General features: G+C 34.0%; 4 protein-coding genes across 17 annotated transcripts; 2 read left to right on the forward strand and 2 right to left on the reverse strand.

Moving 5' to 3' along the window:
• The first annotated feature begins 23,552 nt into the window (after positions 1-23,552).
• Positions 23,553-25,238, forward strand: LOC148200398 (uncharacterized). Its single transcript, XM_088112929.1, has 2 exons — positions 23,553-24,702; positions 24,811-25,238. The coding sequence occupies exons 1-2, from the start codon at positions 23,973-23,975 to the stop codon at positions 25,236-25,238; spliced, it is 1,158 nt and encodes a 385-aa protein (XP_087969055.1). The 5' UTR covers positions 23,553-23,972.
• Positions 25,239-33,705: 8,467 nt separating this feature from the next.
• On the forward strand, positions 33,706-36,128 carry LOC124830210 (cytochrome b-c1 complex subunit Rieske-4, mitochondrial). Its single transcript, XM_088114116.1, has 2 exons — positions 33,706-34,141; positions 35,294-36,128. The coding sequence occupies exons 1-2, from the start codon at positions 33,985-33,987 to the stop codon at positions 35,935-35,937; spliced, it is 801 nt and encodes a 266-aa protein (XP_087970242.1). The 5' UTR covers positions 33,706-33,984; the 3' UTR covers positions 35,938-36,128.
• A 32-nt stretch (positions 36,129-36,160) lies between these two features.
• CCB1 (cofactor assembly of complex C) lies at positions 36,161-38,662 on the reverse strand. The gene is made up of 4 exons (XM_088114115.1): positions 38,133-38,662; positions 37,588-37,709; positions 36,603-36,755; positions 36,161-36,452 (listed from the first exon to the last, which is right to left on the reverse strand). Exons 1-4 carry the CDS (start codon positions 38,484-38,486, stop codon positions 36,266-36,268), a joined length of 816 nt encoding a protein of 271 aa, XP_087970241.1. The 5' UTR covers positions 38,487-38,662; the 3' UTR covers positions 36,161-36,265.
• A 734-nt stretch (positions 38,663-39,396) lies between these two features.
• LOC124835468 (uncharacterized) lies at positions 39,397-46,854 on the reverse strand. 14 transcript variants are annotated; one of them, XR_015786210.1, is made up of 13 exons: positions 46,381-46,628; positions 45,942-46,262; positions 45,498-45,670; positions 45,284-45,373; positions 44,959-45,034; positions 42,105-42,221; positions 41,699-42,027; positions 41,323-41,381; positions 40,932-41,240; positions 40,672-40,842; positions 40,467-40,579; positions 40,286-40,367; positions 39,472-39,738 (listed from the first exon to the last, which is right to left on the reverse strand). XR_015786210.1 is itself a non-coding variant. In XM_088114119.1 (10 exons), the coding sequence occupies exons 6-10, from the start codon at positions 44,968-44,970 to the stop codon at positions 39,526-39,528; spliced, it is 735 nt and encodes a 244-aa protein (XP_087970245.1). In that variant the 5' UTR covers positions 44,971-45,034; positions 45,284-45,373; positions 45,498-45,670; positions 45,942-46,262; positions 46,381-46,514; positions 46,730-46,854; the 3' UTR covers positions 39,397-39,525. The 14 variants fall into 14 exon arrangements, 9 of the variants coding, with proteins under 9 accessions (XP_087970245.1, XP_087970244.1, XP_087970251.1 ...); XM_088114119.1 differs by lacking the exons at positions 40,467-40,579; positions 40,672-40,842; positions 40,932-41,240; positions 41,323-41,381; positions 42,105-42,221 and adding exons at positions 39,809-39,907; positions 46,730-46,854 and having other exon boundaries at positions 39,397-39,738; positions 46,381-46,514; XM_088114118.1 differs by lacking the exons at positions 40,467-40,579; positions 40,672-40,842; positions 40,932-41,240; positions 41,323-41,381; positions 42,105-42,221 and adding exons at positions 39,809-39,907; positions 46,635-46,730 and having other exon boundaries at positions 39,397-39,738; positions 46,381-46,514.
• Between the last annotated feature and the right edge of the window lie 23,319 nt (positions 46,855-70,173).

The raw sequence follows: 70,173 nt of genomic DNA on the forward strand, positions 1-70,173 counted from the left end.
CGCTTAGTGTAGTTTTAGATATAACCTTTGATTTTCTTTCTGATTTGGCTTGACACTTAGATGCTTCTAATCTTTGGACATTTTTTTCTCCAGCTTCTTTTTCTAGTTAAGAGGGCATCTAGATGGTTCATTTGATGACTACTTAGATGATTCTATGTTGTTTGTTAACTAGTGGTCAAGTGCTATATCTTATGACCACTACGTGATATATCTATGTTCTTTGCTTTTTTTTAGACATTTGATTACCCAAGATTATTTTGTTTGATGTTGTTTGTTTTCAAAACCAAATATGACGATCCAGTCTCTCTCTAGATAAATCTTGTCTCAACAAAATATATTTTGATAGATAAAACAGTACTAATACAAGAGAGTTCAAAAGAGATGCATCTTTGCTTCAACACTTTAATAGATTCAACTTCTTATAATAGATAATTCAAGGAAGAGTCATAATCTCTTAAGACTTTTAGCAATATTCTTTAAAATATAGAGGCAAGTGTCTATTATACCTGTGTCTCAGTTGTGATAGCAAAAACAAAATGCAGATTCATTTTACAATTTCTTTTCTGCGTGATTAACTGTCTTTTGAAATAAACAACTTGGTTATTTTTCAGCCACAAAAAATGATTGTGTTGTTACACCCAAACAAAGAAAAAAAAAGGAATGGTGTTAAAACACTTGAAGAAAACTAGGCCGTTAATGGAAAACAAAGATTTGGTTCTAGTTACTAACAGATATATCCATTTCAATAAAACTGTTCTATTGAATGTATATAGCAGAAAGTAAATAATATGTGATAAAAGGAATAGTTTTTTCTGTACTCTCATTCCTTGTGAGTAGATTTTACTCTTAAAAAGTGTTGCAATGATAGTATATAAAATATAATTTTTTTCCTATTATAAAAATGAATAAATAGAAAGGGAGGAAATGGTGGTCACACGAGATAAAGTTCTAATAGTAAACTATTTAATTATAATAGGCTAAAGTTCTCATACCTCATGGTGTATATATTCAAGATCAGGCATTCTATATTTATTGAATAGAAATTTATTAGAACAATGATGAACTAATCAACCTAAACAGAAGGAAAATGTAAAATCGATACCACTCTAGAACACTTAAGAAATTACTGATCCAGGATATAGGAGTTTAAACGTTTTTAGGGATAGATATAATAGGTATAAGTATGTGATAAGAAATTTCTGGCAACTATGAACAAATTTCCTTGCATTGAGAAACGTTTTCTTTTGTATTGGTTACATGGTATCTTTCTTCTTCAATTTCTTATATCTCCAGCTTATTTTTTATTTGTTCTTTTTTCCCTTTTTATAAAAATTTCTTTAGCTCTGTTGTTGTATACTTTTCACCCCAACTGAATTATTTCTGTGGTTCTATACAGGGATTATGTGAAAATATATTTACTTACTATAATCATGATTGGCAATGCCTTTGTTACGCCTCGTGTGTGGCAAACTTATAAGCCCTTGAACTTAGTATTTGTAATTTAGAAGTACAAAATGTTCATGAGCTGAATTGTTGTATGTAGATAGATCTATACAGGGAATTAGAGTATGCAATCTGAACATTAAAAGCAACAATCCAGTTAAAATGTTGCTAGTCTTCTACTTATTGAGCCTATTTTGCATACCATGCTTAACTTTTATGGTCATAAAAGATGATCAATGTTGACTATAAGTGACAAGTGTCAATTAGATTATTTTACTTCCATTATTTGTTGTGTGTACTACTTTTGATTTTAAGAATAACTGTGGGTGAAACACCTGCTATATTTCACCTTTCTCCATTAAAACCACGTTACAGATAAATTTGTATTAATTACCTATGAATAAATTCATACTTAAATTTTATTAAGGTCACTTTACTTACATATTTTGTTCGTAGATAATTTATAGATAAGACTATTACCTACGAATTATGTGGATTATCTACGAATTATTATTATAGATAATGGGATTTTTCTTATAATATTTGACCTAGAAGTATATTCATTGCATAATCACTTGCATCACACATTAACTCAATTACAACTCCAATTAGGTGTGGTGATTAATGGTGCTAAGCACAACCATTATTTCAACAATAGAAAAGCCTTCATACAATCATAATCATATTTGGCCTGCTTGAGCAATAAATTGCTTAGGGGTCTACGAATTATTATTATAGATAATGGGATTTTTCTTATAATATGTGGCCTAGAAGTATATTTATTGCATAATCACTTGCATCACACATTAACTCAATTACAACTCCAATTAGGTGTGGTGATTAATGGTGCTAAGCACAACCATTGTTTCAACAATAGAAAAACCTTCATACAATCATAATCATATTTGGCCTACTTGAGCAATAAATTGCTTAGGGGTCTAGCAATCTTTGAAAATTCTTTTATGAGCCTCCTATAAAAACCAACATGGCCAAGAAAAATTCTAACCCCTTTGACATTAGTATGTTGAGGAAGTTTTGAAATGACCTTCACTTTAGTTAGGTCTACCTCAATTCCTTTCTCAAGTATTTTATGCAAAAGAAAGTATGCCTTCTTTTACCATGAAGTGACATTTTTTCCAATTGAGGACCAAGTTAATTTTTGTGAATCTTTATAGTACTACATTCAAGTTATCTAAGCTAAAGTTGAATGATAAGTGTATATTTATGTCTGCATTTAAGTTTTAAAGTTTAAATTTTTTTATAGAATATTTGTGCTTAAATGGTCGATTTGAAGAGGATTTGTGATGTTTGGATTCATTGTGTTTGAAAATAAAAGAGGCTTAAAAAGTGATTTTAATTGCATAAATTATTCTTGAATGTTCTAATATTTGTTGATACAGCTAAAATATAAGCTTTGTTGGTCTAAATTGCAACTCAAAGCCCATAATCAAAATTATGAAAAAAAAAATTAGTTTATTCAATAAAAGAGATTGAGTGCACCCTTGTTTTCACAAATATACACTTCCATGAAACAGACCCAAAAAGACCAAACCCAATCCAGTAAGTCTTTTCTCCTACAACTTAAACTTTCCTACACACACCTATCGTACCACTCCTAAGTCAGATTGCCTAAGATGGTGCCACGTGGCAGTCAACCACTAACCGATCAAACCACCCAGATGATGCCACGTCAGCCTTCAACCATTCTCCAGAAGTCCTAATACTCCTCTGCCGCCGCACCACTTTGCCACCACCCAACCTCCTCCATGGCAGCCACTAGGGAGCTCGCCGCCACTGTCTTCTTTCCGTCAAAAACCCTCGCGCCACCACCAAAGCGCGACCTTCTTGTCGCCGTGAAACTCCATCACGCGCCAGCAATGCCACCGCTGCTTCAACTTAGTAACCTCCTTAGCCACTACACAACCTTCGTGCCATCATCACTGGACCTGCAAAGCCAACCCAGAAAAACCCCAAATCTAGCCATAACAGAAACCTTCAAACAACACCCAGATTCGCATTTGCCTCGCGACATTCCTTCACCATCAGCCGCGAGCCTCCTCCTATGCTAAGCCATCACCGCCTTCGAAACACAACTCGTGAGAGCCATCACAACGCATCAATCACGCCCGCCACCACTGGGTGAGTCCCTCCACCGTCGCGCAACCAACCGCACTTTCATAACCTGCAAATCAATCACAGAAGCCGCGAAGCAGAGGAGTCCTAAAACGCAGAAAGAAATCCCAAATCAGCGAACCCTAGTCGCGCCTTCGAGAAACCCGAATCCAGGTCCGCTTCAATTTCAGAAACCCCAATCGCAACTTCTTTATCGCGATTGAGAAACACCATCTTCTATTGATGCTTTGCACGACCACTACGCATTAACCTTCATCACCAATTCGCAAGCCAGAAGCTTCACGGTGTAGACGCATGGACCTACCATGAGAGCGCAGCCGTAATGTTCATCTCCTTGTGCGAATCCAATCTGGAAACCCTAATTTGGGTAGGAAGGGATCTAACACGTGGCAGCATCTTATTGGCCCGTTAAATCTGGTCAAAGTTGGTCAAATAGGGATTCTGGTGTAACTTTGGGAAATTCAGAATGGTTAAAGTGTAGCTGGAGAAACTCTAAGGGGTTTTTCTATGAATTTGGAAAATTAAGGAGGGACGTGAATGAAATTTCATACATGATTCAGTTGATATTTTAAAGATAATTAAGTTAATATTTATTAAATATTCTTTAAAACTAATTTAATCTAATGAATATTTGAAAGATATAATATATGAACAGAAAATATCTTATCAACAAACTATTCAAAGTCCAAGCTCAAACAAGTTCTATATAAAGAGACCTAAGAGAGGCAGGAAAGATGTCATTCATCTCTCATACTCCTCCACTGTAAGCAAGCATCCACCACTCCTCTTACTTTTATTTCATCATGTGTTTCACTCCATTCATGGAGGGCTAAGCTCCTGGGGCTATTCTATTATAATTTTATTATGAATTCTGAGGTTAAGTTGAATTAATGCAATTGCTTCTTTTGATTATTGATTTGAGTTATTCTCTTTTTGTCTTAAGGTGTTTGAATCTACATGCATATTGATCATATGAGTTTTAGGGTTTCTAGGTTTGGTTGAGAATCTACTTTGATTAAATTTCGGAACTTTCATATGATTAAACTGGTTTTTGCTATCAATTGAGAATGTACTTTGATTGGTGGTAATAGTTTCAACTACAATTAATTGAGAATTTACTTTGATTAATTAGCTTTTAATTTGGTTAAGAGATTTAAGAATAGACATGATTAAACACATTAGAATTTGATTGACATGTACTTTGGTTGAATTTATTATGAATAATCTAGAAAGGTCTTGCATTTGATTGAGAATCTACTTTGGTTAACTGCATGATCGCCCTCAAATTAATTAAGAATGTACTTTAATTAATTTAAATCTTAAACAATAATCAATTGAATAATGATATATGGATAACCAATGATGAATCTATCTTGGAAAAGTAGTGGAATTAGCCTATTTCCTCATAATTATTTTTAAGTTTCTTATTTGTTCTTTAAACATTCTCCAAACATCATTATTATTCTTGAGGGCTTAATTACCTACTTAGTCCCCATGTTAGGAGGTAATTTTCTGTTTAGTACCCAGTTTTAAAAATGTAGGCATTTGGTACCTATGTTTTGAAATTTGTATCAATTCAATCCTATCCAGTTAACGGCGTTATAATTGATGCGAGAAATTAAGGACGTTAATGATAGCCTGGGTGGAATAGCTATCAAATGTTTGAATGCATCTTCATTAACGTCCTTAATTTCTCGCATCAATTATAACGCCGTTAACTGGATAGATTGAATTGATACAAATTTCAAAACATAGGTACCAAATGCCTACATTTTTAAAACCGGGTACTAAACAGAAAATTACCTACTAACATGGGGACTAAGTAGGTAATTAAGCCTATTCTTGAGCATTGCATTCATAAGATTCAAATATTGAAAGGGAATTCCGTATTCAATGGGAGACGACTCAGGGTTACTTTAACCCCATCTACTTTCTTGAATACTACTTGGCAATACTAAAGTTGCCTTGAAAAGTAGTATTAATTTGATAACTTCAACGACAACGTATTAATGAGCAAAAACAAAGTGATCATCCATAAATATTTTTTGTACTCTTTTTAATCATATGTGCAAAAGTGACCATCATGCATTTTTGAAAGGTGACTGGGGCATTGCATAGTCAAAATGACATCCTTTTATATGCAAATACTCCAAAAGGACAAGTAAAAATCACAAAAGCATGATCAGGACATAATGTTAAGACTACTAATTAGTAGATATTCGTATATATGACTCAAGTGACACATGCAATTGAGAACTGCTCACATGCCTAGAGAAATGTATAGACTAAAGAAAAGGGTAAAAACTATTCTTTAGGAGAAACTGATCGAGCAGACTTGAAAATCTTACATTAGTGGTCACTCAAGCGCTCTCTAATCTTTAAAGAGATTAACTATAGGTTAGAAGACTTAGACAGAAGATAAATGACTCTTAGAGAGAGAGTTTTAGAGAGATAATATGTTTTAGATAATGAAACTCATTAATTGAAATTTTATTTATATGTTGAACTTTAAATATTAAAATAAGTAAGTCTCATTATTTAGAACACACTATCACTTCTAATACACTATTTTTTAGGCTCTTACAATAAAACAATGATAAAATTAAGGGTTAAATATGTTTTTAGTCCCTAAACTATTGGCCGTTTCTGGTTTTCGTCCCTCTTCCAAAGTAAGGTACAATTTGGTCCTCATTCTTTAGAAAAACGTTTGTTTTAGTCCTCCAAATTTTGTTTTTAGTCCTTGTTTTAGTCCTCAAAACGTTCGTTTTTTCGACTAAAACGAACGTTTTTTAAAGATTGAGGACTAAATTGTACCTTACTTTGGAAGAGGGACGAAAACCAGAAACGGTCAATAGTTTAGGGACTAAAAACATATTTAACCCTAAAATTAATATTGTTTAATGTTATAATTATAAAATTTTGATTTAAAATTCAACTATATAAATTTGGAACAACATTTATATTTTGAACTTTTAATTTTCGAAGTACACTATGAAATTCTGTATCCAAAAAATACTTTATAACCAAATAGTATGAAAATTGTGTCTAATGAGAGTCATGTTTTTGATAATACATTGCGAGGTTGTTTAGTAAAATATGTTCAAAGAATATAAATTTATATGCACATAGTTTTTTAGTTATGCAGATGATTCACGAACTTTTCCTATGCAACCTGTTTCTATTATCTTCAATTTGATCATTTATATTCACTCTAGTCTTTAATATTCAATAAACATAAAATTTATACTTTACTCTTCTCTTACATTAATAGTAATCTAAATATTTTTTAAATAACTTCTATAAAAAAATAATATTAAATTATATATATATATATATATATATATATATATATATATATATATATATATATATATATATATATATATATATAGGACTTAAAAAAGTCATGCAATCAAATATTTTAGTCAATAAGAATTTATGTATTTGACATAAATAAATAGTGCATTGTATTTAACATGTAAGGACCATAAAGAATTTGTACAAAATTTTAAAACAATCATCAATCTTTATTAAAGATACCCACGGCATTTTTCTTTTGTTCTTTGCCCATTCGCTCAAACAATTATGGTCTTAGATCAATGTTGGCCTACAATGTACGTTGAATGGTCATTGAATTCAAGATTCTAAAATAAAAACAAGATAAGTATGAATTATTTTATAATTATTCATATGATTAGAATTAGAGTTAAAGAATAATTTAAATATATTTTTTCTTTAATTTGATAAAGTGTTTTTTAAATATAAAATTTGTTAAAATTTTAAATTTTAAAGTTAATAATATTTTGGATATAATAATTGACTCTAATAATATTATTTGAAAGAATTTAGATTGGACCAAAGGAAATTGAGATTCTAAAATTAGAACTTTTATTCTCCAAAAATTCTTCAAAAGAATGAAAAATAATTTTAAGAATGAATTTTAATTCTCTTGGTCTTTAATTAAAAATATGAAAAAATAATTCTAAATATTATAACATCCAAAAATACATTATAAAACCATATCATATAATATTTACATATTAACAATATTACAGTTCAATTTTTAATATAAAGGGTACGATTATGGTCGAACGGCCTTACAACATACTACAGAATTTAAACATTTACAACTAGGAACACCAGACCGAACAGTTTCCAACACTAAACCTACATCGATCGGTTATACCAAATAAAACCACTTCTAAAGACCGAACGGTCCTATGGTTCAGCTTTGACTTCCACCTCTTCCAAGGCTTCCTCTAGCAAGCATTCTTCCCTCTGTGCTCACATCCACAAGATGATCATTGCAACAAGAATAAATACAACAAATAGACAAAACAGACAAGACAGGAAATAGGGTAAGCTTATGTAATTTGATTAATTCACTAAAACATATGTTTAACATAAATCTGATATACATCAATAAATCAATCATGCACTCATCCAATCATACATTTACAACCATAATTATACATCCAAGCATGCAATGACCAACCACTTGACTCTAACTGTCCGGACTGTATGAATTCTGTGTAGGTACGACGCTTGTGCACCCGGGTGATGTAGTAACTGGGATGCCCTCAACAGTTGTCACCCGAGGTTAGTCCGTTCCGTCCAAGTTCACCTTATGGACTAGGACCTCCTGCCATTCCCACACATGAGTCACTCTTCTCTATGTGAGAATGAGTAATCACGGAATATCAGGATAAAAGCCAGTTAAGCCTTGTCCACATTCATACTTTACCATTCCAATACCATTAATGAGATATTCCTCCTTGGAATTCTCTTTCACATCCATATTACTCAATTCATATCTCTCTTAAACATCATCATACTTATTCATCCATACAATCAAACCTAACCAATAGAAACAAAACCCATCTTAAACCCAAAACTGAATAATAACATCCTCTCTAAAGACAAGGCCGAATGATTTGAATACTTTAGACTAATGAAACCGAACACTTAGTGTAAGACCGAGTGGTCTTCAACTTATACACAGGACAAGACCAAAAGAGTTATTATCATGATTATGAAAGAGACCGAATGGAATAACACTCCCTAGTAACTAATAGGACCGAACGTTAATTACCAATTTAACCACTACACTGAACCGACTCCTAATAGTGTAAACCGAATGCTACTAATCCTAGGTCGAATACTAAGACTCTAGGCCGAATACTGTTTGACACCAAATACTAGTAACAGACTGGATACTATGAAGAAACCGAATACTAATAATATTTGACTTTTTGTCTAAGACTAACATCGAAGAGACTGAGTGCTAGTCTGAGACCGAGCACTGTAAAAACCGAACACTATTGAATTTGGCCTAACGCTCTTATTCCAAAATAATAATAATAATAGATTATTGTGATGAGACCGAGCACCACTGAGACAGAGAACCCGGTTTATAACCGGGCACTACTAAGCTTATACAATAAAGGAATATATTCTGAATACAAAAACATATAACTTATTTTCAACAAAGGATGAATATAATATTTAAGAATTCTAAGTAGTTATCGAATACCTTAGCTGAACTGATTTAAGAAATAAAAATGGAAAACTGAATGTAGACCGGACACTTATTTACATGTATAATAATATAAAATTGATCGGTCCTTAACTGAAATTCTCTACAGAGAAGGATCCAGTTCAGACCGAATACTTAAAGGAAAAACCGAACGGTCAATAATGACTCTCGGTGAGAAACATAGAATTTTGCAGAAAGCTGTAGACCTACGATCAAACCTTATATCAACCCAGTTCCTCGTCATTTATACTCATACACTCATACAGCCAAAAATACAGTAACAACAATACTTCGTATTCATTCAACAATCAAACAAACATGCAACCATTCAAAACAAGAATCTTAATCAAATTATATAAGCTTCCCTTATCTCAAAACCCACTGAATGTTAAGCTTTCACAGTATTGACTATACCCCCAAGAAACTGCTACGACTTCCTACAGGATTCTGATCGGTGCAGAAGAACCAACGATGGAATCAAAGATAGAAAACAGTTTCAGATAAGAACTCAATGAACACATGCACGACCAAACAGTACTTTGCATGTGATAGAAATGCACGTACCACAAAAGAGGAGATTGGACTTACCACTTCAAAACCGAAACTTGATCGGTCTAAATGAAAGTCCTTGACACCTAGAGAGTTCAGACGTTGCCTGAATGGAGATCGGAAAAAGAAAAAGGTGAGAATTCTTAGAGAGAAGATGGAGATTTGTAGAGAGAGGGAGGAGAAAAGGAAGGTTCATAAGGTTGAAGAAGATGAATGCATGTAGAAAAGTGGCACGAAATTTGAAAGTTGATCTTTTATATCACCGTCAAAACCGATCGTCCACTCTGCATCACACACATGTCTTCCACTTTCTGAATTTCAGACATCCTTACACTACACATATACTCCACTAAGTTGGGGTTTTAAGGGTTCTGACAAATATAAACATTCATTCCTTTATATCGATTGAAAGATTTATTTTTATATATTCAATATTTTTTTCTTCTTCAATCCTATAATACAAATAAAACTTTAAACTCTAAAACTGATAAAATGTTGAATGTAGTGATTGATTTTAATAATAATTATTCAAAGAAATTTGGAGTCCAAAATCTTAATAGAAGAAAATGAAATTATTTAATTATAATTAATCTTTTTAAGAAATACATATTTGAATCCTATTATTTCTAAAATGATTACTTAAATAATAATCTATCATTTAAAAGGTGTTAATAAATAAAAAAGCTTAAATAGAAATAATAATTTGTAGAAAAGCAAAATATGAAATAAAGTTTATTCAGGAAAAACTAAAATGAATTGAGAAAAAACAATGATTTTATTCATAAACAATTTTTAAAAATTAAGAAAATAATATAAAGGAACTTGTGAAGTTTTATATTTTTAAAGAAAGAAAGTGAGAAAAAAAGTAGCAAAAAGAGTAGTGTCAACTAAAAGTAAAAAGAAATTAGTGTCAAAATACTATTGTTAATAGGAAGTATACTTGTGTGACACATGTTCAATAGAATTAAGAAACAAAATAGAAAAGAAAAGTTGGGTGCTACGAAAGGAATAAAATATGTATTTAACGGAAAACTAATGTTGAGTCTCACGGTTCAGAGTTTAATTTTTTTAATAAATAGAAAATTTTGTAAACATTATTATAAGGTAAAGTATGAATCTATATAATAGAAAGTAATGAATAATTATAATAAAAAAAATTGTAAAAGAAATAATAAAATATTGTTAATGAATTACTGTTCAACTTATATTTAAGTCAATTCAAACATGTTTAATTTGAAAGTTATGTTTCACTCATATCTAAAAAGAGTTAAAAAAAATTCAACTCAATTTAACTAAAAAATCAACAATAAAATCACGTTAACTTATAAATTCAAACTCATTTTGATACCACACTGATAAATATGAAAAATAAGAAGAGGATTAAGATAACTATAAAATGAAATTCTATTACTTAAAAGATTAAAGAATTAATGACATAAATCATATTAGTAATGAAAATGTATAATGCTACAAATAAAGCAGCTTGCCAAATAATCTTGATCCAAATAAATATGATATAATTGACATGAGAAATAATAATAGGAATATATATAAATCTTATGGAGAATTTTGATGATTCTTTTGGAGGATTGTTGTTAGTATCTTTGTTAGTAACTCTCTACAATTATTAAACTTATATTAGTATATTTAAGATGATAGCACGTGTTAAAGTTTTCTCTCATGGTATTTAGGTTTACACTTTAAAATCTACTTAAATCGATAACATAAGTTAAAATCTAATTCGACAACATAAGCTAATATTGAGTTCAGCATTATCAAAGACGACTAATCTGGCCAAATGGTCATTCCATACAAACATAAAGACAGATACAACTTGACCAAAGGCTTAGTTGCAGTTGCAATAAGTTCACTCCACCGACTAATCAAACTTCCGAGTTTAGGGAGCTTGCATACATATCTAGTGTAACACCCCTTACGGAGTGCCACTGAAAAATAATAAAATCCAAAATTTTACGCCAGTTTTTTTTTCTTTTAAGATTAGCATCGCGGAACTAAACCTCAAAAGTCTACGCGTCTTACAACATAAGGTTAAAACCTTACAAATATCAAATTCATTATTCAAAAACATAAAATTACTTTAAAACATGATAAATCCCCCATAGTTATTCCCATAACTCTCATCGTGTTACTCCATCGCTGCCTCATCTGCAACGCCATCTACTCCAGTACAAGTACGATCATCGTAGATGGAACCACAACCACAAAAGGAAAGGGTGAGTAACGAAGAACCTAACATAGCATATAATTTCAATATCAAAATATCATAACTTAGATTATCCTAGTCACAACCTTACAATACAACATAATATTCAACTCATAACTTAGATTATCACCACTCAGACTATCAAAGTCACAATATTACAATACATCACAGTATTAAACTCACGACTCAATCATTTACACGAGCTTTTATTGTTTCCTTGAATTTTGTCGTACCAAACCTGTTTCGCAAAACAGGGCAATTCGAGTCGTCTTCCATCGCAACTTCAGACCTATCTCCCGACTCCTCAAAAAATTACGAGTAAAAACTTCGGTTAGGCGCACCCACCGAGCACTATACTCACACGAGCCGAAGTCATTGGGCGAGACATTCAACCCTCTCTAGTCCTCGCGCACGAGGAAAGGGTGACACTCGAACCTCAATCTCCGCAGAGACTTAACACACTATCGTATCGTAATACGAACATCATCGATTCGACAAAAATTCTAAGGAAATGACAGAACGCTTGCTCTCACAATTTTACCATCACAACCATACGCAAATCACCATCATGCACAAAGTCAACCAAATTCATTCACCAACAATTAATTAAAATCACAAATAATTAAATAAATTAATTTAATTATTTTTCCTACTGATGCACCCTCGTGAAATTACTAATTTCACACTTCCATCAACTAGAACAACATTTCTAGTGCACCCCCACTTTTTAATTAATACCCAACATAAAAAAATAACACATAATTCTAATACACCCCTTTTTTACTCTAAACACACTCCATTCTATATCTACATTTTCTCTCACTTCCAAATAGGTCCCACATGAAACCACTCACTTCTTATGAAACTCTCTTTCTCTCTCCCCTTTTACCATTTACGTAACCTTTCACTTCTTTCTTCTCCCTTTTTTTTTCAATTAAAACACAAGTTCCACGCACTCCTCTTTTCTCACAAAACCGTGGACCCCACTTTCCCCTTTATTTGACTTTTCAAAACAAAATCATTCTTCCTCTCCCCAAAGTTTACGTAGCACACTCCCATGCACACAACTCTCCCACTCTTTTCTTTCCTTTTCTCCTTTCTACATTAAACTCACGGCTCACACACTACACATAACATTTTATTTTTTATTTTCTTCTTTCTTCACTCTCCCAACCTCATTTACGTGCAAAACACCCTCACACACTACCCTTCTTTCATTTCACTCTTCTCTTTCTTTCATTTTATGCCCACGGCCCCACATCTCTCTCTTTATTTATTTATTTTTCTTCTTTGCTTTCAAAGGTCATCCCAAGCTTCTTTCTTCACGGTTTTTGGTCCTCTTCCATCACCTTTCTTTTTCTTTGCCACTTTTACATCAACCAAGCCATGCCCATCTCCATCTTACACTTCTATTCTTCTTCCATCATGTTCTTCTTCTACCAAAGACATCAAAAATCCATCATTCTTCATTGTTTTTCATCAATCACATATACTCCAACTCACCAAACATCATTTTCACTCATCTCATTCTCATAATTCATTCTTTCCTCTTCTAACAATGGAAAAGAATTTTCAATACCCTCTTACCCACACTCTTGGTTAAAGAGTGAAGATAAATGCTCCCAACAATATATAATTCTTACAAGGTAATAAGAACCAAGATATACAAAATATACATGATTTTAAAGTGTACCCGCCCGTGACACTTTTTCATACACAAACAACACCCCAATACATCCAACATGTATACCCATTACAACAACACCACTTTTTCATAAAATATAAACATGTATAATCCATTAAATATCCCATATAGTAGAAAAACGAAAATGAACATGTGAATACCCATTCTCCATGCAACAACACATGAAACTTAAACCCAAAAGAAGAGTACATGCCTCAACATGTTAACTTTAATCCCAACACACAAGAAAAGCATGCAACAACAGTATAATGTTACCTTTTACCCATCATACATTATGTTATATCCCAAGTTAAACCCCTTACCTCTATTCCAAGCTAGCTTCCAAAGGTTCTTAGGTTTCTTTCCTCACTAGACAACAAGCTTCCACTCCTCTTGGTCTCCTACAAGTGACGTCCAAAAACTCCAAGGCTAGGGTGGCTCTTCCTTTCTCTCACCAACTTGGTTGCTCTCCGAAATCTCTTTTCCACTCTCCAAGTTTTAACCTCCCCAAGGTCACTTACAAGCTTCCTAAGTCTAGAAAACATGTGCCCAGAAAACATGTGCCCACTCAAGCAAAGTGGAAAAAAAAGCAATGACTCAAGCACTCATGCAACCTTTCACGTGAATGAGGGATTAATGAGAATAAAAGCTCCCTCTTGGAATCAAATAATGGAAGCATTAACGTAAAGTGCTTCCCTCAACATCAATAAAATAATATAACAACAACCACTAGACCAGGCACACACACCCTCCCATGCACACTCACAACAACCATTAGACCAGGCTCCATCCGCTGATATAATAGCGCAAACAATTATACTTAAATACTCTTTCAACTTTTTTCGAAATTTACTATGAAACCAGTATTAATTTAATTTTCTTCCCTTCCTTAAATATTTCTCAACATTGTTTTTCATCACAATTTATTATATAATACCACAAAATAAAATACTTAAGGTAAGAAATCATTTTATTTATATGGGTCTTACATTCTCCCCTACTCCAAAAATTTTCGTCCTCGAAAATAAAGGCTACTACACAAACAGAAATGGGTATTCATTTCTCATAAACTCTTCAAGCTCCTAAGTCATCTCTTGGGTTTCCTCGTTCCACAACACCTTCGCCGTGCGAATTTCCTTTCCCCTCAGATTTTTCGTCTGTACCTCCAACATCAACTTGTATATCATCAACCTCTATCACATGTGTAGGATCTGGAATGTATTTCCTCAATTGAGACACGTGAAACACGTTATGCAGGTTTGCCAACTGCAGTGGTAACATTATCTCATACGCTACGGGTCCAATCCGCCTAAGAATATCATAAGGACCAAGAAACTTAGGAGACAACTTCCTCGCCTTGATAGCCCTACCCACACCCGCCATCGGTGTCACGCGTAGAAACACATGATCACCTTCATTGAACTCAAGCGGCCTCCTTCTCCGATTAGCGTACGACTTTTGCCTACTTTGTGTTGCTCTCATTCTTTCTTGAATCAACTTCACCTTTTTCAGTAGTTTGTTGCAACAACTCAGGACCTACTGATATTGCTTCCCCATCTTGAAACCCACAAATAGGAGTTCGACATCTTCGCCCATACAAAGCTTCGAAAGGCGCCATCCCAAAGCTAGAATGATAGTTGTTGTTATATGTGAACTCCACTAACGGTAAGATCTCACTCCAACCTCCAAGATGGTCCAAAACACAAGCCCTCAACAAGTCCTCTAATGACTGAATAGTTCTTTCAGTCTGTCCATCTGTTTGAGGGTGATATCCTGAACTCATCCTCAACCGAGAACCCAAAGCATCCTGCAACTATTGCCAGAACCTCGAGGTAAACCTTAGATCCCGATCCGATACAATGTTATCTGGTACACCATGCAATCTTACAATTTCTCTTATGTACAACTCTGTTAATTTCTCCATTGACATCTTCTGATTGATGGATATAAAGTGGGCGCTCTTCGTCAATCGATCAAATATCACCCATATGAAGTCGTGACCCCTCGATGACCTCGGTAAGTGAGTTACGAAGCCCATCGAGATGTTGTCCCACTTCCACTGGGGAATATTCAGCTGTTGTAACATTCCACCAGGTCTTTGATGTTCGATCTTCGTCTTCTGACTTACCAAACAGGAAGCTACAAACTCTGCAACATCCTTCTTTATTCCGCACCACCAAAAAGATTCTTTTAGGTCTTTATACATCTTAGTCATCCCAAGATGTATATTGAGACTACTCTTATGTCTTTCCTCCAATATCAACCTTCACAACTCTGTTGTTGCCGGCACACACGCTCTTCCTCGAAATCGAAGAATACCATTCCGGCATAAAGCAAAATCTTTGGCTTGATCAGTTCCTAACAACCCCACAATTCGTTGCAGCTCCAGATCAGTTTCTTGTTCTGACTTCACTTGCTCCAAGAAACTACTCGTAATTGTCAGATGACTACACCACATGTGATCCCGACCCAAAAGAACACCGAGATTCATGTCCCTTAACTTCTCTATCAACTCTAACTCTTTGATCATTAGAGATGACATTTGAACCCGCTTTCTACTCAAGGCATCCGGCACGACATTTGCCTTTCCTGGATGATAAAGCAACTCAAAGTCGTAGTCCTTCAAATATTCCATCCACCTCCGCTGCCTCATGTTCAACTCTTTTTTATCAAACAGGTATTTCAAACTTTTGTAGTCACTGAAAACCTGAAACTTCCCTCCATACAAATAGTGACGCCAAGTCTTCAATGCAAACACTACAGTTGATAACTCAACGTCATGTGTCGGATAATTCTGCTCGTGTATCTTCAACTGATGAGAAGCATATGCCACTGGTCTTCTATTTTGCATTAATACGCATCCCAACCCTTGATATGATGCATCACAATACAAATGATCTCATGTTTTGAAGTTTATTCAAATAACATTAAAATAAGTTAAAGATCAAAAGCAACCTAGGAGAAAAACTTTATAAAGACTTCCGAGTATGTACCACGGTGGGTGCCAATTGATCATGTGGAACCGAGTATGTACCTTATAAAGACTTCCAAAGACTTTCTAGACCTTCAATCTTCAGAGTACTCGTCCTCCTCCTAAGTGATCATTCTCCATAAGACGAAAGGGGTTTGTGTCTATATAAGACACTATAACGCTCAAGTTAGTCTCTCATGTCAACAAACAATAAATGTGTAATTATTGAGAAACGTAATTAACATACCTCGTAAAATGTGTTTATACTTACTATTTATGGCTTTTACCTGGATTGGCCTAGGCTCATTGGCTCAAATACACATTGGTTTCTAAATCATCATAGTTAAGCTTAGGTTGTGGTGATCAAGTGTCTTGTCTGATGTTGAACTGGTAGAATAGGGATGCACCGAGTACATGTCGACTTAGTAGTCCAACATATACTCATCCAAGGACAAGATCTATACTGGTATGATCGAGAGGTACTTGATCATATAACAGTACATCTAGAATAAAATAAGCTTAGTATTTAATTAGTTTTGAAAATAATTTTTGTTTATATAATTCTAAATTTGTTAATCTATTGAATATTTAATAAATTCATTTATAATAAATGAGACCTAGTTGTTTTATGACTAGGGATGGCAATCAGGTGAGATAAAGATGAGTTTCATTATCTCATACATATCCTCAAAGAAACAATTCATCTTTATTCCTATACCCAAACTGAACGGATATAAATTTTTTTCTCATCCTCGTCCTCATCAGATAATAGGTATACACTCATACTTATGTGTCTACCCATACCAGCTTTGATAATGTTTCAATATCAATTAATTTATTCTTATAAAATAATAAAATTTCTTGCAAAAGAAACACAATATTATCAAATATATAAAAACGATATTATAATTATATATTTTAGATTTGAGTACCATATAAAACTTCATAAGAACCAAAACACTTATGAAATTTGTAAACGTTAATGAAACAAAGTTGATAAAATTTAAAAATATTTTTACAAAATTACAAAAAGAAAACAAATATTAACATTTTAAAATATTTTAAATGTCTCTTTACTCCTATTTTTCAAATTCTATTGAAATTTATTTTCTTATACATTAATAAAAATGATAATATATCACTTGAATGAAATCCCCAAAAATAAAAGATTAAACTAATCATAATTGAAATTTAGTATAGATGTTTCATCTTTTAAATTTCTATATATGTTTGATGGTGATAAATTCATGATAATGACACTAAATTATTATATGATAGTAAATGGGATTTTTTAATACAATTATGGTGATAGAATTACATTTATAATTAAATTCATGATAATGACACTAAATTATTATATGATAGTAAATGGAATTTTTTAATGCAATTATGGTGATAGAATTACACTTATAATAATGAGTTAGAAAATAAAAATACTTATCTAAAAAATATGAAAACAACATACTACATGATAAAAATAAACAACAAATAAAAATTTTAAAAATAAGTAAGAGTAATCAAATGTATGTCTTAGAAACAATTTGATACAATATTGAATCAAATTGCACAAAGAAAAATAAATGAATAATTAAGGGTATGATAAGATGAAAAATATCGTAGAAATGTAAAAATAAAATTAAGATATCAAACTAGTTAAACTTTTGAAAGATAATGAAAATTCTTTTAGTTAAAACAGAAAGAATTCTTTAAATAAAACAAAAATTAACGATAAGAGAATGTAAAAGGTAAACTTTTTATATTACCTAATAAATATGAATGGTTTATGCTATTAAACACTTGAAAGTTAAATATTTTCATGTGAAAAAAATAAGTAATAAATAAAAATATTAAAAAACAGTAGAAATATTCAAATATGAGACATAAATATTTAATTACATATATCATTTGCTGCACAAAAATTTTAATAAGAAACAAGGTATGTTGAAAATGTGAATTGATTTCATGATAAGTCAAACAATTAAAAAAAAGTGTGTAGTTAAAAAAAATTCCAAAACTAAAGAATATATATATATATATATATATATATATATATATATATATATATATATATATATATATATATATATATAAACTATGAACATTTTAGTAATTTAAACGATCTGGACCGCCGTGATCAACACCGCCGTGATCGCCTCCTCGCCCTCTTTCTGGATCTGTGGTCGTTGCGTCAATCGGAGCATTTTGAATTTTTAGGATTTCTCCCTCTCCATGGCTGCCCAACTTGATGATCGGAGTCGGTCTCGCCAACCAGGTAAAGGACGTCCAAAATGTGACCACTGTGGCAAGCTAGGCCACAAAATTGATAGATGTTATGCACTTCATGGACGTCCTCTTCGACCTATAGCAATGGCTAATTCTGATCCACCTCCCCGATCACCGTCTGCAGACCATCCTACTTCATCAAATACCATGAATAACCCTTTACTCTTTCAGGAATTTCTCAGATGGTATGAGGACCGTCAGCACTCTAGTTCCACTTCATCTGCTTCTGTTACACGCACAGGTACTCCTTTTGTCGGTCTGACTCACTCTCTCGGATCTTGGGTCCTTGACTCAGGTGCCACCGATCATATCACTGGTAACAAGTCCTTGTTTTCTTCCTTGTCATGTCCGGTTAATCTACCCTCGGTAACGATGGCTGATGGGTCTCGAGTCTCATCTCATGGTATTGGTATTGTTCATATTTTTCCGTCCATATCCATTGATAATGTACTTTATGTCCCTGGGTCTCCTTTTAACTTATTGTCCGTAAGTCGTCTAACTCGTTCCCTTAATTGTGTTATTTCATTTACCAAAGATTCTGTTTGGTTGCAGGACCAGAGTTCGAAACACATGATTGGCACAGGATGTGAGTCTCATGGCCTATATCATCTCAGCCCTTCTCCACATGCTGGCGTAATCATGGAGTCACCATCCCTTCTTCATGCTCAGTTAGGTCATCCCAGTCTTGCCAAACTGCAGCAACTTGTTCCGAGTCTGTCCAAATTATCAAGTTTGTCGTGTGAGTCTTGTCAGTTAGGTAAACATACTCGTAGTTCCTTTCCTCGTAGTGTTTCACAACGAGCGTCATCCCCCTTTTCATTGGTTCATTCTGATATTTGGGGACCTAGTCGTGTTAAGTCAACTTTAGGATTTCAGTATTTTGTTACCTTCATTGATAACTATTCCAGATGTACTTGGTTGTTTCTCATGAAGAATCGTTCTGAGTTGTTTTCTATTTTTCAAACTTTTTTCAATGAAATAAAAACTCAGTTTGGGGTTTCTATTCGCACTTTACGTAGTGATAATGGCTTCTCATGGCATTCTTCACCAAACCTCATGTGCTTATACCCCTCAACAAAATGGGGTGGCTGAGCGCAAGAATAGACACCTTATTGAAACAACTTGTACCCTTCTCATTCATGGTCAAGTACCCTCACGTTTTTGGGGTGATGCTGTTCTCACGGCATGTTATCTTATCAACCGCATGCCATCTTCCGTCCTAGCAAACAAAATCCCTCATTCTATATTATTTCCTCAAGACCCTCTACATCCATTACCTCTTAGAGTTTTTGGGTCTACATGTTTTGTTCATGATTTTAGTCCTGGTCTTGATAAGTTATCTCCTAGGTCTCACAAATGTATCTTCTTAGGATTTCCACGGTCACAAAAGGGCTATAAGTGTTTTTCCCCTTCCCTCAATCGTCATTTTATCTCTGCTGATGTCACTTTTGATGAATCTTCTTTTTACTTTACACATTTATCTTCTAGTTCTGTACCTCTCCCTGTTACTGTTGATATTCCTCTTATCTGTGATCCTCCTGGTGATGCTCCACCAATTTTGTCTCCTTCTTTAGACTCTCCTTCACCACAGGATCGTCCTTCACCACCACCCCTTCAGGTTTATAGTCGCCGCAATTGTCTCCCTCATGACTCACTTCCAGTGCCGCCTCCTGTGTCTCCTCCGGCTCCAGCAAATGAGTCTGACTTGCCTATTGCCCTCCGTAAAGGTATACGCTCTACCCGTAACCCTTCCCCCCATTATATTGTTCTTAGTTACCATAGATTATCTCCATCTTTTTACACTTGTCTCTCATCCATTTCTTCTGTGTCAATTCCTAAATCTGTGGGTGATGCCTTAAGTCATCCTGGCTGGCGTCAAGCTATGCTGGATGAATTAAGTGCTTTACAGAAAAGTGGAACTTGGGAGCTTGTCCAATTACCATCTGGAAAGTCTGTTGTTGGTTGCAGGTGGGTGTATGCTATCAAGGTTGGCCCTGATGGCACAATTGATCGTTTGAAAGCTCGACTGGTTGCCAAAGGCTACACACAGATTTTTGGTTTGGATTATGATGATACTTTTTCTCCAGTGGCAAAAATGGCCTCTGTTCGCCTATTCATTACCATGGCCGCTCTTCGACAATGGCCTCTTTACCAACTTGATGTCAAAAATGCTTTCCTAAATGGTGATTTGCATGAAGAAATTTATATGGAGCAACCGCCTGGCTTTGTTGCTCAGGGGGAGTCATCTGGATTGGTATGTCGTCTTCGCAAATCCTTATATGGCCTAAAACAATCTCCTCGGGCCTGGTTTGGTAAATTCAGCTGTGTTGTTCAACAATTTGGTATGTCTCGCAGTGAAGCGGATGCTGGATGTATTTACTTAATAGTGTATGTTGATGATATTGTTCTCACAGGAAGTGACTATCTCGGCATCTCTCAGATGAAACAACACCTTTGTCATCATTTTCAAACCAAAGATCTTGGCAAACTCCGGTATTTTTTGGGTATTGAAGTAGCACAATCCAATGATGGTATTGTCATATCTCAGAGGAAGTATGCGTTAGACATCTTGGAGGAAACAAGGTTAATGAACTGTAAATCTGTTGAGACACCTATGGACCCTAACATCAAACTCTTACCAAATCAGGGGGAGCCTTTCTCAGATCCTGAACGGTACAGAAGATTAGTTGGTAAATTAAACTATCTTACTGTTACGCGTCTTGACATTTCCTTCGCAGTTAGTGTGGTGAGTAAATTTCTAAACTCCCCATGTGAAGACCATTGGGATGCAGTTGTTCGCATACTGAAGTATATTAAAAGATCACCTGGAAAAGGTTTGTTATATGGCCCTAACAACGATACAAAAATCGTTTGCTATTCAGATGCTGATTGGGCTGGTTCCCCTTCTGATAGGAGGTCTACTTCTGGATATTGTGTCTCTATTGGTGGCAACCTGATATCTTGGAAAAGTAAGAAGCAAAGTGTTGTGGCAAGGTCCAGCGCAGAAGCAGAATATAGAGCTATGGCATCTGCTACTTGCGAGCTTGTGTGGCTTAAACAATTACTTAATGAATTGAAATTTGGAGATGCCACTCACATGACACTTATATGTGATAATCATGCTGCTCTTCATATTAGCTCTAACCCTGTCTTCCATGAGAGAACCAAGCACATTGAAGTTGATTGTCATTTTATTAGAGAAAAAATCATATCCGGAGATATCAAGACTGAGTTCGTTAACTCAAGCAACCAGTTGGCAGACATATTCACCAAGTCCTTACGAGGACCTAGAATTAACTATCTTTGTAACAAGCTTGGAACATATGATTTATATGCTCCAGCTTGAGGGGGAGTGTTAGATGTTAAGTTGTGTATTTCTGTTAATTGGGCTTAGCCCATTCTGTATTTAGGGTTTAACCCTTATCTTACATTATAAATAAACTACCCTATGTGTATGCTAAACACATAAGGGAGATTTCTCCTAATCTTCTTCACTATATTTAACAAATGAAAATAAAAAAAAGCCTTGCAGCTTTGTATCAGTAAATGACAGCTTCAAGTACAACAAAACAAGTACAACAATAAATAACATGTATTCAACAAAAAACTGCAGGAGATTTTAATCTTACTTGTTTCCCAAGTCAATATGCTCTTGAATACCAAAGCCAAAGCACCCAATATCACTAAAGTTTCTTCGCAAATATTCATCCTTCACCTTCAATCCACTGTCCAGAAGCTGCACTGCCTTGTCACCTCTAACAGTGACAGCGTGCAATCTTTTCATTTCTTCTGATACCAAAAGAACGGACAGTGTATCTAGCTGTCAACAACAAAGGAGAAACAACCAATCAAAGAACAGCCAGTTGCAACTAGAAAAATTGTTGTCCTTTTAAAGGTGGGGCAAACAAGGTGTGCCCAAGACAACTTATACTAGCTTAAAAACAATTGTGACATTTTAGAAGCATTTAACGATAATTTTACATTTTGCATTAAAATTTTAAACACCACCCTAGTATATTTAATTGTTGGATACTTCAGTTTCAACCCCATTACCCTAATTCCCCTAAAAGAATCACATTACCCGAATATATTCAATTTTGATACATTAATTTCAATTTATGTTTGCATTATTTTAAGGAATTTAATTACACTAACAGAAACTCATACATACACATTTGGAAATCTATGTCAAGGTTTAGTATTCAAAAATATCCAGATATGAATTCAAGTTCTCATAAAACTCTTCAAAATTTCAACTTCTTGTGACTTCAAAAGTGAGGGGGATAGTTTTTCTGTCTAGTTGGAATAAAATAGGCCCCACGACTTGTAAACACTATTTTCTTCACACTCTAGTAAATATACTAGTATTAACACATTTTAAAAAAATTAGCACAATCTACGCCAAGTAACACTAATAATCCAGAAAAAAAAATTACTTCAGCTAAGTTCTGCTCTTGCTTTTTTTAACTTTCCTCTTAAAGGCAGTTGGATTTAGCAATCTCTTGAAGGGGAATAAAGGAAGTCCCCGATGTGTCCTTCGCTTCAGTTTCAATGCACCTGAAGATAATGAAATATACCTGATGATTATACTTGCATCACAAAACATACAATGGAAACGTGCTAGATACTATGCACATACAGGGAAGCTATGAGGAACAGCATAATTGGGAAATGAAATGAAATTAATAATAGTTTAATACTAATCAATGAACTTCTTTGAAGGTGATAGGACTCCTAATAAGGATGGGCCTGTTAATCAACATGAAACAATTATAGAGGGAGCAAGGCCCAAAATATGGAAGGTTTACGTGAGAAGAAAGAAAATGGGGTTAGGAAAAGAAAGGGAAGTTAGTTAGAAAGGGGAATGACGTGTCAGGAATCCAGGGGAGGGGAATTCTGTTATAGGAGAGAGAATAGAGAGTGTGAAGGGAGGAGGGAGGAGAGGTGGTGAGTTGGTTAGGAGGAGAGTCATCCTCTGGTTAGGAGTGAGAGCACTCTGGGTTTTACTGGTGATTGTAGAGCTTTCAGCTCCATAACTTTTATTCTGCATAATACTTGAATAATATACCTGTGATATTCAGTTTTATTGTTGGGTTTCTATCATTGGTCCGACCTGCCGGATTCCCGAGAAGAGCTAGCATTGTTGTCCATGCCACCCAAAATGTCTGACCGAGTCGACGCATTGGAGGAAAGATTGTTAGCGATGGAAGTGTCTGTACGTGAGACGTTGGGGGAATTTCGCCAACTAATGTTGGAAGAGTTGACTAAGCTGCGTAACGAGCAAGCGGGAGAGCGTCGAGAATCTCCGTTTTCAGATATGGATTCAGGGGCAGAGTACAGGATGGCAGCAAAGAAGGTGGAATTGCCATCATTTGATGGTACTGACCCTGTGGGATGGATTACCAGGGCAGAGACATATTTTGAAGTGCACGGCTCTACAGAAGAGGTGAAGGTTCGATTGGCAAAACTAAGCATGGAAGGGGCAACCATTCATTGGTTTAATCTTCTACAAGAAGCAGAAATGGGGTTGTCGTGGGCAAAGTTAAAAAGAGAGTTGATCGGTCGTTATGGTGGTCGTACTAGCGGTAATCCTTTCGAAGAGTTGAAAGATTTGTCGCAGACGGGCAGCGTAGATGAGTATCTAGCGGAGTTCGAATATATCTCCTCTCAAGTTTCTCGTTTACTAGAGGAGCAATATCTGGGTTACTTTATTGGAGGGTTGCGACCGGAGATTCGGCGGAGGGTTCGCACCTTCAACCCGATGAATCGTCTCCAAGCCATGCGCCTAGCTCGAGACGTGGAAGCAGAAGTGCAGGGAGAGGGATTTCAGCGTGGAGGAGGATTACGAGGGTGGAAAAGCAATCGTGATTGGGGTACGGGTTAGGGAGAGAAGTCTGGATCCGGGTCGGGTCAAGGCCCACATTTAGGGAAATTAGGCGTTGGGTTAGGCCCAACCCAGAGCATATCAAATAAACCATTATCGGCAGCGGGCTCCAGCCTTCATGAGTCACGTTCGACGACGCAAGGCAGTCGCGTTTCAAGTGATCGTTTTTCGACCGCCGACCGAAATCGCGGTACGAAACATTTGCCGTATGCGGAATTGATGAACAGGAAAGCTCAAGGGCTTTGTTTTCGATGCGGTGAAAAGTATCACCCCTTGCATCGATGCACAGAGCGGCAACTGCGAATCGTGGTGTTAGCGGATGACGAAACAGTAAATGAAGCGGGGGAGGTGATCACGAGTGAGACGCAAGAGGAGGAAGATGACCATAACTTGGAGTGTGGGTCTATGGGGCTGTTCGCAGAAGTTGAAGTACCATGGGGTGGTCGGAATAACCCTACAACTTTGCGCATAGAGGGTCTTCTCAATGGATTAACCCTAGGAGTGCTGATTGATCGGTCGTTATTGATGTGAAATTTTACTTTTTTAAAATAAAAAATTGGATAAAATTTTAGCGAAAACGGTAATTAAAGATAGTTTCTTTTTTCATGATCTTCCATGAAAACTTTTCCCACGAAAATTCACACCAGCATGTTATGTCACTCTTTTTTTAAACCCCTTATAGATATATTTAAATAACATAATTAACATTTGTATAATTAAGTAAATATAAATATAATTAAACTTAATCTTGTTAAAAATATTTAATAAAAATATCAATTTTAATAAAAATATTTGTTAAGATTTATATACAATTTAAATTTTGATTGAATTTGAGGAGGGACAAAATTGTTTAATTTTTAAAATTAAAAATAAATTGAGACAATAAAAATCCAGGGTTCAAAGTTGAGACTCAATAAAAATACAGGGACCAAATTGAGACTAATGCAATGACATGTGGCCTAATAATGACACATGGCAATGTTAGTGCCATGTCACACTATCATTGTCACATGACACATATCAGTTTGGCATGTGGTATTTTTAAATTTTATTTCAAAAAAGTAAAAATGAATAAAAAATAAAAATAAAAATAATTAAAAAATAAACTAGGAATTGACACGTATCACCTCCTTTAACCGTGTTAGTACGAAACTAATGATAAGGACCTAATTGCTTTAATTTTTCGAAAATAAAGACCCAATTGAGAAAAAAAACAACTAATAACCTAATTGAGACTTCTCAGCAAAATTAGAGACCTAAAAAATGGTTAAACCTTATTTAAAAGATAAATTATACAGTTAGTTCATGATATCTTGTCAAATATCTATAGTTCTCATTCCTTTATTTTTGTAATAATATTTTTAACTATTTAAATAAAATTACGATTTTATTTAAATAGTATTATGATTTTCTTGCAAATGAAAAAAAATAAGAAGAATTAATATATTAATAAAAACAAATCCTAAAAGTATTGGTAAAATTTAGTATTTCACCGTACCATCAATTGAAGATCTTATATTTTGTATCTTCAATTAAAATAATTTAATCATAACATTAGGTAAGGATGTAGTTAAATTATTTAAGAGTATAAGTGATTTAAATAAAATGGAGTTATTCAAGTTAAAATTTTTGTAATATATAACTATTTAAATTTTATTTTAAAAAAATATTATCTTTCTAAATATTTTGTATTTTCTTTTATTTTAGGATTTCTAAAATATTTATTTAACTTTTTATATAATTAAGTCAATTTGATGATCATATTAGATAGTTGAACACTTTTCTGCAATTAAAAGTTATTTTTAGTTAAGTTTTTTTTCTCTCTATTCTTTTCTTGAGTTGGTCGTATTAGATATGTATGTAATGGGTTAAGGCTTTGCATGCGATGTTTATGGAGTAAACACTACAAAAAATTTGCTTATTATTGGCAACCACTATTTGTTGGTAACTACAAAAATCCATCAATAATAACATGTTTTCACTAGATAAAAATTTGTCATTAAATTAGTTACTTTATAAATTTTACTGATAGATTAAAGGTCATTAACAATTACTGATGAACATATCCATTAGAAAAACATATACTTATCCGTCGATAATTATCAATGGATAATTAATCTATTGGTAAGACAAGAATGTAGTTTACCAACAAGTGTATCTGTTAATAATTGTTATGCAAAATTCAAAGTCAGTTTGGTATGACTCTTTATCACACAAAATAGACATGTAGAAGCATTCTAACGCGCACAAACATACTTGTCAATTACAAAGACAAAATACCAAATATTCAATAATGAATATCCAACCTTATATCACATAAAATATACATATCACAATAATAAACATAATTAATAATAAACATAATCAATAATAAACATAATGTACAATAATATATGTAAACATAATCCAAACTAAGTCAAATAATACCAAACTCAATCAAACATAATTCTAAGGATCGATATCCAAATTAAACTAATCCTCAATATTATAAGTGTCATATAAGTTCTAATAATCTACATAATCATATGAATCAATGTGTTCTTGTGGCTCTAGTATTTTGTTGGATTAGGTTGAACTGAACTGAGTTGAACCAATCGAGCTACTGTTGGGACGGTGTTAGGTTGGACTAAGAAAAACTCCCTTACCCTAAATGTTGTAGCACCATCACCAAAACCATACCCAAAACAAACCTTGTAACAAACTACAACAATGAATAAATTACAACAAGATAGAAACAAGTTCATACCCAATTAATAAAGTGATAAACCCATAAATCCCCCACCAATTCATACTTAATCAATTTGCTTACCTTGATGGTTGGTGCAACCACAAACGCGACATTGTCCCTTGACGATCGAAGCAGCAAAAGATTTCAACATCCTTCCTTGGTGGCAAGCCTCATTCATTCAATCCATAATGAAGGTTTGATTGTGTTGTGTTCTTTCTCGCATTTTATGGGAGAAAATGAATTGGGGGAGGAAGGAATCTGAAATTGGATTATTATTTCTTTGAGTAACTTACTAATGGATGTTATCCGTTAGTAATTTTTGAATGTGGATATCCGTCTGAAATTTCCTATTACTAACAAATTTATATTCATTGATAAAATATTATCAGTAATAATTGCTTTTCTTGTAGTGAATGATGAACTTTTTTTAGTTTTGGGGTGGGATGGTGTGTTTATAATGTTGATCAAAGTATTTTATGTGTAGGTTTAGTCTTCTTGTGAAGGTAGTGAAGTTGAGAGCTGGAGCTTGATTAAACCCTTTATAACGGTAAGGAAAACTTGCTATATTTTTTTTCATAACACTTTAGAGTAGATGATCTAGACGTGACTTGGTCACAATGTTAAGTTCTTTGTAGGGATTATATTATGTTTAAGAATATTCAAAGTGTTTTAAATTTTGATATGAATAGTATATGTAATGATGAATATTCGAAATTAATATTTATGATGTTACTTTTATGTTTTCTTTTATCAAATTTGAGATTCTTTCGACTTTGTTGATATTGAATTTCACATAAAGAAAGTTATCAAGTGATGACATACCTTCAGCCATAGCCAAACACTTTCAAGAAGAGTTGAAGTCATTTGTGAAAGATGGACCTAGACTCTATCCCTTAGGCCATCATGGGCCATCGTAAAGATTTTAGAATAAGATTAATTTTAGGCATTGTATTTTGGGCCAAGTAGTATAAGATATATTTGGGCTTTGTATTATGAGCCTAATAATGTAGGATTTAATTTGGGCTTTGTATTTTGGACAAAGTAGAATAGGGTTTTAACCACCTGAGTAAACAAAGGGCCAAGGCCCAATGTTGACGAAGGTGGGATGTCCACACAATGAGTTAACTAAGGGGTCAACATTTTTAGCTAGCTTGGTAGACAAGAGAAAGTGGATGACCTTGACAAGTTTCACCGTCCTATTGAAGAGTTTTTCGTCTTAGTTTGTGGCCACATGTCATCCTTTCATTTTGAGAAGATTTTCACTACTTGTCTTCTTGTTATTGGAGAGGATTTCTCCTTGCTTTCCAAGCTAGCAAAGATGGCTCTTTTAGGTTAAAGTTTCTGTCCATTTTGAAACACCCTAGCCTATAAATAGAGGTGTCTCTCCTTCATGTAGATACCTTTGATTCAGAGCATAGTTATGCTACCATTTTTGTGTCATACTACTCTTTTAAAGTCACCTTAGGCTAAAGCAACTCAAGTGGTCCCCTCTAGCCACTTCCTCTAAGAGTTGGCCCAAACTCTCTTAGAGAATCATCAAACACCGCCTCCATCACCAAAAAACAGCCCATGATTGAGAGCCTTAACTCTCATTTCCACAAACTTCCTCAAACACTCACCCTTCACCTTTCCTTATGGCTTTCTCTTATAGCTTTGGCCTAATCTAGCTAGGAGGATTTCCATCATTTGGTATCAATAGCTTAAGTTCTTTGAGAATAAGTATATTGGTCTCTATTTTTTTTTAATTTCGTGTTATTCATGTTATCTCCTTATTGTCTTGTTGTAGCCATCTTTTTTTTCTCTATTGTTTTGTTGAAGTTTCAAACTTTATTTTGATTCTAATAGGTTTTTTTCTATTTTGTGTTTCTTGTCTTTATGGCTTTTAAAACCAATATTTCACCTATGTTTCTGGTGCGTGGTTTTTTTTTTTGGAATAATGGAAAAAGAAGTACTAAAAGCTTTTAAGCAAAAGGCCTCAAAAGATTACCAAAGGGAGCTTAGAAAAGTGCTGAAAAAAATTTGTATGCATAAACCACTGCCCCTATTTTTGTGTAATCTGTTTTGCGACAATATTTACTCTCTGTTTCAGGCATTTCTTTTCACTTTCTAGAAGCTAAAAGTCTTGGCTAATGATGCTAAGAGAGTGGCCTTAGTGTCCCATTTTTTCGAAGTTGCCAAAGATAAGAAGCATCCACTTTATCATCTAGTAATTTTTATTTTTGTGAATATATTCTAGTACCTTTCATTAGGACTTCTTTTGAGTGCATAACCTTTCTTTCTTGCCATTTAATTTCTTGCTTATCTTCTTAGATTTCCTAGTTTTGTCATATTCAAATTCCTTTTGCAAAGCCTTTCTTGTTTAAGACATTTTCTTGTTTTTCTTCTTTGTTTTCTCTTCTCGATTTTGTCTTGTTTTTGTGGAGTAGGTTCTCTTTATGAGGTGATCCAATAAATTTGAGATATCCTTCTAGGTGTTGGAGACTCAAAGGAAACTTGAAGTCTAGAGTGATAGCCAAAAAGAAAAGAGAGAAACACTTGGGAGGAAGAACCTTTGTTTGGTTGTATTTCTTTGCCTTGTAATTGGTTTCCTTTTTCTTTGTATCCCACAACCTTGTTAAGTGTCTCAGGGGAGTCTTTGGTGATCAATCTCATCTCTTAACAAGAACCTTTAATCCTTAGTAATTTTCGTTTTTAGTTGTGTAGGTTGGAGGAACCAAAGTTCTTCTAATTCAGTCATTAGGCCGCATAGTTAGTTTTTTGTTTTCTTTAATTGTGGTAACTTAGTGTGTGTACACTTTAATTTCAACTTTAGTTCCCTTTGAGAAGTTTGGTGCAAAAGTTCTTAAGGTAAGTTTTGGCTAGGAAAGGCTTGGTTCTTAAGCAATCCTTTGTGATTCACCTCCCTTTCCTCGAAGTGAACTTGAGTATCTTTTGCTTCCTTAAGTCTCTTAAGGAACTTTTTTTGAAATTTTAAATAATTGTTTATGCATAACATTTTTTTAAAAAAAATGAGTTTTATATTATTTTTTATTTAAGTCATAACGAGGATGAGCTACATCATAAAAATGAGTGTGACATTCCATTCTTTTGTAACAATATTAGTGCATTTTCATATTTAGTTTGTGAGGAAAAGATTAGAGAGCTTCATCCATTCTTTGTTAGGCATAATAAATATTAAGCTTAATAGCTTATTTGGTCCCCAGTTTTGCTTAAATTTCTCAATTACGTTCAACCTTTGAAAAAAGTGTTAAATGCATCCTCATTTTGTAATTTTTGTATCAATGAAGTCCCTTCCGTTAAATACAAATAAACGGAGTTAAGAGATTAATGATGTGACAGAAAATAGGGTTAACGTGTTATTTTGTAGATATATTTGTGCTTATGTGTTAGTGATTAGAGGTTGACGTGGAAAGTAATTCACCCTTCACGTATCATGGTCTTGATGTGGATGCATACTTAGACGGACTTACGATGTCCCATATGCATTTGAATTAGCACATTATGACTCTGGTGTCATTCCTTTGGGTGAATTTCATGTCATGTGGACAAGATTGACTATTTCAGATATTGTATCAAATGAATCGCAAGTAGAGTTATCCATACAAGGTGAGCTTCATAAGGTTAAAAAACGATTTAAGAAGGTTGATATTGGAGGTAAAAGGACAATTAAACAAAAGTTACTTGACATTGTTTGTCCTTAGCAAGGAACAAAAAATCTAAACAGTATTTGTCCTTTTTTGAACACACTGTTGATGTCTCTGTAATTCAGTGCATAACCAGGCTTTAAGCTGTCATTTGCTGCTTTAACATGAATACAAGTACTCCACCATAACCACAAGCACACGAACAACTTCAGTAGTTATGTCTGATAGGATGCTTCAAATATGGAAGCACTAAGTTGCATGATGGTTTGCACAAGTGATGAGCTGAGAGTTATTCTTTCTGATACGTTAGAAAAATATATGTATAGAAACATAAAACTAAGTTCTGAAATTAAAACCAAAGACGCGTTGAATATGTCAGAAGCATATACTCACAAAACGTGAAGGATGGTCATTCCAAATCTTATTACAAGCTTCACCCCTTAACACTCCAACTTTGGAAAAAACGACCATGAAAGATGTTTTTCACATTTCTCAAAATTAACCTAGAATTGGAAAGAAAGCACCAAATGACAAGAAACAAGAACTGAATGTAGTTTTCTTCTTATACCCCATAATTTCTAACTGCACCGCCATAATGTTTATTTTTGTAAAAGTGACTTTCAAGTTACTTTTAGAACAAATTTTCTATAATTTCCAAAATATAATTTCTGAAACAAAATTTTCAAAACATAATTTTTGGAATAGAATTTTCAGAACATGTTAAGATTTCCATAAAAATATTTTCAAAATAAGATTTTTAGAACAAGTTTTGTAAAATTTCAGCAACATAAGTTTCGAAACATTTTTTTTAAAAAATAATGATATTTTGACAACATTTTAACACCATCTACGTGTCATTCTGTGATTGGTCCATGTTGGTATTTATGATTATTATTATTGATTATGGAGTAATTTTGGACCAATAAGAGAATTACCGTAGATGATGTTAAAATGTTGTCAAAAAAATGTTGTCAAAGTATCATTATCCTTTTCTAAAATATACATGATACTTTCTACAATGAACTTTCTAAAACACACGTAGTTGAAAAGGGATATCTCTAAATCAAGATTTCTATACTGTCGTCTGAGACTTTGATATTTAAAGATAGATAAAAAAAGTCCAAAGCTGATTAGTCTATCGCTTTAAATATGCGTTGCATTCATATGGACATCCGTGAGGACGTCTGTCGCATATGGACGTCCGTTGAAGGACATCCTTTGCATCAACCACATCCTTTTGACATAGGCTTTGGTGCATAACAAATCAATGTTTGTTGTTTCTGTTAGTGAGTGATCTAACCTTTCAGATGCTTCCCAAGTTGTCAGTATTCATAGGATCTTAAACGATTCTCCTTTATATGGTTTACAGTCATGAAGAATAATCGGAGCAAGATTTTTATTTTCAATTAAGACAAAAGAAAAAGGTGAGAAAGGCAATACAATAAAGGTATACATAATAAAGCGTGAGAGTCCCGTATTCAAAACTTCTGTCACATTTGCCTAGCAGTTACAACAATTATTAAAGTTCTTAGTACATCAAGATATAATTAGAGACTAAACCTGCAACAACTAGAGATTCATACAAATCATCATGATGATAGACAATGCTCAGATTCTCATTCTCCCTCTCCACAATCTTCCAATTCAGACTGATCTCACACCAAATTCACAATCCAATGAGAACCCAAGTTCCGTTTTCAATACAGAACATCCCTAACAACAAACAACCACAACAATCTTACTTTCGATTTTACAACCCGATGTGGCATCAACTCTACCCATTATGGCATCAAATGCACGAACCACCACTACCACGAACCACCACCATCACGAATGACGCACCACCAACGCAAAGAAGAAAGAAAGAAGAAACAATGGAAGTGAAGACTGGTGTGTTAACGGAAATGGAAATGAAGAGAAAGAGAGAAAGTGAGAGTGAGGGTGGAGACTTATGGCTGAGTGAAATAAAAAGTAAAATAGATAGAGGTAAAAGTAAAAAAGGTAAAATTGAAAATTGGAGTGGTGTAGGGAGAAGATAAGAGTGGTGAAAAGAGAGTAACTCTCAAATATAAATGATAAAAGATTATTTCTCTATTCTTCCTCTTCTTAAAGACTACATTGAAGAATATAAATGTAGTAAGGGTTGTAGGCATGATCAAAGACAAAGAGGTATACTTAATAAAAACGAGGTTTAGAAAGAAAAAGAAAACCTAACTTAATTGATTAGAGATCGGAAATTATTTTTTTCTTACACTACCTTATATTTCTTCCTGCATTTTCATATTTTTAAAAATTTCAAAACTATTTTTTACATTTCAAAAAATTTTATATTTCACTTTTTTTAACTGATTTTAAAATTGGTTAAATTTATTTGAAGAAAATATTTTTAACAAATTTCGAAATTTATTGAAATTTTTTTAATAAATTTTGAAATTTTTGAAAGAATTTTTTTTAATAAAAATTTTGAAATTGTTAAAGATTTTTTGAAAACTTTAATAGATTTTGAAATTTACTGAAAAATATTATTTTTAGAATACAGAAGTCCTGGAAAAAAATGCAGCAGTGCTGCAAGAAGAAAACTTCGAAATATAGGGTGCTGCAAGAAAACTCAAGAAGTGATGCCTAGATTTAGACCCAAAAAGATGATAATAAAAAAAGAAAAAGAAAAAACGAATGGAGCATTCTGTCAAAATTAGACGGAAAATAAAAATAAGCAAGAAGCCGACATTGAAGGAACGGTTCTGACTTTTCCTTCTCCCCTTAATTGGAAAAGCCACCTTCAGAGACACACTCCGATCCTCTCTACAACTTCAACTTTACCACTTCCAATTTTCTGCAACAAACACAAAGCACTCGTAGAAGAGAAACAAGAAGAAGAAGAATAAGGAGAAGAAGGAAGAACACCATGTTGAGGCTTGCATTTAAGAGACTGTCTTCTCTTTCCTCTCCCTCCTTCCGACCCTACCACGCTGCTTCCGCTTTCCTCTCCCCAAACGTCGTCGTTCATGATTCCAGATCCCTCCCTTCCTCTCACCTCACCAATTTCCTTCTTCCCTTCAGAGGTTCCCATTTCCCGTTTCCCTATCTCTCTCTCTCTCGCTAGTGTTTCCAAATTATTTCTATTTCACTTAATTTTAATAATTCTGTTGCCCAAACCACTGTGAAGTGACAAAAATATGATTTAATGTCAATTTGTTTAAGTGTAAGCGAATTTGCGTAAAGTTTTCTGTTTTAGCTTCTACACATTTTCATTGTTTACAACTTAATTTAGTTTATATGTTAACTAATTTGCAGAAAATTCCCTACTGTAGCTTCTAAATTTTTTTATTTGTTTATGAGTTAATTTTAACTTCAAAAAAAAAAATCTCTGCTATAGTTGATGTGGTGCTGCAAGCATTTCTGGTCACACAACCCCCTAATATTGTGGCTACTTACCAACTCACATTTCATATTTTTATTGGTTGAATTTTATTAAACTGCAAAATTATTGGAGAAACTAGTTAGGGGCTTCTTTCCATACTTATATAGTTTATCCAAATTTTAATTTTTACTTGTGCATATATATATATGGTGCATATATATATATATATATATATATATATATATATATATATATATATATATATATATATATATATATATATATATATATATAAACCCTATACCCTAAACTCTATATATATATATATATATATATAAAAGCTTTTTTCTTTTTCTTTTTCTTCTAGAAGTGCTTATTGAGAAGTTAATCTAAAGATGGCCTAAATAAAAAGTGACCGTGATAGCTAATGAGAATTAGTGCTGCTAGTATTTATCTTTATTGTCTATATAGTATACTAATGAAAAGAAGGAAATAGTACTTGCTTGTTTTACTTTGGCGTTTAGTTTTGCGGTTTTTAGTTGTACCTATGCCTATTCTTTGTAATTGGATTCTGCAATTAGGTTGAACCATACCTTTTGTCCGGTAATTCAAGGTTAAATATGTTTATAGTAAAAAAATGTTAGATTTGGTCTTGATTTACAGAAATAATATATTTCAGGTGTCAAGTGGAAGGAACCACACTTGACACATTTGCATAAAATATAAATCTTTTTTAGGAACTAAAAGCTAACAATTCCCCTACTTTGATGTCTAAAAATGTATTTAACTCGTTATTGTTTTTTACTAAGGGACTGAATTATGAGTTAACTAATGGAATTTGATTTTGTATAAGGTTTTACTACTGAATCACTGAGCTACACACAAAAAGACAGCATTATTTCTGAGATTCCAGCAACTATTGCTGCTGTTAAGAACCCGACCTCTACGATTGTCTATGATGAGCACAACCATGAAAGGTTTCCCCCAGGTGACCCCAGCAAGAGGGCATTTGCTTACTTTGTCCTTACTGGTGGTAGGTTTGCTTATGCCTCTCTGGTTCGTCTCCTAATCCTCAAGTTTGTGCTTAGCATGTCTGCTAGTAAGGATGTTCTTGCTCTGGCTTCACTTGAGGTTGATCTCTCCAGCATTGAGCCTGGCACCACGGTGACCGTAAAGTGGCGTGGAAAACCGGTGTTCATCAGGCGCCGGACAGAGGATGATATCAAGCTGGCAAACAGTGTTGATGTTCTGTCTCTTCGTGATCCCCAACAGGATGCAGAGAGGGTGAAGGACCCAGAATGGCTCATTGTAATTGGGGTTTGCACACATTTGGGCTGCATTCCATTGCCAAATGCTGGTGACTTTGGTGGGTGGTTTTGCCCATGCCATGGATCACATTATGATATTTCAGGCAGAATTAGGAAGGGACCAGCACCATACAATCTGGAGGTTCCTACCTATTCCTTCTTGGATGAGAACACGTTATTGATTGGTTGAAAATGGTTGTTCTGCATACAAATGAGATGAGTTTACCAATTGGGTTGAGTAAGTTACAATGTGCCTTAAAGACAGTCTTTTACCTTACAGTACTTGTTGAGTCTGTTTGGCAATTGGTTTGTGTAACTTGGAAATTGTAACTGTTACCTTTTGGCGAGACCTTTATAAAAAATCGTCAGGCTTTTTGCTTAGCTTGCGACAAGTTCAGGAATCTCGCATCATGTATAACAATTTTAATATGATTTTGATTATTAGCTATTGTCAAATACAGAATAAAATTGATCTCAACATTCTTTAGCATTCTGATTCTACTGCCTGAAGAAATAGGTCATCTTTCAAAAACGCCTTTAACATACACCATTCCTTTTTCACTGAATTTGAGTTCCTTCCTCATTTGCTCGACTTGTTGATCATCACCTTGGGCAATGATCTCTGATAAGTTTCCATCATCTGCAACTATTATTTTCACTTTAATCTGCTCCTTTCTGGATGCCCGAGTCCAGTAATAAACGCCTCTACATTGACCCCAAATGTAATTGAGTATATCAGTCAGCATAACAAGGCAATAACAGCAAACTCTCAGCTACACCTCCCTCACAACAGAAAACACAATAACCATAATGAAAAGGAAAAGAAAGTGTGAAGTTTTCAGTTTAATCACTTACGCCAATGGACTTAAGAGCGTGATCAAAAACCAGTTGTTGCCAATATCTGGGAAGGTTATGGTAAGCACAAGGGCCACGCTTGCCAAGCTGATGCAAGTGCAGAAGGTTAGTAGTGCTGCTTGACCCCTGCTTGGAACCATCTGTCCTTCAAATCTGCAAGGGAAAATGGGGTCAACATTTCAGCTTATTTCAGCTTGCTCACAAAACATGATCTGTAAGGAAGACATGGGCTTTGTATTTCCAAACAAAGAAAACCGTATCTCCAAATTTGTCTTCAAGAAATTTGATAGCAGAAACCATGACTCTTGAAAATGAAAAAATCCCACCATAGTTTCATATAGAGCATCATCATCATCATCAAGGGAGAACCATCTTTTGGGTTATTAAATTACTTTTCATTGGACCGTCTTGCTATTGCTACATTTTTTATTGCATCAATAAACTCAAGAAACTATTCCCACATTATCCTGAGCAATAAAATTATTTATCTAGTATCAGAGCACCTTCTTACATAAGAACTATTCTACCATTTAGCAAACACCTCCTACCCGCTCCAATGGTGAACTTGGAAAAGGTGAATTCTTGTGTGTAAGAAAACATCAGAATTGAATATGATTACCAAGATATTTAAAATACACTTCTCATGTAAATATTTATCATATATAATCACACATTATCATACATGACTATCATAATAACAATTCCAAAAGTCAATCCTGTGATGAATTTCCCTGACTAATATGTAAAAATACAAGAGCTCATAAAAATTAAACTCTTTCTATTATTTGAAACAAACGGGATGCTTAAGTTTCCCTAAAACAAATTTGAGGCCTCAAAATACAAAAAATACCCTGATAAGCATACTGTGAGAACAGTTAAACAATACATATTGTTTCCTAATTATAGATTGATAGAAAGAAAGGTACCAAGAAAAATCCAAAGCAACCAAGAACATGCACTATACAAGAATGAGACAGTGACGTACGTGATTGTCTCTCCCCTATCAGTCACTGCAAAGTTGTTACGAGTGAAAAACGATAAAATCTCCCCAGCAACTTGATTCGGTGCCTTCTTTTCACCTTCACCTATAAACGTCTTCTGCACAATCTATTTCCCCATCCACCAAAACACACCAAAATAGTCAATGCAACAAAAAACAGGCAACAACCTGAACAAAAAAAGTGCTGGTTGCATTAAAATTGATTGAAAACTAAACAAAATCAGAAACAGGGCTTATCAAATATGAGATAACAAGACGTATAAAATTGTAATTTTTGGTAGGTTTAACCACTCATCTTATTCTTTCGTTTGTACACTTTTTATGTCCTAGTTTCTAAACTTAAAAATTAGTCATTTAGTGTTTTTACAAACATGTTTCTTAATCTGTATTACCTCTGTCATGCGAAATTATAGAGACTAAAACAGTTAATTAAGGACTAACACAAATTAGAACGATTAAGAAATGCATTGAAAAAAAGAGTTTTGCTAGCATTTCTTAAACAAAATCTAACAAATAAACATGGAAATTACCTTAGACTTGACAGAACGTTTAATGAGGGACCAAAGGCCAGGCACAGAGATGACAAAGAGACCCAAAGAAGTGTAATAGCTAGCCAAAGAGTAGCCCGCACTATCAGCCAAGAATACAAGACTATAAGGGTTTTGCTGGTGTTGGTGGATGAAGAAGTCAGCAAGAGCATAAGAAGAAACCAAAGGGTCATGGAGTGACACATGAGCCACATGTTTCCTTTGCTTTCTCTCATCCAACTTGAACCTCACCAAAGGGTCTACTTGGTGGAGTGTGAGGCCTCTGGTTTTGGGAGAAATTGGAAGGGAACATAGAGGGTGTGGATGAGAAGGTAACAATGCCTTAGTTACCACCATTTTAGCTTAAGAAGAAGGAATAGATACAGAGATAAGGTTGTTTGGAGTTTAGAAAAGTTGGTTATGTTGCATAAGGGCTTCTTAATAGTTGGATTCGATGATGTTGGAAGACACAGGTTGTTTGAGGCGATGTCTTGAAAGTGATGAAAAACCGAAGCCAAAATGGTGCCACGTTTGGGAAACTAAGAAAGGATGATGATCACACATTTGTGATAACTGGTTATTGTATTGTTCCCGTGTAAGGGTTATAGTTTTTTAAAACTATTTTATGAGTATGAATATCGAGATTTAATATTAAATATTTATGTTTGATAGAATTCATAAGAGAACTTCAACTAAGTATACATGTTTTACTTTTTAAAAAATCTTTCCTTTAATTTCTTAAAATATTTTGTTGAAGATCTATAAATCTAAAATAGTGAATGTAAAAGATTAATTAAAATATTTAGATGAAAAATATCAAAATAATGTATAAAGTTGTGTTTATAAGTCTTTAAAAATGAAAAATTACGAAAAAAGCATTCCAAAAATATTTTAAAACTTTAAATACTAAACATATCTTTGAAATTAATAATAGAACCAGTCTTATCTAAAAACAAATCACGTTATAAGTCTTTAAAAATGGAAAATTACAAAAAAATAAAATAAAATTGCAGCATTATTTTTAAAACCTAAAATAACAATAAATATATCAATAAAAAATAAAAATCACAAATATTAGATTTTTTTAGTATAAATTTTATATTTCATAAAAAAAATTAAACTTTTATATTAAAGAAGTTTTTCCTAGTTGATAAAATAAAGGTTTAATAATTGAGATTGTTCTTATTTTCGGTGACTTTTCTTAAATATGTCTCTTACTTTTTTTTTTCTCAATTGGGTCTATTTTTGAAAAATTGAAGCGATTAGGTCATTATCATTAGTTCCTTCATACTAACACCGTTAAAAAAGTATCACATGTCAGTTTGTGGTCTTTTTTTAAAAGTAAAAAAAAAAGTTGTCATGTATTAAGCTAACAGTACCACATGTCAGTGTCAAGTCATATGTCATTGCACGTGCTATCAACCATAACGGTCAGGGGGTTGTAAGGGATTGAAGGGAGATCTAGGAATTTGACTACCCGATCTTGAACAAAATTGTGGTCACTACCACCGTCAACGAGAATAGAAACATGATTGTTGCCGATTTTCCCTTGGAGACGTATGGTGGATGAACCAACACCGTCACTGAAGGCATGGAGGCTGACCTGAAACTAGAAAAATAATATAGAATTAGTTAATTAAATATTACTACAATTAATTATGACGATAAAGATAACTTACATCAGTTGGAATTTTTCCTCCTTCATAATATGTAATAATTTCCTTCATATATTGACACACGTAATACCCACAATCATTGTCGTTGGGTTGTCTTGGGCACTAGAATTCCAAAATTAAAAAAACATTTTTATAATTTGAACATAAAAAAGAACCAAAACTCTAGTATACTCCAAACAGATTCAATGCTTGATAACAAATAACTATATACCATACACAAGTTTAAACTCTTAATAATAAGTTATGCTTTCATAACAACCATATACTCCTCCAACCAATTTCACAATAATACATGTTATTTAACTAACCATTACCATGCAACAAGGAAATAAGTCTTCAACCATTCAAGAATACAAGTTATTCACCTAATCAATACGATACAAGCAGCCATAATGTGAACTAACAGTCACATAAGGTCATTCAACAATTTAATTATCACAATCAAGACTACACTACACAAAACATACTAGAGTAATGTACCTTAATTGTTGTCCACTTGATATTGTTTGACTTAGACTTTGAAACCATGTTTCCTGTTTGAGTTCGATAGGTTTGTATAACCCTAGTGAAGAAATAAAATTAAAGCATGTATAAGTAAAAACAACACAACTAAAAGTATACAAATATGTCAACTAAAAGTATACAACACGTATATTCTTACATGTCAAACAATTTTTTCAAATGTTGCCTCATATTAATGTTTACACTGCCACTGGGTCAAGATAATGAATTATCTCTAGTTTAAGATTGGTTCCCAGGAAGACCCAATGTTGACTACAATTTGAAATGAATCAACAAAATTAGAATTCGTACATCAAACTTTGAAAATAATACATTGTTGAGAAAGTTGTAAAGTAAAGTATTACCCGATATTAATAGGTGCAAGAACAAACTTATCAATCACCACATTATCAAGAAAAAGAGTAACTATTTTTTGCATTCTGTCTTTCATTGGTAGCTCATGTGTTGTGATTTGGGGTGATAAAAAAAAGAATGCCTTATCATTTGGCTTGACAAAATTTTGATATAGGTACCTTCTAAAAGAAAAATATAAGAATGTATTAGCAATATGATAAAGTGTCAATATAATAATGAAGTTAATGATAAAATGTACTATATATTTTACCCGATATATATAGAAATTGTAGTTGCACCTAGCCATGCATAGTTAGTAACTTCTTCAATAATTTCTGCATTAACGATTTCTTTATGATTATCTAGTCCAAATATGTTTTTGTCCATTTGTATTGGAGGAAGTGACTCTGATGGCTTTAGTTTCATGTATGAAGAGAGACAATTGCACCATTCAGAAAGATTGGAGATGAAACAGTGTACGAGGAGTATGTTGAATGGTCATTTTCCCTTGACATTTTTTTAGGTGTGAGACACATTCATTTGTATCATTCATCTTTTTCTTTTTAGGTTGAGTAGAATCCTAAAACATCATCAATTAAACAAGTTAGGTAATAGCTAAAATATGTTCATAAATATGAATGAATACAATGGTATAAACATACCTCATCACTAATCTGTATGAAATTCATTGGCCATGCCACAAATGTACCTATTGCTTGTCCTATTGCCATCATGTCATCATCATCAATTGGTATAGACAACGATACATTTGGCTCCAAAGCAATATTTATACTAACTTTGACATGTCCCTTAGGTAGAGGTCTACCATGTAGTGTATCATTTTTAAAATTATGCAATTTTCCATGGGCAACCAAGCAAAGTGATGGTGATAATGTAAAAAATTTACAACTCGAGACCCCTTACATTATAAAACATAATTATAAAACAATCTTCAATGTGACTAGATATGAAGACCTATGAAAGTTTAAAGTAAGCAAATTAAAGTGATAATGAAAGTAATATAGATAAGTTCGTTACCTCGGGAAAACTATTTGATGACAATGTGCAACTCCCTTGGCCACTATTAATGTTAGCTTCTTCAGTAGTATTTGGTGTGCCAATTTTCGATGCGAAATCATATCATTTTCCATTTGTGTCATTCTTTCCAACATGTCTTTTACTTGAGCAGTTAATTTATCATGCTCATGGTGCATATGACGCTTTTTGGATGGGAAATAATCTCTATGACCGACTCCAAATCTCATTCCCCTAACACGACTTGGATACTCTGGGAGACATAAAGCTTGACTTAGAATGTCGGAGTGATCATTACTCATCTCTTCTGAATTAGTTTGTGACAATTGAACCTAAACAAGAACCAAACCTATCACATTTATTCTCATTTCATACACACAAATATAATATGAAAACATATTACTTATACATTTGTCCCAAACTTGCTGAGTTTCTTCGTTTTCAATTGCCTCGCTTTTGTTCACACGACCATGCTTCTACAATTCTTGACGGAGAATTTATTAACATTTGATCCCGAATCCTTTATCTAATTATTGTGAAAAAGATCAAATTAGCTAAATATCAATAACTGAAAACTGGCCATGTAGGTACATTTTATTTTGTTGGGTGAAAACTGGCCATGCAGGGGCTGTAGGGGTACACGTGAAATGTGCATGCATGGGTTCTATTATGTTTTCCAAGGGCTACGTAAAGTTGGAGAAGGAAGGGAGATTGAGTTGGTTCTTACGTTAGAGAGTGCAAAGAAAGAAAGTGTTTTGAGTAGGTTTTATTCTGAAGTAGTATGCAGGAATGTACATGCACTAAGCTAAGCCAATTTATAAAATTCAATTTCAAATCACAAGCGGTCTATACAAACTTAAAACACCAAATAGAATTCAAGTCAAGTAACATGAAAACACATTTTACCACTAAGCATGTATATCATATCAGATACCATAATAACCATTCATTAATCCAACATCATTAAGTAAACAGAGAAGACACAAATTTATCAAAAAAATTAAGTAATCCATATACAACTTAGCTTATTCTTTCTAGAGTATACCAATACAATCAGTCCAACAGTTATGAAACACCATAAAAGAGCATCAGAGTTGCACATTAGTTATCTTTCAATGCCAAATCACATCAGTTGCAACGTTACACTCATTAACCGATTTCAATTTTACCCAAGTATTATCAAACAATAATTTAATTGTCAAAACTAATGCCAAACAAATTTGAACAATCCAAAAATAGTTTAATACCAAATATATGTAAACTGGAATACATTGAACATATCCTATGCATTCTGTAAAAACTATTTATTGTGCCCAACACCAACACTCATCAATCAAACATTTAAACTCATTGCATACTCCCTAAGTACTTATCTATTCTACCACTCATCCACTCTCTTTTCTTAAAGTCTTAGGTTAGAGTACAACTTAAATCGATTAACACATTACTCATAATATGTAATCACAACTTTCACAGGTGTAACTCTTAATTACCATTCAATTTTTTTCTTTATGTGTATATATATATATATATATATATATATATATATATATATATTAGTCTACTAAATTAGTTTCTTCAGGTGGCTAATCAAAGAGGAATGTGCAGTAAGGTGGTACTGTGTGGTAATATTATTGTAGCTTTAATTTAGTTATGAGTACTTTCCAATTGTTCCACCATGTAACCACTGTTTACTTTAACCCAAATCAAATAAAAAACACCACTTCTCCTATTACCTTATAACACTACAAAAAAATAGATTTTTACCGGGGGTTATTTTTTCCGTTTCCGGCGGTTTTAACTCCCGGAAAATATGTTACCCGCGGTTAGGAAAACCGTTGGGAAAACCTGCGTCGCTAAGTAATTACCGGCGGTTTTTTAAAAAACCGCCGCAATTAACGGGGGTTTTGAAAAACCGCCGGTAGTAGTGGGGGTTTTACTAAAACCGCCGGAAATAACCGGAGTTAAGCAAAACCGCCGGTAATTTGTGAGGGTTTATGAAAACCGCCGGTACTTTTGAGGGTTTTCTAGAACCACCGGAAATATATATAATTTGATTTTTTTTATTATTCAAAAGACTTGATTATCATTAATAAACCAAAATTAAATAATATGAAACCAAAATTAAATGTAAACATTAAATATAAACCAAAATATTATTATATAAATTATAAACATTATAAATACAATTAATGTTTCTTAAAAATTAAAATTAACATGTTATGAATAATAATTATAGTTATGTACTTCTTCATTATTTTCATCATTTGGTACTTCTTCATTTTATCCATCATTTGGTACTTCTTCATTTTATTCATCATTTGATACTTCTTCATTTTATCCATCATTTGATATGCTTCCTTTTTCAAATACCTACAATATAAAACAATAATTAGTTAATAATATTTTAAAATAATTATTAGACGAATTTAAGAACTATTGATGTTGAAAAATGTTAAAATATGATTTTAATAATAAGCACTTTAAGGTATTAAATTATTTGTCATAATTTATTTCGTATTATAAATCATAAACACTTTAAGGTTAGAAATAAAATAGAAAAACAAGAAAATCACCTATCAGATTTTAATAATAAGCTTCAAGATTTTGCATAAAATAAGATAGATTTTTCCTTTAGCTCCCCAAAATCATATCATTCAAATACGCACCTAGTTTCTGAAACATAGCTGAAACAACTTGTAATACTCTATCCCAGACTATAGTAATAATCAAGTAAGCTCTCAATAGTTGCACAACAAAACTTGCACAAACAGGAAACTAGAGGAACAAATGCATATCAATGAAGAAACAAAAGGAGATCAATGAATAAATGCAAATCATCATGTACACCTTAAGAAGATGCATTAAATAATTAACAAAGCACGTTTTTAGTACCCCAAGCTTCATCCCAGAGAAAAATGTTCATCTTTTTGAATCATGACAAATGTTCATCTTTTTAACAGGTTAACCTTTTTTATAAACCTTTTTAATCTGAGAACTAAGCCTTCTCATAACTAGGTGGGGCCAAAAACATAGATTTAATGATATGAATTACATATGCTTTTGCAAACCCATTTAGAGTAAAGTCTCTTTAACTGGTTACTCCAAAAGTTCAGTTTAGTTTTAATTCATGCCTTCTAGTCAGTCTATTTGAATTTGACCATATGGGCAACCCAACTAATCCAATATCTTAAGAACTGTAGCTATCAACATGGTTAGTTTAAGCAATAAAAATAAAATCAGTACTACATAAAAATGCTTACCATGGACCTCATCAACTAATCGCTTGAAATCCTCAAGAGTACCATATCTGCTACTAATAGCAAAATAATTTGTAACCTGCACCATTGAATCAATGTTTGAACATGTCACTAAAGGTCAGAGTGGTAATAAAATTCTAGCAAAACTTATAAACAATTATAAGCAGCATGCCAGTATGTACAAGGTGTGCACATAGTTTGTGTCAGTGTCAAGACTTAAAAAAAACATGTATGCCTTTTGTACAATTCATACACATAACTTAAAATAAAGAATCTTAATCATTGTGTAATTACCATGAGAAAAATAAGAATTACAACATTAACTTACTCTGTAACCAATAATAAAATAATCCTTATGTTCAACAATTACAATCAGCTGGATGACATTGTATCCAGCTTCCTTAATGTAAGGAAGAACCTGCATTGTTTATTGAGAATATTTTGCAACAATAAAAAATCAACAGAACCAATTACAAATATAGACATGGAAGATATGTATAATGGAATAATTATAAATTCCAACCAAAAGAAATGGGGGAAACCTTGTCTGTGAAATCATTGAATGAGGATATTTTGGGTTCAGAACCACTAATTTCAACATGAGCATCGTATATTCGCTGGGATTTTGGTACTTTGGGACTTCTATTTTTCCACTTTTATGCTTGCTCAAGGGGTGGTTCCAAGTGAATTACATAAGCTTGCTTCCCATCAACCTCTGCAATGCATTAAATCAGCATCATTGATAACACAAATCAAAGGACCTCCATCTCCATCCTCCAAAAACAGAGTGACCAAAGGTCCAGACGGATTTTTCCATAAGCACTTTAAGGAAAAACTATATAAAAAAGTTACAAATAAAAATTTAACATATCTTCTTATTTTAACATATCTTCCAAGTCCAAGATGCATTATAGTTAATATGTAAGAAACAATCATAAGAATCCATATAAGATTGAATAACTTTCAAGAATCCTTATAAGATTTACCTGGCTGCACATATGTACCCCAAGCAGGCACCCTCTCCAATGGTAGATTAGGAGTGTTTTCTGATAGTGGATAGTGACAAAGAAAACTCAAACAATCTGTAATGTGCCTTGTGACTAGGGGTAAATGCAGATCCAAGAGATATTTGAAGTAATTAAGAATGCTGGTCTTAGATTTCCGTGACAAAAAAAGGAAGACATTCTTTCAAGACATCAAGAATATAGAGAGTTTGTTGAGCTTCCTCAGTTCCTTCACCAGTACTTGCATTTGCTCCACCAACAAGCAATATAAACCAAACGCGACTTCACCCAACATTTTCACCACTGCAAGCCACCGTGAGAAAAAATTAGAACCTGCGAAAATCCCCAAATCAAAGACCAGAAAAATCCCTAATCACGATAACCCTAACTCAGGCAGATGTTCAACCCCAAATTCGCGGACCTTAATCGCGAGTTTCTCCACGTCGCCGGACCACTACAACTCTTCCATGTAATCCACCGCAAACAGCGCCTCTCGCGCCTTCATCTTCTTCGAGCTTCTATGGAAACCTGCAAAATCAGAAACCCCAGGCAGACCTACAGATACATAAGGAAATGGTAAGTGTGAAGACAATGGAGAGGGAAATAGAAAATGGAAAAAAGGAAACAGATGAAAGTCGTGCAAATTATTTTTTTAACAATTAAGCTGAAAATTACTCGAGGTTCTCAAAGCCGCAGGAGATAAACCCCTATTATAATACATTATTTTTGTAGTGTAATCACCCATTTTGGTTTAAGTCTCTTCCTCTTACCTCCACATTTACCACCTCAAAGCACAAGACTTTTAGCAATTTATCATTTAGAAGTATCCCTCCTAATTAATCTACTCCTTATGGACACCGAAAATTAGTAACACACTATTGTTGAGCAAATTTCGAACTCAAGTCACAATTAAACAAATATATATATACCTTATAACATGATAAAACATGGAAACTCACCAAACACATAACTATACCAGTCAATTTAGAAAATAATACTAACTAGTTAATTCTAGCAGCTTAACATAGATAACCAGAAAACCTGTTAAGCATACTACTTTAATTGCCTAGTTACACTATATAAGCATGAACGTCATAATTCCTCAATCCTAATACATATGCAACATTCACCCATTGTTCATAGCTATACGAATAATTTAAACAACATAACATTCTATAAAATCCAAGTTTCCTCTAAAGCTAGTTCATCACCGAATCATGATTTGTTCCGTTAATAATCATTCTAACACATCATAGTTCATATATTCCTTATCCAAACAATAACCATAACATTCCTAGTTATTTGCTATATATAAAGCATTTAATTAATAAAATATAAACTCTGACAATTTCGTAAGACATTAACCATAATTCCTATTATTTTCCAGAATTACATTATAAAAAAAATGCAAACCACAACCCAAGCACCAAATTATTCCAATTTGCTTTCAATGCTAATAATCACTTGGACAAGTTATTTGATAGTAATAACAACCACCATTATGAAATTATAAAGGATACAATCATAATTAATTTAGAAATATTTAAAGTACTATCCCTTTACTCATTCTAACCAATTTTAATTCACTTTGAATTTATAGTCAATTAGTTATTCTACAATATATTCATTCTTATTTCTAGTACATTCTTATTAGTCTAATGCATAGATTAAAACATAGGGACACACCTTCATAATACATAATTTTCTCTTTCACATATATTATGCTTAATTACAATTCAAGCCAAGTTAGTTCCAAGATATTACAAATGACTAGACTAGTTCTTAATCACAATGAATTCAAATATATTGTCATGCCACTTCACGTTTCAACTAAAGTTACACAGAGAAAACATTTGTACCTTAATATTAAGGTATATACATTATCCTATAGCGACCTTTCTAATTTCCAAAGTTTGTTCCTTTTTGTTATTTAACACTTCAGTTAATTTATTACAACTCCAACCTTTACCCATTATTCTTTTTTCTAATCAAACAACATAGAGTACACTTATTTGCTTCCCTATTAAATTGTTCACAACACAAACAGACCTGCATAACATTTTTCAACCACATACAGACCTTCATAATGTGCATCTCAATCATGCAATCATTGATCAGAAAAACAATATAACATCTGAATCATCCAATCATCCATAGAACATGTATTTATAAATAAAACATAAAACAATCTAACATAATGTTCTAACATCCAAATCATCCAATTGATCTAACATCCAAATGATCTAAACTCCAAATGTTATAATATCCAAATGTTTCTATAACAACTAATAACAAAATAAAACTAATAATGTACATAGTTACCATCAAAATGATCTTCATCATCCTGCTCCTCTATAGACGGCTGGACTGGTCTGGGTTGGACTGATGTGGGCTGCTGAGGGACAGCGGGTGACGGAGAGAGTCGTGGCTGGGTCGGAGGGATAATGAACTGATCCTGTGAAGTTTCATGCAACACTCTCATGATCAGGGCCTTAAAGTTTCTAAACTATGCTCTCAAATCAGTGATTTCCTGGTCACGTTGCTTCAGTGCCTGCGTGAGGCGGACAACAGCCTCGTCTGTAGTAGTGGTGGAAGAAGAAGGTTAGTGCTTCAGAGTACCTCCCTCGATGTTGTACAGTTTGCAGCAAGTTGTCCTGCACCGTACACTCGTCCCTTTTTCTTCCCACCAACGATGTCGACCCAACACTGTGTCCTACGGATGTTGTCTTCTACATTACTCACATCATCCGGTGTAGGAGCTGACTCATGTTCAGATCTAACCTGTGAAAGTCTCATAGAAAATTCTTTTTGTTCAAACATTAAAAGCAATGTTAGGGAATGATATAATAACATAAATGAAAAATTACTAATAGTAATAATGTTATTTGCTTACATGTGTCTTCCGAGATCTTTCATCAACAAATTCATTAGTGTCTTCCGAACATGAGTATGTGCAAAGACCTCATCAACATGGACCGCTCGTCCCAAAGCTTGTGCTTGTAACATAATTTAGAGTTACAAGTGTACATATGAAATAGAAAATACATAACTTATATATGAAAGAAACAGAAAAGTAATGAAAGTTTAACATAACCTCTCCTGCATTGCGGGCATCCCTAAACATCTCTGACAACCGATGAGATGCTTTCATGTGGAAATTTCTTTGTATTTGTGTTTCGTGTTCAGGTTTCCACTACACCTTCATCTATAACATTAAACAGAACAAACATTGATTAATGAACATATTAAAATTGAACGTGTGATGGCCTGGGAAGCAACCCTAGATGGAATAAACCTACATAATAAAAGTCATTTGAATTAATGCAATCTGTAAACATCAAAATGACTAAAAAAGGGGGTTAAAATCTTACCCTTTACCATATGGCTCAATCCATGGTCGATCATGGAGGGGTGGGTCAATACCTTCACCATCACCAGTTGAATCTGGATCAGTAGATTGTGTGACAGTCTCAGAAGACAATATACAAGATGAGGAAGGTATAGAAGTAGAGTCAAGGGGAGGAGTGGGGTAATAAGCACATGGGGAGGAGTGAGGGTTATAATCACAGGAGGAGGAAGAGGATCTACTGTAGGGGTATGAGAAGGGTGTGTTGTAGGGGTAGGAGAAGGGTGTACTACAGGAGTAGGAGAAGGATGTATTGCAAAGGTAGGAGTAGGGTCTACTGCAGGGGTAAGAGGCTGTATTGTAGGTGTAGGAGGAGGCCCCACAGATGATGGACTGGGGGCAGCAGTGGTAGGTAGTTTAGCAGGCACCCTAAGTACATACTTTGGTGCCTGCCGTTGTGATGAGTCAATATTTTCTTCACTTCACTTAGTTTATTGTACTAAAATTAATCAGGGAATTTTGCTTAATTGTCTAGTATTTTCCCATTTTTCTTGATTGCGCTTAATTCGATCAGAAATTCTTATTTTAATTAATTTGAATTATCTGAGCTAATTATTTGCATTAGTAATTGCAGGAAAAATTTTGGAAATACAATTTGGAACATTTGAAGGTTAAATGAGAAATGGCAATTGAGCCCAATGCATCTCAGCCATTTCAATTTTCGCACAGTGCTGCGTGAATGTTGTGTCAACTTGTGTGTCTTCATTCGAGTTCAATTCTTATCCGTTTTCCATGCAATTTTTTTTCATAGTTTCGTCTAGATGTCTATTTTCATGTATAGTTTTTATTTTGTTCAAATTCATTATGTGTTGTTCCCAGTATTTGTTTTACTCCCCTATGTCAGTCTAGTGTTTATTGTTTGAGTACTTCTAATCTGTTTGCATTGTTTGCTTGCTGTTTGGTACTTGTGGTGGCTGGAATTGATCATTATATGGTGCTAAGACCTCCCAACACTCTTAAACAAGGATTCAACAGTTCATATCACAGTTTTGGCAAAACATTGAAAGCATCTCGTTGAGAAGGAAACACTTGAAACAAAAGACCACCATAGTTCACGTTTTCTTTGGTTTAAGAGAATGTAGTACTGCCATTGCAACCATGGAGGGGCCACTTTGAAATGAAGCTTACATTTTGTTTTATATAGGTAACATATGTGATTTTTCTATTGTGCAAAAGGAGCTGCCACAATTCCCACTCACGGTAGTCATCTTCCAATTATAATGGGCCCATGAATAATTCATTTTACAAGCAAAGTTTTGGATGGAATCAAAGTGGGAGCCGCGAGAATTTTCTTTGGCTTAGGAAAGGATGTAGTAAACCGTGAAGCATAATGGAGGGGGCCACCACTTGGTTGATTGAAAGCTCATAATGGATTCCAAAATGCTAAGGGGAATGCCACGGCACAAGAAGGGAACATCTAGCAGTTGCCACCTACGTATTCACACATATATTTCTCATTTTGAAGAGTACAACTTCCGTCCAACTTCATATCACAAGAAGGAAAATCAATGATCTTAGAATGGAAGCACATCCAGCAGCTTGTCCAAGCAAAGAAGAAGAAGCACACATGCTGCAAACAAGAGAAGCAAACCGAGAGGAAGAATGATGTCTCGGCAATGAACAGCTACAGCCACATCCAGGAGCATCACGTCCAGCTGATATGGAAAAGAAGCACGTGGAAAGAAGCATAGTTGTTGGCTGGATGAGTGAAGAAGAGAACGGTGCAGCAGCTTGGAATGGGAGCCTTGAAAACCATTTCCGTGAAAGAAGAAGTGTGTGCAACGTAATTGAAGAAGAAGACAAGAAGTGAGGGCCCTACCCTATTTCCTTGGACATTTAGGAGTTGAAGAAAGTCTTCAACCTACGGGAGACAAAAACAAAACCTGCTACAAACCAAAACGGGCAGTAGACTAGGCAGCAGACTTCCTACGGGAATGTGTTAGAGAGAATTGGCTATAAAATGCAAGCAACATCAGAGAAACAAAATTATTAGTTTTTAGGAGTAGATTTTAGGAGTAGAATTAGGAGTTACGTTCTGAGTTTCTCCTCCCCTCTTGGGGAGGTTTTGTGCTTGTTTTAGTTTCCAGTTTCATAATTGAATTTTAATTGAATTTTCCATTCTCCATTTCTCAGATGTTCGTTGAATTTTATTTTCATTTACCGTTTTCTGAAATTATCGTTTTATGAATTTACCATTTTTTTTGAACTCTCTTTATTTTACCGTCTGCTGTTACGTTTTATGCATGTTTACAGTTCCAGTATTTTAATTTCAAACACTGCATAATTTTTCGTTTTCTGTTTTTACTGTCTTTTACCGTTTGTTTTTACCGCTGTTAAAATTTATTTCAGTGTTTTTAATTTTGTCTTATTTAAATTCCAGTAAATTTTAATTTTACCACAACCAAAAATCTCAAAAACCCCCCATTTCGTGTAAAAAAAAATCTAAGACTAAACCAACACAAATTGGTCCTTGAGAGACGACCTAGGAGTCACTTCCTAGTTATACTGCATTATTTCGTGCAATCAAATTTGACGGGTCGCGACGCCCGTATCACGTTGCCTCTTTTTAGACCTTGCTACCCCCTTTCCTTTATCAGGACATTCTAAACCTTGTTCTGTCATTACTGCATTGAAATGGTTACAAATAAATCGAAACAATAGAAATGAATAAGGAAGGATGAATACAAATTAAAATGAATATAAAATAATTGCATACAACTTTTAAGATGGTATTTTAGATAACTCTATTGAAATGATAGTTCAATTTCCTACTACAGATGTCCAACATTCAATCGTCGTCATCATGATCTCCATCTTCATCTTCTTCTTCATCATCATCATCATCATCATCATCATCATCATCATCATCATCTTCTTCTTCTTCATCATCATCTTATTCTTCTTCTTCTTCTTCTTCACCTTGTATTGCTGCTTCTAATTCATCTTCATCACCATCAGGGTTGACCAATGCAGTTATATGTTCAACCTCAATAATTTCTTGTGGTTGTGACATTTGGTCAAGTTGGTAGGCAACATCTTCCTCAACCTCATTTGAGTCAATGCGGCCTCTAGGCTTGGTTTGTATTGCTACAGCCCAACCACGCTTGTCAATATTGCGGAATGGTGGATATGACACATAATAAACCTGTCTGACATTAGTTGGTAGAATGAAAGGATCAAACGATCCATATCTTAATCTCTGGCTGAGTTCGACAATATTAAATCGTGGATCCACTCTAGTACCAGCTCTAGAAGGATCAAACCATTCACAATAAAAAAGTACTACTCTGTTTCAAGAAGTAGTGCTGTTGTACTCTAGCTCATATATTTTATGAATGATGCCGTAGAAATCATCATAACAACCCTCTGTTAGGCCCTTGACGTACACACCACAATTTGTTGTTTTCTTTCCTTTAGACCATTCATGTGTGTGGAATTTGTAACCATTGGTGAAGTAAGTGTGCCATTCTTTGACACATATCATTGGCCAATTCGAGAGATGTCTTAACTCTTGAACCGTGGGAGTTAATACCTGATTAAAAACCTACAAAGATACTAAAAAAAATTTAAAAGCAAGAGTCAAATTAACCTTGCTCTAAACATATGAAAAAGTACGAACCTGATTTATGAACCAATGGGGAAACTCTGAGTGTATTCTAGCAGAAGCATTTCCTTCTACGACTTGCTCAGCCACAAGAAATGAGCTGGTACAAATGAAATGAATTAGTGTATAACAATTGTACCATTGCAAAGATAAGAGTTGGATGATGACATACTCAAGGTACGACTTAACTTCACTGCAATTGATTAAGACATAGACATGAGCAGAGTTGAATTCAGCGTCAGTAAACCAATGAGTGAATTCTTTTCCTGCATGACGACTTAATTGTCAGAAAACTGATAATGCACCTTAATGTGGTTCAACTTGCCATTGCATTTCATTTCTGACATGAGTGGGGGACAACATGAAGTTTTTGAAATAATGTGAACAAAAATACGTTGTCTCTCTGTGCAAGTAAGCTGCACAAATTGAGCCTTCTACTCTAGCTTTATTTTTAACGAAACGTTTGAATTCTCTCATAAACCTTTCAAATGGATACATCCACCTGTATTGCACAGGTCCCCCAAGCCAAGCTTTATATGCAAGATGATTTGGAATATCTCCATTGAATCAAAGAATGCAGGAGGGAATATTCTTTCTAATTTGTAGAGAATAATTGGGATATTTTCTTCCATCTTTCTAAGGGAATTTTCCTTTAGTGTCGTGCAGCACAAATCTTTAAAGAAGTTACTGATTTCTATCAGTGGATTTAACATGTGCATTGACAAACAACTGAACGTAAGAGGGATGAAAGTCTCCATGAATACATGACAATCATGACTCTTCAACCCTTGAATAGTATCGTTCTGAACATTGGCACATCTGGACAAGTTAGAAGCATATCCATATGGCATTCTAAGCTCCTTGATCTATCCACACACTATTCTTGCCTCGTCTTTTGATATGGTGTAATTTGCTTTTGGTTTAAATAATCGACTGTTACCTTGGGCCTTCAACTCTTAGTCTTTTTGTCCACAATACAAAGGTAAATCTTTTCTTACTTTGTTATTATCTTTTGTCTTACCAATAACATTCATAACCGTGTTGAAGACATTGTCAAAGAAATTTTTTTCTGTGAGAGTGACATCGAGGTTGTGTCTTAGCAAGTTGTTTTTCCAATAGGGAAGATCCCAAAATATGCTTCTTTTAGTCCAATTATGCCATTCTCCAAACCCTTCTATCCTATTCTGACCAGATTTAGTGACTTTTGGATAGTCTTTCACTCTTCTCCAAACGTGTGATCCAGTCAACTTCGGCGGGGGCATATCCGTTTCAACTTGCCTTTTGCGAAATGCCTTTTTGTTTCGTCTAAAGGGGTGATCGATGGGCAAGAACCGTCGATGGCAGTCAAACCAACTACTTTTCCGACCATAACTCAATTGGAATGACTTTGTATGTTCCATGTAATGTGGACAAGCTAATCGACCATGCATGCTCCAACCAAATAACATGTCATACGCTGGAAAGTCATTAGTAGTTCACACCAAGGCTGCCCTTATAAGGAAATTTTGCTTCCTTGAAACATCATACGTCCAAACACCATTCCATAGCTTCTTCAAATCATCAATCAAAGGCTCCAAATAAACATCAATCGATGATTTGGGATTAGATGGACCTGGTATTATACACGATAAAAACATGTAAGGCTTTGTCATACACATCTCAGGTGGTAGTTTGTATGGGGTAACAATCACGGGCCATCATAAATATGGTGATGCAGATGCCTGAATGTACGGGGTAAACCCATCACAGCATAGACCAAGTCTGACGTTACGCAGTTCACTAGCAAAGGATGGATGTTTACGATTGAAGTGCTTCCAAGCTTCACCATTAGAAGGATGACGCAAAAATCCTTCAGTTTTGTTACCATCATGCCATGTCATGTGTTCTAATGTTTGCATTGAAGTAAACATTCTTTGTAATCTTGGAATTATAGGCAAGTAGAACATGGACTTTAAGGGAATTAGTTTTTTTTGCCTCCGTCCAGCATGCAACATATGATATCGAGGTGAGCCACAAAACTTGCATTCAACCAACAATGCATCATTTTTGCCACTGTCATTGTCATAGAATAACGTACATCCATTAACACAACAATCAATCTTCTTGACTTCCAATCCCAACTTTGAAACACATTTTTTGGCTTGGTAATAATTCTTCGGCATAAAATTGTTTAGTGGTGTCAAATCTAACATCAATTTTGTATAGAAGTCCACTGCTTGAATGGGAACATTCCAATTAGATTTGCCAGCCATGAGTCTAATGCACACTGACAATTTTGACTCAGATGAACCTTCAAATACAGGTAGATTTTCCTTTGTCAGTAAATTGTAAAACCTCTGAGTGGTTTCATTTGGAGACTCTTCATCATGACTATCGTTTGCTTCTTGTTCGGCATGACGACGAAGAGGATTATCGACCATCTCTTTCATATAGGCAAATTGATCTATCTCAGATGTATGTACAATAGTATTCGAACTTGATGCAATCCGCTTTTCAGCTGTAGTGGAGATCAAAGGAATTTCTTCACCATGAAATGTCCAAACCGTGTAATTAGGCATGAACCCTTTTTGGTATAGGTGAAGTTTGACGACTTCATCTTTCAAAATCCTTGTATATTCGCACTTGATGCATGGACATCAAATCCCTCCATCAAGAGCATAATATTAATATCGTCGGGTTGTCTCCACAAACTCTTCAACTCCGATGAAAAAAGATTCCTTCAAACCTCTCCTTCCACTATAACAATGGTCGTACATCCATCCACGATGGTTGGGAAAATGGGTCATGTTCTATGACAAGCCAAACAAATAAAACTTAGCCAAAACAACAACACTCCATGTGACATAAGTAATAAACCTATTACTACTCAAGTCGAACATGAAAGTAATAAACCTATTATTCAATAAGGGCATGCAAAGAGAAGTCCTTAGTATTGAAATGCCTTAGACATCCTAAGGGGCTATGTATTAAAGTTGGAGGAGACAACTTATTACTATTGAAGTTCTCTTGTATAGAGTACTTCCAAATATTTTGTAGGTTCTAAGTGTTTATAATATTTTTACCCTTCTCATTGCATTGAGAATGTGTGTAGTACCATAGGATTTTAAATGACTACTTAACTTAATCAAGTTGTTGCCTAATGAATGAAATACAATATACATGAACATACAATATATACATCAACATAATTTAGGCAATCAAATATCTATAAAAGCATGGATATATAATACATATTAACATAATTTAGGTAATCAAATAGCTATAAAAGTATCTAGTGACAATCACACTAGTTAAAATAAGTCTACATTGGAGCCTAATTGCAAAATTTTACCCTTTAAGCACACTTTTTAGGTTCTAAATACTCAAACTTTGAGTTTGAGGTAATTCTTTGCTTTTGACAAGTTTCCTAGCTTCATTCCACTAGTTTAGACATGGTAGAATGTTTACATTACTTAAAATAAGTGTACATTAGGTCTGGATGCAAATTCTCACCTTTTAAGCACACTTTTATAGGTTCCAACTACTCAAAATTTGAGTTGTACCTAATTCTTTGCTTTTGAATAGTTTCCTAGGTTCATTTCACTACTTTATCATGTTAGAATGTTCACATTACTTAGATTTAATCTACATTAGGTCTATTTTCAATTTTTCACCCTTTGAACACACTTTTTATGTGCTAAATACTTAAACTTTCAGTGTTAGGTTATTCTTTGTTTTTCACTACTTTCCTATCTTGATTTCACTAAGTTAGACTTGTTAGGATGTTTACATTAGGTGAAATGACAATTTCTCACCTTAGAAGTACACTTTTTAGGTACTAAATACTCAAACTTCTAGTGCTAATTTTGGTTTAAAAAGGCTACATAATTGGCTATAGCAGGTGTGATTTGAAGCATCTGGTTGTTTTTGTGCATTGTGAATGTTTGAACAAGTTTATTTTACCATTTCAAACCTGTGTGCACTGTTCATTTGGTCAAATTTGAGCCTACATGCAAATCACTTCCTAAACCATCAATTTTGCTTAAATTTGGAAGTGAATTAGTGATTTTCGAGTGTAGTGTGATTCCTTGTTGTTTTAATCTGATCTAGTGTCTCTCCTAGGTTCCTTTTGTGTCCCTCTATTGATTCATTTGGAATCCATTTGTTTGGTCTCCAAATTGTGCCACAAAGTCTGTTACCCGAAATTAAAATCTGGTGTAGTGCAGATTTTTGCTGTGACTGGTTTAGTGTGTGGTAGGGTGTTGTGACGTTTTGGTGAGGCTTCCAAGGTCTATAATTCTTGCTCCAAGGGGGTAGCATACTAAGAAGTGGAAGGGTTGCTGAATTGGACAAACAAGTAGCTCTAAAAGTAGGAATTTGGCTTGATTTTCAGCAGCATTTCACCAACTTGGAACCACTTTTTTATACCATGTCCTAGAGTTGTGAGGTAAAGTAGGTTGTGTGTTATGGGACATTGTTGAGTTCAAGTATGGGGGTATCAATGAAAAAGAGGCATATGTGACAGAGTTTATGGTCAAAATAGTTTGTGAATCATTGATAAATGAGAGAAAAAGCTGGAACAAAATGAGAAAAATATGGTGAAGAAGAAAAATAAGATCAGTATAGTGTTTCAAAATCATTCGCAGGTCAAACAGACACAACAGCTGTAGACAGGCAACCAAAAAAGGTTGCCCTTAAAATGGTCAGGAAAAATGAGGAGAGCATTCAAGATCTTTCTTGATCTTTTAAAAATGTTAAATTAAGTACCTCAGAAAAATAGAAGGAAGTATCCAAATCATATGAAGCAAAAAAGGTAACTTCTTTAACTTGATTTGGTGCAGAAAAGGTCAACCAAGGACAATTCAATGGAGTTATTTGAGGGCTGATCAAAGCAAACAAATCTTGTGGTTAAACCTTGATTAAAGGAAGAACAATCACAAATCACAACAACTACACAATTTTAAACCTACAATTTCAACCTTTCATATGCTGAACTTTGACTTTAGAGTTGATTTTCAATTGAAGTTCAAATTCATGTCCAGGTTGTTGGAAACTCTAAGATACCTATATGTTAACATGTTGAAGGCCAAATTAACCATTATAGTGCCCTTAACCACTACCAGTTGGAGCAAAGTTAATAAAGCTTAGCCTAAGAGATGGTCTACTTTAGCCTTAGTAAGGAATTTTCAGTTTTTTAGTTATTATATAAACTATAAAATAATAGTTTCAATTGTTGTTGTAGCTGTTTGAGAAACACAACAACTGTTTTATTGTGCTAGGATCATAGTGGACCATTCAGGATCAAAGGAAAGTGGTATTGGATGATCAAGACAGTGTGTAAAACATCAATCAACCTTCTAAATGCACTCTAACTGACCATTTTAGCCTCATGAAGAACAAAACATCGTACAATTCAAGTGTTGTAGTATTACAATTCTGGTCTACAAGCTCTCATGACCTTATTAAACCTTTAAGTTCACTTTAGAACCATCCAATGATTATAACCCAACAGAGCATATTGTTTTAGGTTCTAGGGTATCATATTTTGAGTTCTAAATGTTTCCTTCTTTATAACATATAAGAATCATATCAAAAGATGAAATTTTCGCACAATAACAGTGAGTTAACGCACAACCACCTATCAACAAAACCCTACATAGCACTGATTCCATATTGATATCCTGCTTTCTTTTAATGAACATGTAGCCCTTTATGACCACTTGCCTTATACTTTACATGGGAGAATTTATTCACAGCAACCTGCACATTCGAGAAAATTTAATGTCTCCCAATGGATACATGTTCAAGAAGTATATAAATGTATTACTAATAATACAAAGTCATTCATCTTTTAATAGAGTATCAGAAGCATAAATCATGTGGACTCACCTTATAGGTAAGCTCTCCTTGGAAGCCACCAACAACAAGAAGTTTATCCTTCACAGCCAATGTGCTAATCTAGGTCTGAGAAAATCCTTCCAACAAATTTCCTACATGTCTCTACAAGACCAAAGAATGCACAATTAAGTAAAGCAAAGAAATAAGATATGTATACTTAAATAAAGCAATGATGAAGCCATTTAGATTGTGTTCTAGTATAAAATTCGTCATAATTTGCACTCTTAACTTAATAGTTTTCTCAAATGACCCATGATAACTTCTCTGATTCAATAACCACACATGTATATTTATAAACACTAGGTTTCTCATGTTTAAAGAAATTATAGGCTATGCATAAGTCTTGCATTCATAAAGCACGGAAAACACACAAGTAACATTTCAATTCCTCTATCTTTATAGATGAACAAGATTGTGTAAGAGACTGCATTACCTTCGTTAGAAAGACTATATATAGACATTTCTAATTATACCCAATATTCAAAAAAGTTGTAATTAGGCTTGTTACATGAACTTATTGGCTTTTATGCAATTTGACTTTCAAGTAAATAACTCATATGGCTCAAAACTGATTTTTGACCACATTAGTAAGTAAGAAGCACTTCAATAAGACATGTTTGCAATTTGGAATGTGAACAAAAGTTTGAGAATGACTCTAAGAAAGATTAAACAAAATTCCAACAGTGAACTAATGCTGAAATGAATAAAAGAATAAAAAGACTGTAGCAAAGAAAGTGTAGTTCGATATAATTGACAAGTGGTAAAGGTGAGTGCCTTACTTGCACTAGAAAGGTATGTATAAGGGATTAGTGATACATTTCACATTAATTATTCCCCTTTGTGTTGGTCACCCAATAACTATTCACCTTTGTGCCTAGAAATAAACATCTATGGAATAGATAATTAGGGTGGTCTTATAGTAGATCTAGGTTAGGCTATGATTTCATATTAACATTTTGGGTTTAGAGCTCAACTTATGCTGGTTAGGTAAGAATTACACAAAGCTTGTAAGGATGATGGGGTCTTATAGGAACTGAACTATTGTACAAAGGCCTTACAACAACTAAAATTGCTAACTTAGGTCCTAAAACAATTAAGGCACGTTGGAAATAACTCAATTAGCAAAAAGACATTGGTTCTTAGCAACTAAGCAACTGAAATTGGTCCTTACAGCAACTGGAACACTGGTCTGAACAATCTGACCACCAAGCATTTGGATTAGGAACCTTATAGCAACACATGTATACTTTTAACACTTCACAACAACACCGTAATAACTAGGCACTGGATTAAAGCATAATAATAAGGGAACTACTGAAAGTTTCTCTTATAGCAATTGAACAAAAATGTCAGGGACTTTATTGCAACTGAAAAATTGGCATAGACCTTATAGCAATTGGAACATATGATATAGACCTTGGAACATATGATATAGACCTTAGAGCAACTGAAAAAAAAAAATAAAAAAACTTACAAAGCCTTAACCTACTCAGGACATATTTTCCTTATACTCTTGATTTACCAATTTCCGCTATGCTTACAGCAATACCAAAACAAATCCCAAAACTTATTCCAAGCTCGAAACAAAATCAAGAGGAATCACAACTAACTGGCCAGCAATACCAGAATAAGTTATAGTACACAGAATGCCATATAGGAATTCAACAGAAAACGTCGAACGTACTAACCTGCCTGGTCTCCCCATTGTGCTCACAGTCTCAACCCAAAATCCCAGTATAAGCCAAACAATTCACATTATCACATGATACATATAAGGTGCCAAAGCAGAAATATCCACAGTGCAAACAACTTCACACATATTGGTAAGAACAGGGCAACACCCAATTAGATGGACACAATGCACACAAGTAGGGAAGAACAAGGCAATCAATTTATTCAAGTAGCGTTCTAAAACAGAGAACTTACCTCGCACTCATGAACACCCAATTCAATGGAAGCCAAGCGACACCGCGAGCTCTCAACCCAATAGCCAACCTTGGGCTTCACCGCAAGGACCTCCTGACTTTAATCACCACGAATCACCACCCCACTCGCCGCACAAGCCTCACGCGCACAACCACGAACCACCACCCCACCCGCAACACCCATAACGGCACGACGAACCCTAGGCACACAATGCTACCGAACAGAACAGACATAATGGATAGGGAGAGGGCTAGGGAGAGAATGAACGATAACAAGCGAAAGCGAAGGCAGATGGAGCGAATGGGAAGGTCGATGGGTATTTACAGCCAAATTCTCAACACTTACCAGCATGAATACCCCCAATCACTGATTTTAATTGGTCGAGGCATTTACCGAAGGCTACAAAACCCTCTTTAAGGTCTTCTTGACCATCAGAAATGTTATTTCATCAAGGTCGTCGATGATTCACTCTTTGACCCTCGGTAAAGCACTTTTACCGACGGTAGAGAGGCCTTCGGAAAAACATCATCGATAATTCACGCTTTTCTTGTAGAAAAAACAAAGGAATGAGAATGGAAAAAAGGGAAAGTAGAAGAAAGAGAAGAGAGAGAAGCGACGAGAGAAGAAGAGAAGAAGGGAGATGGAACGTGATACCTAAAAACGACAACCATGAAACAAAAGAGCCCTAAGGCAATGCCACACGCACTGAAGAAAATGGTAGAGAAACATACGAGCAAAGGTCACACACACTAATGAAAACGGGAGTGCGACGAAGGAGCGAGCAAAGCCCTGAAACGAACGAGCCCTAAGGCAATGCTATACGTACTAAAGAAAACGATATAGAAACGAAGGAGCGAGCACACCACTGATGAGAAAACGAGACTGCGAACACATCACTGATGAGAAACGAGATTGCGAGCACACCACTGATGAGAAAACGAGACTACGAGCACACCACTGATGAGAAAATGATAATGCTAGCACACTACTGATGAAAAAACGAGACTGCGAGCACACCACTAATGAGAAAATGAGACTGCGAGCACACCATTGATGAGAAAATGAGACTGCGAGCACACCATTGATGAGAAAACGAGACTATAACCAATAAAGAGCATACACACTTAACGAGAAAACGAGTGTGGAAGCAGCAAGCAACGAAAACATACATGTCCAATTGAAGTTGCGCGTGAGTTAAAAATCTTTTAAGGCTCAAAGATAGCTTATCCTACAAGGCGCTATCTATTATGTCTAGCGCTTCTTTAAAAAAGCGTTATCTATTGTGTTTCAAAAGATAGCGCTTTTTTAAAGAAACACTATCTATTGATTTATTTTAAATTATAAATTAAAAAAATAAAATTAAATATTTATAGATAGCACCTTTTAAAAAAAGCGTTATCTATTCTCATAGCTATAGATAGCGTTTTTTTAAAAAACGCTATCTATTGTTCTGCACATTCATAGATAGCGCTTATTTAAAAAAGAGTTATTTATAAGCAATTTTGTAGTAGTGAAGTAATCAGTGAGCATCCCAATAGATGACAAGTGTCACTGGTGCTTTTTCTGTCTAGTTTACAACGTCCAAAATAATAATCACTATAACCTTCAAGGGATAAATTTGCCATAATCTAATAGTTTTAGTCCCTTCAAGATATTTCCTAATTCTTTTCACAGTAGTTAAATGTTATTCTTTTGGACATGATTGAAATATAACACATAAACAAACACTATGCATAATGTCGGGATGATTAACAATTAGATAAAGTAGAGATTTGATTATACCTCTATACATTTTCTGGTCTACATCTTTACCTTTTTCATCTCTGCCCAGGTAGCAATTTGTAGCCATAGGAGTAGGAACTTCTTTACATTCATTCATCTTGAATTTCTTTAAGAGATCAACACAATACTTTGATTGATTAATGAAAATGCCAGCATCTTCTTGCTTCACTTGAAGTCCAAGGAAGTAGTTTAGCTCCCCATCATGGACATCTCAAATTCCTCCTGCATATTCTTAGAGAATCCATTGCACAAAAAAGGGTTAGTAGATCCAAATACTATATCATCAACATATATTTGTACAAACAATAAATCTTTTCCAGATTTCTTAATGAATAATGTTGAATCAACTTCACCCCTTTGAAACTCCTTTTTGAGAAGGAACTCACTTAACCTTTCATAGCATGATCTTAGAGCTTCTTTGGGTCCATATAAGGCTTTCTTCAGTTTGAAAATATGATCAGGGAACTCAAATTCTTAGAAGCTAGGTGGTTGTTCCACAAATACTTTCTCCTTAATGTAGCCATTTAGAAATGCACTTTTTACATCCATTTGATAGAGCTTGAAGTCCAACATTGATGCAATTGCAAGAAAGATCCTTATAGCTTTCAATCTGGCCACAAAAGCGCACGTCTCATCACAATCAATTCCCTCTTCTTGGCTATAACCTTTTGCTGTCAATCTTGCTTTATTCTTGATGATAACACTAGCATCATCCATTTTATTTCAAAAAACCCACTTCGTTTCTATAACTTGTTGTGCTGGTTTCCTCGGAACTAGCTCCCACACATAGTTCCTTTTGAACTAATTTAATTCTTCTTGCATAGCCAGGAACCAATTCTCATCTTTCAAAGCATTATTCACATTCTTTGGTTTAATCTGTGAGACGAATGCAACATTTAGGCAGAGCTGGTTTAGTTGTCTCCTTGTAGATACACCTTTAGTAATATCACCAATGTTGTTGCTTGTTGACACATTTTTAGGAGCTTTCCAGTCCTTGATAGAATTAGTGTTGGGTGCGATTACATTGGTAGTAGGAGTGTGAGTTTATTGAGTCTCTTCAACCTCTAATTCTTCTCTTGTATCAGATTCTCCTACATTTATACACTCTCATGGTTGCATCGTGTTAGTAATACAATCAACAGTTTCATCAAATGCAACACGTATTAATTCTTCAATAGATAAAGTTCTCTTGTTATACACTCTATATGCTTTGCTGGTTAAAAAGTATCCAATAAAAATTCCTCATCAACTTTGGAATCAAACTTACCAAGGTTGCTTTTACTAGAGCTGTCAAAATGGGTTACAAGCCCTAGGCCAACCCAGCTTACCACGGGATCGGGCCGGGTTGGGTTTGAAAAAAATGTATTTTTTTTATGTGGGTCAATTTTCAACCCAGCTCATTTAAACTTGGCTCTTCCAGGTTGAACCCATGGGGAGCCGGGTTAACTCACCAACCCACCTAATTTTATTTTATTAATTTATTATCCTATGAAATCCTAAAAAATAGTCTCCTCACTCACCGTGACTGTATTTAATGAAAGATTATTTTGTACTTTTTATTATTATTTTGAATTGTCTTGAGTTTAACATCGTTTTGGGAGTGAAATTTATTTAGATTTGAATTATACAAAGTTTGTAATTTTCTATTTTAAAAAAATTGTAATTAAGTGAGCCAATGAGCCAACCCGTTTATCCCACCAACCCATGGTGAGTCAAGCCGAGTTTGAAGTTTTCTGACTCGTTAATAAATGAGTCAGGTTGGGTTGGCTCACTAAGTGACTAACCCGTGGTGGATCGAGCCGGGTGGCCCGTTTTGACAACACTAGCTTTTACCATTATTTAACATAAAACACTTACAACCAAAGACCCTAAGATGAGTAATGTTGGGCTTTCTACCTTTGAATAACTCATAGGAGGTAAGCTTAAGCAATGGTCTAATGATGGTCCTATTTAGCACAGCAAGTTGTGCTAACAACATCAGCCCATAAATGTTTGGGCAGAGACCTCTCATTCAACATTGTCCTAACAAGCTCTTCTAAGGCCATATTCTTCCTCTCAACTACACCATTCTGCTATGGTGTTCTAGGTGTAGAGAAGTTGCGTGATATGTCTTGCTCATCACAAAATTTCTCAAAGTTCTCATTCTGAAATTCTCTCCCATGATCACTTTTAATAGCCTTCATCCTCATATCCTTTTCATTCTGGAATAGAGGCAAATCTCTTAAAAGTTTTAAAAGTATCACTCTTAGATGCAAGAAAGAAAGTCCAAGTGAATCTAGAATAATCATCTGCAATGACTAGACCATAAAGATTTCCTCCTAGACTTTTTATGCTTGAAGGGTCAAACAAATCCATGTGTAAAAGCTCAAGAGATCTAGTAGTAGATATTATCCTCTTGGATTTGAAAGATGTTGTGGTTTGTTTTCCCTTTTGACAAGCATCACAAAGCCTATCAAATTCATACTTTATGTTTGGCAGCCCAAGAATAAGACCTCTAGATGCAAGTTTACTTAAGTGAGGCATGTGAATGTGTGCAAGTCTTTTGTGCTACAACCAAGGTTCTTCTTCTTTAGATAACAAGCATATAATAGATTTAAAAGTAGTCTTTTTAAAATCAACCATGTGTATGTTGTTAAATCTCCATCCAATTAACACAAGTTCATTTGAAGAAGCATGACAGATTAAACAATGATTTGGTTCAAATGTAACTTTTAATCCTTTATCACACAATTGGTTAATGCTAAGCATATTATGTTTCAGCCCATCAACAAGTAAAACATTCTCAATAATGTATGAGGAAGGTGTTTGTATTTTACCAATACCAACAATTTTACCCTTATTATTGTCCTCATATGTAGCATGTCCATTTGTTTCGTATGATAGACTACTGAACCTGGTGGGATCTCTAGTCATGTGTCTGAAACATCCACTATCAAGATACCACACAACCTCTTTTTCACCCTTTTCTTCACTATTTCCATCCTGTGTAGATCTGGCCATCATGCTCAAATATGTTTTTTGTTCTAGGTGCTTGCATACATCTTTCTAGCCTTCATTTTCTTGCTGCAGATCTTAGTCTTCAGAGTGCTCTTGATTTTCTGCAAGATTCACGTCAGATTTCCCTTTGCATGTCAAGATTTTTGAGAACCTCTTTACCATCAAATTTGTTTCTTCACTCTCAAAATTTTCTGTAGGCTTCAAGATGTTGGTGATTCTTTTCTTCATTTGATTTGATTTCCTTGATGTTCTTGTCGTAATAGGCTCATGAGAGCTATTAGTCACAAGATTTCATATATCTTTTCTTATTGAATTCAAGAAACCATCATTAGTTACACCTCTGCTCATTATATGAGACATATGGGCCATCAGAAACAATTTAATCGATTATACTTAAAACCTAACCGATTAAAATTCGAGTAAAGTTTGAATTTCCAGCTCTGGTGCCAATTGTAAAAATAGTGATTCCAATAATTTCAACCAGGAATGGGGATGAATTGGTTAGCCCTTTAAAAAAATTGATCTTTTAAAAGCTTTTAAAAAATCTTTAAGGTTTCTTGAAATGCAATATAGCAAGTATATGAATTAACAATAAAATAGAAGGAAGAAAGAGATCAACATAAAGATTTATATTGTTCAGCCAAACCTACATCCAGTCTTCCTTCAACAACCTAAGTTGAAGGGAACCACTATATTAATAGAGTTATACACCTCAAGTGTAGAATATGATCAACAATGAATAAGTTTTTCATTTATTTGGCATTAAATAGATTAAGACTTTTATTCTTACGCAATGTTATATTTTTTGTAATTGTTCGCATATAAGAATATTTTATACTTTACTCTTAGCATCCTAAAATAGGGTGTTATAAAATGACTTATGGAGGAATATTTAGGGGAAGTGGTGTTGAATGCTTGGAAAGCTTCAACACCTTCATTGGAAATGATTTCGTGTTTAAAGCCGAAATGATGGGGCTATTATGACAATTGAAATTGTAGTGGATAGAGGATGGACTAACTTTGGTTGGACTATAATTCGTCACTAGTGAATTTAGCTTTTGTTAAACAAGAAATGGTCCTTATGGGATATTAGAAATACATGGAAAATTTATATAACAAAGACACAAAATATGCAACTAATAGTAACACACATTTAGAGAGAAGGCAACAAATGTACAAACATGTAAGTTTATCTTGAATTACATGCAAAATATGATTTCTGGTAGTACTCTTCTTTATCCATCTTGCAGAGAGGATTTCTTCATAAACTGCTTAGAGTTATCTCAATTTAAATTTATATTTACCTATATCTTGTTTCTTTTGTCACATCGACTTTGGTTTTAATCTTCCTCATGATGTTTTTTCTCTCTTCGTTAATTTATTTGACTTAAAAAAAAAGTTATATATTGGAAGTATGAATTTGATGGATAAAGACTTTCCTAGTATGATTTGATCCAGTTTTGAACTAAATTCACTACGACAAATTAAAAATAAAAAAGTGTAGTTTGATTTAGTTGGATTAAATTAAGATGAAATTTGAACCAAACAAACGAAAAAAAAGAAGTTTAAATTGGCTCATTTTGTATACTTTTTGAACAATTTTGCTACATATTATTTGCTGAAGATATTTAAAGATATTTAAATATATTTTGACAAGATAAAATTCAACCTTAAAATATAGCATTATTTTGAACTTAATCAGGCTACAAATTTCAAAATATATATACTTTATTAATTATCATCATTATTATTATTATATCTACCATTAGTTATTGTATAGTAAATATGACATTGGAAGATGAAATATACATTTATGATCTTACAACGAATTAGTTTTGCATAATTATAGTAATCTTTGATTAGAACAATCAATCATGATCCACATTAACCATTACTTTCACTGAAATAACTAACTCTAACTATAATATGCACGAGTATCACGTGAGAGAAAAATAATCAAAACTAAATGAATTTTGATTTTATTTTAATGTTTCAACAGCTATATCATTATAAATTTCCGAAATTAGTTATTATAAGATATCTATAAAAGATTATTATATCGTGCTAATATTAGTTTTAAAAAAATATATAAAGTTTGACAAGTTTATAAAGCAAAGCATCTATTTCTCGTTACTTTTAAGATTATATATAGATTTTTTATCTTATTCATAGCAATCATGCATTTATTTTAATATATTTAATGTTAACTAAAAAAACATTATTTATGTTAGTTAATAATAGATTTATATAATTAGGTGTCACTTATTAAATTAATTATAATTTATTTAAATATTTTTGTCATCATTAACTAATCTAATTTTATCTTAAAATCCTACAAAATTATTTTTATTAAAAATAATCTCAGTACTGAATAGGTAACATCTATATAAAAGATAAGTAAAATAATGTATTCGATTTGGTTTTTGACATCAAATCATGAGTTGAAATATGCAATTTAAAAAAATATATATCAAACATGATTTAATAAAATTATTAAGCTGTTATATTGTGTTGATTTGTTTTTATATCTCCTACCTAACATTGAGTGGATATGTTTTTTTTATTTCCAAGCAGTAAAATTTATTACCAGCTTTAATCGAATTTAATTTTTATTTAAACCAAATTTTGTCTCAAATCCCTATTTATTATGATAAATTTATTCTTCACACAATTTTTAATGTGCAAAATCATTTTTCATAAAAAATATTTGTAATTAGCAAAGATATTCCCTCATATAATAAAGTCTCGCTTTTATTCATTTCTTTGATTGGAATTTTTTATGTTCACATTACGCTCGAAAGATCTTAGTACCTTCTTTTAAAATATTGTAATTAATTAACTAATATATGAAAATCCAAATATTATATCTAATTCCATATTACCCTAAATAATAAATTCAAATGTCAAATCTACTCCCATTTACCTTAAATACCATTTCCAAATATTTCCATTCAAAAACAAGTTCAGAATTTCTGCTAAACTAATTTATCTTGTAACACATCTTACGTAACCAATGACAAAATTAAAAGGATAATGATACTTGAACAACTTAATTTGACAACATTTAGACACAGCCCACGTGTCAGCATGTGAGCGATCCACGTTTTGAGGGAAAAAGCTGCTGAAATCTGAGAAAACCTGCTTCAATTGTGATGTGGCGAGGGACGGGCACGGGCAGAGTAAAAGTTGCGTTTCAAATTTGAAATTCATTTTCGAAAGTCGCGCGAACACTGGGGACGGATGCTGTGACCTAGACAGAGAGACGAGAGAGTTGGAGAAAGGGTTCACGAGCGAGAGAGAGACGGAGTGCTTGCCGGAGTGCCGCCGTTCACTGTCGAAGGCCGTGTCGGAGAGATCGAATGCCTCCAGCTCGTTCCGTTTCAGGGGCGCCGCAGGTCCGACGTCGACCGGTCGAAGCGAACACGGCATCGTGTTCCGTCCGTTCCGGCCCAGCGACTTAGGGAGGCGTTGAAGGTGTCGCTTCGTCCCAGCTGCTTCCGTCCCTGTCCCGGAGTGCCGCCGGACCTTTCTTCTAAAGATATTGCCGTCATGAAGAGGCAGATTGCAAATGTTCTTGAACCTGGGGAAACGGTATGTATGTATTTTATCATTCTTAATTTTCTGATTTTTTATTTCTTTGTTCTACTGAAGTATCATTGTAAAATACAATATTTATTTTCCAATTCACTCCAGAGTAGTTGTAGATCATCCATTTGTTTAGGCAATCATTGGTTTTTTATGTGGCCAAGGAGTTGTGGAATTTCTTGCTAAGGTTAGTTCATATCCTTAAAAAATATTATCCAGTTAAAAATATTTTACTCTCAAATCTGAACGTGTAAGGAATGTGTAATTTTGACATTGTGCTTTTCAAGTTGGAACAAATAAATACAGAAAATAAGAGAACCCGAATCTGCTGTTGACTCCATAGTTGCGTATGCAAATTTACTTTTAACTTGAGTTGAGTATGGCAACCCTAAACCGTTATCAGAGAAAGCCTGTTAATTGCCATTTTTTCAAAATAAAGGATTAATGGTGTTCATAAAGATAAAAATATAAGAAACAATATTTAAAGTTATATTTGGCTTGTATCTAACTGCAATTATTAATTTTATATCATGTTCATTACATGTTCTCTTTATATCTTGTAAATCTTTATACTTGACTAGGCTGGAATTATATATCATATATCTACTTCGTTAAGAGTTTTTTTGAGGTTCATTAGTTGGGCAGTATTAACCGATATTCTTCCAATAGGTTTTGCAAGCCTTGAGAAGGCTAAAAGGTAACAGTGACAGGAAGGCAAAAATGTCTGCTGAGACTAAGGTTGTATTTGACCAGCTAACTGAGGATGCTATGAAGCTGATGGAGAATGGTGAATACAATTGAGTTAATCCCTCCGGGCTTTGTAGATATTATGCATTGTGTAAACATGTAATCATTTAGATAGGCTGATGAGACTCTATGTCATGCGACTTGTTTTGATTCACTGTTTCTTTAGTTGCTATGCCTACATTATGCTTAACTTTGGCTCCTTGACCTTTTTCGCAGATGTTTATCATGAAAAGCGAGAGGTTTTTGATCGTGAAGCGGGTTAGTGTTATACACTATGCTTTATTCTACTT

Source organism: Vigna umbellata, chromosome 4 (genome assembly GCF_029865625.1).
Source record: "Vigna umbellata cultivar VRB3 chromosome 4, Vumbellata_1.0, whole genome shotgun sequence".
Lineage (NCBI taxonomy): Eukaryota > Viridiplantae > Streptophyta > Magnoliopsida > Fabales > Fabaceae > Vigna > Vigna umbellata.

What these genes read in the sequence shown, in the direction of transcription:
- LOC124835468 (XM_088114119.1), bottom strand. An exon ending in CATCAAATAGTTTTCCCGAG is followed by an intron (nt 40,368 to 41,698) that starts GTAACGAACTTA and finishes TTTCTTCACTAG; the next exon opens with GGTTATACAAACCTATCGAA. An exon ending in GAGGAAAAATTCCAACTGAT is followed by an intron (nt 39,739 to 39,808) that starts GTAAGTTATCTT and finishes TTATTTTTCTAG; the next exon opens with TTTCAGGTCAGCCTCCATGC.
- LOC148200398 (XM_088112929.1), top strand. Translation starts at nt 23,973, where the DNA reads ATGCCACCCAAAATGTCTGACCGAGTCGACGCATTGGAGGAAAGATTG. An exon ending in CAATCGTGATTGGGGTACGG is followed by an intron (nt 24,703 to 24,810) that starts GTTAGGGAGAGA and finishes CATTATCGGCAG; the next exon opens with CGGGCTCCAGCCTTCATGAG.
- LOC124830210 (XM_088114116.1), top strand. Translation starts at nt 33,985, where the DNA reads ATGTTGAGGCTTGCATTTAAGAGACTGTCTTCTCTTTCCTCTCCCTCC. An exon ending in TTTCCTTCTTCCCTTCAGAG is followed by an intron (nt 34,142 to 35,293) that starts GTTCCCATTTCC and finishes ATTTTGTATAAG; the next exon opens with GTTTTACTACTGAATCACTG.
- CCB1 (XM_088114115.1), bottom strand. Translation starts at nt 38,486, where the DNA reads ATGGTGGTAACTAAGGCATTGTTACCTTCTCATCCACACCCTCTATGT. An exon ending in GATAGGGGAGAGACAATCAC is followed by an intron (nt 36,756 to 37,587) that starts GTACGTCACTGT and finishes TTTCCCTTGCAG; the next exon opens with ATTTGAAGGACAGATGGTTC. An exon ending in ACGCTCTTAAGTCCATTGGC is followed by an intron (nt 36,453 to 36,602) that starts GTAAGTGATTAA and finishes GGGTCAATGTAG; the next exon opens with AGGCGTTTATTACTGGACTC.